The sequence below is a fragment of the Talpa occidentalis genome, unplaced genomic scaffold (genome assembly GCF_014898055.3).
Source record: "Talpa occidentalis isolate TD23 unplaced genomic scaffold, MPIMG_talOcc4v2.1 talOcc4.2, whole genome shotgun sequence".
Classification (NCBI taxonomy): domain Eukaryota; kingdom Metazoa; phylum Chordata; class Mammalia; order Eulipotyphla; family Talpidae; genus Talpa; species Talpa occidentalis.
In genome coordinates, this window is record NW_023602073.1 from 29,895,368 (window position 1) to 29,967,456 (window position 72,089).

Consider the following 72,089-nt stretch of genomic DNA (forward strand, 5'->3'; position numbering starts at 1 on the left):
CTCAGGAGCCAGAGGAGGAAAGTGTTTTCAGACCAGGAGAGAGTGAAAACACTGTCAGCTGTTGTTAACAATGAGAAACAGAAGAGGCTGGTGATGACTCATCATTGTCAGCTTCCCCAGGTGCTGCAGGGGTCTTGTTGCCCCAGCCAGATAGGATACTGACAAGCAGCTAAGAGAAAGGGCCTCACACCATGGGGCTGAAGATCTGACATCCCTTTGCTTTTTGTTCTTGGTCATAGAGAAAAATTTATCAGAAAGTATATTAGGCAATAAATTATATGTATCAGCATACTGTAAGTAAAAAGCATGGAAAATTGTCTGTTTAGAAATTAGTTGTTGGGCAGTTTGGCCCACTTGACAATGGGAGATGATTTGTTGTGCATGCCTGACAAGCAATCCAGCACAATTGTAGTGGGTCCTTCTTTTGCCTTCTCTTGAAGTTTCTTGGGAAAGTTTTTAAATGAAGCTATTTGAGTTAGGAGTTTCTAAATAGAAAAAAGTTCTGAGGGCCTCCCCTGGTGGCGCAGCGGTTGAGTGCTGGGTTGCGAAGCTGCCTGCAGCCTCTGCAGCGCCAGTTCAATCCCCGCCTGCTCCCGGCCACCGGAGGAGGGTCCCACATGGCGCGCAGACCTCTCCTGCCGCCCGCTGCTCCCCTCAGCAGTGTACTTCGGTCCTTCTGCCTGCTCTGCTCCCCGCTCTGGCTCTGGTGAATTCTCTCACCCTCCCGCGCTTCTGACTGTACCCAGTGCTTGTATAAATAAATAAATAAAATAAAAATAAATAAAATAAATCTTAAAAAAAAAAAGTTCTGATAGCTGAGTAGCAGCCGGTCTCTGGCTGAAGGCCATGAGAATAAGAAAAGTCTTTTCTTGCTTAGGCTTTGGCTGATAGGGATGCACTGGCGGCTATCCACTGTCTTAGGTTATTGTTTAGCTGAAACAATGAGTTCTAGTGTAAGGCTTAGTTTTTTATTACCCTTGAAGGTTGCCTTCTTGCTGAGAGCACGTAGTGGCCAAAAGCCCATAGAAAAAGAGATGCACTGATTGTTTCTGCTTTGTTTCTATGCACATGACAATGTCATCTCACTGCTTGCAAAAAATGTATAAATAAAAAACCTGCTGAGTCTCTCGGCAGAAGATACTAGCACCTCACCAAGTGTCAGTGTCTCCTCATTCTACCTCATCCCCTTCCCCTCAGCCCTTTCGTTTTCGCTGACGCTGTCTCATCCTTTCAGGAACCCCTGACACGACATTTTGCCAGAGGCTGGTCCCCGGCAGAGGAGACCAGAGGAGAAGGGCTGCACAGGAGGGAGCAGAAGGGAGGGAGCAGGACGTGGACAGAGACCACCCTGTCCAGTGTGAAGAGCTGTGGGGTCCTGGCCAGGGAGGCTCAGGAAAGCAGGGAGCATCTCCTCAAGCCTGAGAGAAAGAATCTGGAGACAATGTAAATCTGATTTCTGATAACATAGAGCATGTATAAGTCACTTCTGCCATAATCCAAAGTACTATGTCCCAAGGAAACTAATTTGTATGAGGTGAATTAGACCTTTTTTTGGGCTGGGGCCACTAGCATCTTTATTTGAAGGAATGAATGACAAAAACTATCAGTGAAACAAGGGCGGAGAGAGGCCTCTTTCAACTGAAACAGGGGCAGAGTGGGCCACAAGAGACCACAGGGTCTCTGAGTCCCCAGGTCTATCCCCAGAAGTCTGTGCTCTCCTCCTTAGAGAACTGCGTCCTCCTATCCAGAGATGTCACCCTAATTCTAGAACTTTCTAACTAATAAAAGATTTTCCCAGACTCCCAGACCAGGCTGCTTTCTAGATTTTGTGCTTCCTCTTCTAAACCCATTGCCCTCTCCATTCTGAAGATGGTCACAGGAAGGTTTTTCAGGGCTCATGAGGGAAAAACACAGAGTGTGAAAGTTCTCACCCTTCTCCTCAAAGGCCCCAAAGACACACGTGACCCACTACCCCACCTCTGACCAGAAGGTCACCCTGAGGTGCTGGGCCCTGGGCTTCTACCCTGCAGACATCACCCTGACCTGGCAGCGTGATGGGGAAGATCTGACCCAGGACATGGAGCTGGTGGAGACCAGGCTTGGGGGGATGGAAACTTCCAGAAGTGGGGGGCTGTGGTGGTGCCTTCTGGAGAGGAACAGAGATACACGTGCCATGTGCAGCATGAGGGGCTGCTGGAGCCCAGAGTCCTGACTTGGGGTAAGAAGGGAACGTGGACCAGAGCTTCTCCAGGGCATCAGGACACCTTCTGGAGACCTTTATAGGGTCAGGATGCAGGCCTGGGGCTCAGGGTCTCCCCTTCCTGTCCCTTCCAGTTCCCCCTCCTCAGTCCTCCATCCCCACCACGGGCATCATTGCTGGCCTGGTTCTCCTTGGAGCTGTGCTCACTGGGGCTGCAGTGGCTGCAGCTGTGATGTGGAGGAAGAAGCACTCAGGTAGGGAAGGGAGTTGGGGATCTTGCCCACTGGGGGCTTTCAGGCCACAGGGGGAACTTGCCTTACCTGGTAATGGGAAGTACCACTCACACACCTGTGTTGCCCAGTCTGAGCTGATTGCTAACCCTCTTCTGTAAAGAATTTTTGAAAATGAATCACAGGTTGTTCACCTTGATAATTGCCGGGGACCAGCCTCTGGCAAAATGTCGTGTCAGGGGTTCCTGAAAGGATGAGACGGCCTCTGCGACTTGTAAGGGGCTGAAACTTAAGGGCTGAGGGGAAGGGGATGAGGTAGTGAGGAGACACGGACACTGGATGAGGTGCTAGTATCTTCTGCCGAGAGACCCGGCAGGTCTTTATTTATTCATTTTTAGTAATCAGAAAAATTATATCGTCATGTACAAAGCAGAAACAATTAGTATATTTTATTCCCATGGACTACTGGCTCCTACGGGTCCCAGCTAGACAGTAGCCTTTAAGGTTAATAGATAAAAAACCAAACCTAACACTAAAACTCATTATTTCAGCTAGACAATTACCTAAGACAGTGGATAGCCACCAGTACATCCCTATCAGCTAAAGCCTAAGCATCAAAAGACTCTTCTATTCATATGGCCTTCAGCAGGAGACCAGCTGCTTCTCAGCTATCAGAACTTTTTCTAACTACAAACTTTTTAACACAGTTAACTTCATTTAAAAACTTTCCTAAGAAACTTCTAAATAAAAAGGAAACGTCCAAAAAAACAAAAGAAGGATTTACTATAATTGTTATGCTGGATTGCTTGTCAGATATATACAATAAATTGTCTCCCACTGTTAAGTGGGCCAAATTGTTTAATAACTAATTTCTAGACAGATAATTTTCCGTGCCGCTTATTTACAGTATACTGATGCATATAATTTATTGCCTAATGTACTTTCTGATGAATTTTCTCTTTTTATGATCAAGAACAAAAAATAAAGGGATGTTAAATCTTCAACCCCATGGTGTGAGGCACAAGGAATCTTTAGCCCCACGGTGTGAGGCCCTTTAGCTTCGCTGCTTGCCAGTGTCTTATCTGGCTGGAGCAACAAGGCCTCATGTAGCATCTCCCCCTTTTTTGTTTTTTGGCCATTATTTGCATAATATGCAACTCAACACGTGTCTGATTGATAGCATGGAAAAGCAATTTGGTAAACAATGGGAAGAGAATCAAAATAATCATGGTGACAAGCAAAATAATACCTAAGGTAATAAATGATGGGAATCAGGCAGCCTTAGTGGTATAACGTTGCAAGGAAGCCAGGAAGGAAGCAGCAACTTTGGCAGGGGTGGAGGAGGGGACATGAGCTAAACTAATTGCCTTAATATCTTCCTGCAGAGCAGTAAGGTCCAGGGAAACATTTGTGTTATCCCAAACACCCAGCAAATGATTTTTGACATTATTTCAAGAAACAGAAGAAGAGTTATAAACATGTAGAGTCACAAATCCATTTGTAATCAGAATGACATTTGGTAGTTAAGTGAGTTTTGATGTGTTGAATTTGATTACCAATATGCAAAAGTGATTCCTTGAGAACATTTAAACGAGCCTCAAACTTGTTATCAATACGGTCTTGGACAATCAAAGTATGTGTGATGTTACGAGACAAATCATTAACATGGGAGGCAGTGTGAACTTGTTGCACGAGAGCAGTAGTAGAAACAGCAACAGAACTAATAATAGCAATAAGTGCCGTAATACCCAGTATAAGCACCGCTACAAATCTTTTGGAGCCACACAGACCCTGCTCAACAAGCTGAAGAGCATACAGTCCAATGTCATCATACCACGGCTGTTGTAAGCTTACAGGGAGCATAACATACAGAGGTTGTAAGATAACAAAAGTCACTTTAGACAATGAGCTAACAGAGGCAATACAGTTGGTGAGGATGCAGCCAGTACAATTAACATGAAAAGTATGGTGATGGTAAGTAATGGTTAAGTGCCCAGGGCCCTCGACAAGGAGGGCATGAGGGGCCCCACGCAAGCCTGTATGGTAGAAGCATTAACAGAATGTCCAGGTCGGCAAAAAAGTACAGGTGAAGTAGCAGCAAGGAGACTAAACAAGTCCGGGTATGTACGGGAACCATTTGAAGTGTTGACGATGTAGGTGGGAGTAATCCATCCAGCTGAATACCACCGAGTGACAGGTTCCAGAGGTGGGATGAGGTGATTTGACTGGTTGTAGATGAGAGCGTCCTGCAGGAGAAACCTATAATCCTTGGGGACATTAGTGGCGGATGTAACTGCTCCAAGCACTAAAAAATCATAGATAGAAAGATTAGTCTGGTAAGGCTGGTAGCGAATTCCTGCAGAAGGAAACATACAAGTACGCCAAGTGGGAAATCCATGATCTCTATCAATAGTATTCTGGGAATCATCTGAGTTGTAAATCAAACAGGCTGGGAGAGTGGAGGACACTGAAACTCGAGCTATCTTTTCATTAGTGCTGCGAGGACCAACGAGAGATAAAAGCAGCACCCATAAATCACGGTTAGATCCGGAGGAGGAAGGCTTTGGAGATCCTGTCAAGAAATATTTGTCGTTAATAGGTAGGCAGCCAGGCAGTTGAGATTTCATATAGTCAGGATCAGATGTAAAACACATAGGAGGAGAATCCACACGTCCCTGAAAAGAAAAGTTATTAGTGCTTTTTAACAAAACAAAAGAGTCTGAATCGCCACCTAGTAAATCAGAATAATTGGTAAATACACAGGGCGAGGGAAATCCCCAAGGAGTGGGGCGGACAAAAGGGGGATCCGGGATGTAAGCCCAATAGGAAACAGAAGGCATGAGAGAAGCAGGAGATGCAGGTGATACTCGGCATGATAAGATTGCTAGCATGGCAAGGAACGTAGTCTCCAGGGTGATGTGTGCATCGTGCTGTACAAGTAGCTGTCGAGCATTGGAGATCAGGTTTCTGAGCAGATCCCAATTGTCATGATGAGACGTCTCTTGAACCGAAGGTGGTGCAGGGAAGAGGACAATCTTCCAACAGGGGATCTGGAGTGATGGCGTCTTGGAGAAGGCGGATAGGGTCCCGGAGGGCTGCACCTACGCATCTTGGGGCGACTTGTCGGTGAAGGCTTTTGAGACATGGTGTCGGATCAGTCTGTCAGGAATCCAAATCGGGCCATCTGAATTCTGTGGAAAGATACAAGCATAGCCTCTCCCATTTGCTAATAACACATCAGGGCCTTTCCATGTTCCGGAAAGGAGATCTTTCCACATAACTTGAGGTTTAGGGGCCCGTTGGTCAGGATCCCAATGTCTATTAATTGGTGACATCCCTTGAGAATCACAATTTAAATAATTGATGACAAACATAGCATGAGTTAAAATATGATGAGCCAAACTATGTTTGAAATCAGATTGTTGTAGTTTATGTAGTTTATTTATTTGAGACTTTAAAGTCTGGTGAGCTCTTTCAACAATAGCTTGCCCTTATGGATTATAAGGAATTCCTGTAGAATGAGCAATTTGAAATGAGGCACAAAATTTTTTAAAGGCAGAGGATGTATATACGGGAGCATTGTTGGTTTTAATAGCACAAGGTTTGCCAGCGTAGGCAAAACAAAACATGAAGTGTTGAGAGATGTCTTTAAAAGCCTCTCCAGTTCGGGCAGTAGCCATAATAACATGAGAAAATGTGTCTATGGAGACATGGACAAAACTGAGTCTCCCAAAACTAGTAACATGAGTGACATCCATCTGCCAGAGGTCATTTGGTCTAAGGCCTCGTGGGTTCACCCCCATCGGAAGTGAAGGGTGATCGGTGGGGCAAACTGAGCATTTGCGAACAATTTCTCGGGCTGTTTTTCGAGTCAGACGGAATTGTTTCCGCAGTGAAGCAGCATTTTGGTGATGAAGGGCATGATCATTAATTGCCCCTTGTACTGAGAATGCCGCTGCTCGAGTCAGGAAATCAGCCAGCTCATTCCCACGAGCTAGAGGACCTGGTAATTTAGAATGACCACGAATATGGCCAACATACACCCTGATGTCCTAGATCTTATTAAATAGCTGTAGCTCCAATAGCTGTGGAGCAATGGTAGTTTTAGCATCAGTAATTACAGCAGTCTCAATATCAGGAAATAGTTTGGTTACATATTGGGAATCAGTAAAAATGTAGTTTTAGCATCAGCAATTACAGCAGTCTCAATATCAGGAAATAGTTTGGTAATATATTGGGAATCAGTAAAAAGGTTAAATGGCTGATTTTGCAAAATTTTAAATACTGTGAGAACTGCAAATAATTCAGATTTTTGGGCTGAGGTTTCAGTTGTCTGGATGGACTCTGGTTTGCCATTGATAATGAAAGCAGCTCTACCATTGGAGGAGCCATCTATAAACACAATTGCAGCAGGTTCTGGCAAAGGCACAGCACTAACAATGGTTGGAAATATAAAAGCCTGTTTCTCAAAGAAATGAAGCATAGGGTCGGGAGGCAAATGAAACTTTATTTCACCTGAGAAAGATTGCAGGGCTATTTGCCAGTCATCACTTAAACTAAGCAAGTCATTAAATTGTTCTTTCTTGTAAGGTAAAACAAGAACAGGAAATTCTCGGCCAAAGAGCTCGAAGCTCCTATGCCTTCCTTTAACAATTAATGCAGCCACTTGGGAAGCATAGGGACAAACAACCTTCTTTGTTGTAACTGGTAAATGTAACCATTCCAGTGACCCCTTTTGCCACAAAACGCAGGTTGGCGTGTGCGGGGTGGCTAAAATTATGAACTCCCAAGGCTTAGTATAATCTAGCCGCAACAGTTGTTGAATGTTGAGTGCATCATTGACCTTTTGTAAGGCTAGTGTAGCCTCAGGTGTTAATTGCCTAGGGGAGTTGGGATTAGAATCACCTTTTAACACCTCAAACAGTGGGCGTAAATCAGCAGTGGTTAGCTGCAGATGAGCTCTAATCCAATTTATGTCTCCAAGTAGTTTTTGAAAATCATTTAATGTCTGTAAAGAGTCTGTTCGTAGTTGCAGTTTTTGTGGTGACACAGTTAAAGAACGAACAATTCTTCCCAAATAATTAATTGAAGGAGAAGTTTGAATTTATTCTGGTGCCACCACAAGTCCATAACTTTGTTGCAAAGCTACCAGATGGGCCAAGGCCTGATTCAACAAGTCCACTTGAGCATTACTTATTAAAATGTCATCCATATAATGAACACAGTAAATGGAAGGGTACTCATGCCTAAAGGATGACAAAACCATATCTACAAATTTTTGACATAAAGTCGGACTGTTTTTCATGCCCTGAGGGAGAACTTTCCATTCATACCGTTGAAACGGCCTTTTCCCGATGGGACACTAAATGCAAATCTTTTGCAGTCTTGGGGATGTAAAGAGATGGTAAAAAAGCAATCTTGTAAATCAATAAACAATAACATGTTCATCTTTAGGGATGGCCACAGGTGATGGCAAACCTGGTTCCATATCTTGCATAGTAACATTTATTGCCCTTAAATCCTGTAACAGTCTCCATTTTTCAGATTTTTTCTTAGCAACAAAAATTGGGGTATTTCATGGACTTGTGGAGGGTTCTATATGCCCTTTCTTTAATTGATCCAGCATTAGGTTTGTTACAGCCTGTATATTTTTTTTTCTTCTGTAAGAGGCCACTGCTCAACCCACACTGGTTTATTATCTTTCCAGGTGATTGGGTTGGCTGCAACTTGAGCAATGGCCCTTAAGTTAAATTTTGACCGTACCCCAAGCCAGCCTTAGAGCTTCTGGGAACTGGCTTAATTGGAGCTGTTCTCTCATAAAGATTTTTTCCTAACCCTTGGTCAGGGTGAAAGCCCACTTGCAACATTTGTGATGTATCATCAGGGCTGAAAATTAATATTCCTATTTGCGATAACACATCTCTTCCCCATAATGTCATAGGAAGGGAAAGAATAACATAAGGTTGAGAAGTCCCAGACATCTGTCCATCATTCCAATTTAAAATTTGAGAACTTTTTGCCACATTTTGTGCTGATCCCAGTCCGACCAAAGGAGAGGGCGTGGCTTTTGTGGGCCAGGTGTTAGGCTAATCATGCCCTGCTATACAAGTAACAGCACCGGTGTCTAACAATCCCTCAGTTGCTTTTTTTTCTATAGACATTACTAAAACTTTTAACAAATCATGATAGTGGTTTCTTTTCAGTAATCCAGAACACAAGGAGGGGCTTTGTGTGTTCGCCACCCCAAAATGTTACTTAAACATTGCAGTTTTTAAAATTGACTTAAAAACAGTATAGCTTAGTTTCACTTGGTAAAGTTAATATGACAAAAAATTTACATATGTAAGTATATATATATACACACACACACACACCTTTTTTAGTCAAGAAAAGAAAAACACTTTAAAGATACATTTAAACAGTAAATTATTAATATGTAACATAACTTTAATGTATATATGCTTTGAATTATATTATAAAATTTGAACTAGTTCTTGTATATCAAAAATTTTGGGTTACGATCTCAAAATTTGTTTTTATGAGAACTTATATAGACGCCATTTATGATTAGTCCTCTGGATGTAAAAAACAAAAACAAAACAAAAACACAAAGACAGACACAAACAGACACAGAGATCTCTTGATATACATTTAAAATTTTGGCCATGTATATATATTTTAAGAGATAGTTATTTTACCAATATATGTGAATATACTGAGGTTTAGAATTTAGTTCAAAAATGTCTGTATTACCACTTTATATTTTACCAGGTTAGTTAGTTTTAACAAGAAACTTAACCTTTACAGGTCCAATAAGTAAATTTAAAAGCTTTTATTCAACCAATAAGTATTCTGTATAGCTTGTTAGCAAGTCAAAAGTAACTCAGCAGTTTTTGCCTAAGACAATTTAGACTTTAAAATCAGAGAAACACAGGGAAATAGAACTTTTTTTGTAGAATGAACCAAAATAGTTTTTTAAGGTGGACAATAGAAAAGTTCACTCCCCCACAGCAGGAAGGCAGTAGAGACCTGCCAGTGATCCCAACACTGGAGAAAAAGTCCAGGAAGCTGCTTGTTGAGATCAGGGAAGTCCTTACCCGCCCACTGCAGTGGGTTTATACTATTTTAATAAAAATCTATTAGTCATATTATAGTCATATAGTCTCATATACTCATATTTAACCATGTTCTATTACTTTACCAATTGTGAATGAACTTTGAATACTATTATTTAGAAATGCCTTATTTATTTATTTATTTTAAAAGAAACAAATGGCAAAACTCAACCTGGGGGAAACTAGCCTCCTCCCCAAATAATTAACAGGAAAAGATTGAAGCATTTAAGATCATGTCACATTATATCTTACTTGTTTTTGAGTTTTTATTTTTAATCTCTTAACAATTTTAGCCAAGTCCGGGCTGGAAATTTGGGCTGGATTTTGGAATGGTCTCAGAATTGGGAGCCGGTGCCTCTGCAAAGAGGTCAGTATTGGCTCTAGAATCAACTTTTGGCTTTTGAAAAACAATTTCCTTATCCCAAGAATCCTGATCACTTTCTCTAACACTGCAGGCTATTTTTTTTACCTTTTGTTTTGCATCTTTCATTTTGCCTCCAGCCAGGCAAAAAAAAAACCACCTATCTGTTCAGGCAATTGTTTTGTTAATACAGGGCTATCAGGTGAGTCCTCTTTGATGTTCTTTAGGGATACAGACAGCCATAATTTTCTGAGTTTTTTATTTATTTTCTCTAATTCAGACCCTTGATCTAGCATATCCTGTAGCAGACCCCACAGTGAAAAGGCATCTATGGGGACCTTCTCAGGTCCATGGAGAGTATAATAGGTTGTCATTTTCTCTCCTACTCTGGCCCAGGTTCTTATCCAGAGTACCGTCCCTTGGAAACCAAGGACAACACATTACAACAAAATTTTGGAAACTAGCCAATTGCGCATGAGAGGTCTTAACAAGTGTACTTATATCAATAAAGAATCCTCTTTCCCTAGACTCAGTGGCCCAATGGCTTCTAAATGATAAGACACCCACTCGCCTTATCACGTAATAAGACACCCACTAGCATTATTATGGTTCTGACTTACTGCTTCCCCAACCCTGCTTTCTCTACAGGGGGATATGCGCCCTACCCTATGGAGCAGATCCTAGCCGTCCCTGCATGGGAAAGAAATCTTACTTTCAAGTCCCTGCTTCGGGTGCCACTTGCCGGGGACCAGCCTCCGGCAAAATGTCGTGTCAGGGGTACCTGAGAGGATGAGACAGCCTAGGCGACCTGTAAGGGGCTGAAACTTAAGGGCTGAGGGGAAGGGGATGAGGTAGAATGAGGAGACACTGACACTTGGTGAGGTGCTAGTATCTTCTGCTGAGAGGCTCAGCAGGTCTTTATTTATTCATTTTTAGTAAGCAGAAAAAAAAAATACATTGTCATGTGAAAAGCAGAAAAATTAGTGTATTTATTCCCATGGACTACTGGCTCCTACGGGTCCAGCTAGACGGTAGCCTTCAAGGTTGATAGATAAAAAACCAAACCTAACACTAAAACTTACTATTTCAGCTAGACAATTACTTAAGACAGTGGATAGCTGCCAGTGCATCCCTATCAGCTAAAGCCTAAGCATCAAAAGATTCTTCTATTCATACGGCCTTCAGCCGGAGACCAGCTGCTGCTCAGCTATCAGAACTTTTTCTACCCAGAAACTTCTTAACACAGTTAATTTCATTTAAAAACTTTCCTAAGAAACTTCTAAATAAAAAGGAAACTTCTAAAAAACAAAAGAAGGATTTACTATAATTGTTATGCTGGATTGCTTGTCAGATATATACAATAAATTGTCTCCCATTGTTAAGTGGGCCAAATTGTTTAATAACTAATTTCTAGACAGATAATTTTCTGTGCCACTTATTTGCAATATACTGATGCTTATAATTTATTGCCTAATGTACTTTCTGATAAATTTTTCTCTTTTATGATCAAGAACAAAAAATAAAGGGATGTTAAATCTTCAGCCCCTCGGTGTGAGGCACAAGGAATCTTCAGCCCCACGGTGTGAGGCCCTTTAGCTTCGCTGCTTGCCAGTGTCTTATCTGGCTGGGGCAACAAGGCCTCCTGCAGCAGATAATTCTGGTGCTGGGGCCCTGATTCCAGCAAATGGCAGAGGGGAATGTCCCTGCTGAGGGCAAACCCCAGGATGCAGTTGGTCCAGTCCCTCCTCATCTCCTTTCTTCATATTTCCTGCTGCTGCCCTAAGTGTCCAGTCGCAGTTCTGGAAACTTCCCTGTGGTGCAGACTTGGGGATTCCTTTAGGACTTCATGGCCTAACTCCTCCCTGGTCTCACATGATGCTTCTTCCCACAGGAGGACAAGGAGGAAGCTACACTCAGGCTGCCGGTAAGTGTGGATCAGGAATTTGGCCCCTGAGCCCTGGAACAGTGTTGAGGGAGCCCATGGGGGAGTCAACCCCATCAGTCCCCCTGTGGTCTCATCTCTGTGGCTCTGACCAGGTTCTGTTTTGTTCTCCCCCAGGCAGCAACAGTTCCCAGGGTTCTGATGTGTCTCTCAGCCCCTAAAGGTAGGACCCTGGAGGCCTGCGGTGGGTGGGGCTGGGGCAGAGAGGATGGGACCAGGTTATGGGGAAGCTGTGAGGAGGACATTCTGAGGGTGCGGTGGACAATTGAGAATGTCGACAATTACGTGTTTCTTTGAATTTTTTTTAATGATCCTTTTCCTTTACAATGTGAGCCAGCTGCCTTCTGGGGGCTGAGTGATGCAGGATGTCTTCTCATCCCCACTTTGTAACTTCAAGATCCTTGGGTTTCCTTTGCTGCAAAAGGGCATCTGACTGTGTCTCTGTTCATATGAGATAATGTGAGGAGGTGGGGAGACTGGCCCAGCCCTGCCCACCAGGCGCCTCCCCACACTGACCTGTGTCTCTCCTTGATGCTTTCTCTGCTCCAGCAGCAGCAGTTTGGTCTGTGCCTACCCTGTCTTTGTATTTTCCTCAAGAATAGTAACTACTTCCCTCTTGAAATAATAATTGAGTTCTGAAATTACTTTTTGAAAGCTTGCCTGATGGGTTTGGTGGGCTAATAAAAATGATTCCTAAAATTTGAAATGAAATAAATGGGAAACCTTCCAGAATCACGTGTTTGCTGTTCTGAGTCTCTGCAGGTGGGGGCAGGAGAGGCTGTGAGGAACCGAGGGGACAGGGCACTGAGGAACCAGTTGGTGCTCAGTGCATTGTGGGCTTTGACATGGTCTCTCCTCAGGGGTCATCTCTCTGCTCCTTTGTCCTTGTCCTTCAGGAGCACCTGTCCCAGCAGGGTCTGTGGTCACAGGGACTCAGACCCCACCTGGCCTGTGCTGTCATGTCTGGGCAGGGAGTGCTTGTGTGGCCTGGTCAGCTCAGGCTCAGCTCAGGATCTAGCCTTTCTGTGTATTCCTATTTTGCTGCTTTGGTTTGTTTTTGCTTTATGCCTGTTCTTTTTGATGTCTAGTGATCAGGCCTCATGTCCCCTTGTTCCCTGTCCCTGACAGCAGCAGGAGCATCTGTCATTGTCCCAACAAGGCCCAGGGTGTCCCCTGCGCACAGGAGTCTGGTGAGAGATTAATTTCCAGACTCATCTGATTGTTGGCCTCATTTTAGGACTGTTTTCTGGATTCTTATTTCCACCTTTCACAACTTTTTTTAAAGAACAAAATCCTGGTATTACTAGAGAGGAGGAGTTGATAATTTCTTTTTTTTTTTTTTTTAAAGATTTATTTATTTGTTTGTTTGTTTTATACAAGCACTGGGTACAGTCAGAAGCGCGGGAGGGTGAGAGAATTCACCAGAGCCAGAGCGGGGAGCAGAGCAGGCAGAAGGACCGAAGTACACTGCTGAGGGGAGCAGCGGGCGGCAGGAGAGGTCTGCGCGCCATGTGGGACCCTCCTCTGGTGGCCGGGGAGCAGCCGGGGATTGAACCGGCGCCGCAGGGGCCGCGGGCAGCTTCGCAACCCAGCGCTCAACCGCTGCGCCACCGGGGAGGCCCGGAGTTGATAATTTCTTAATGGATTTAGATAAGTGTCTGATTTCTATTTTCCCTACAGAATCTCCCTGTAACCCTGCCCTTCAATGTAGTAACCCCAGTGCTGGTGCTAATCAAGACCCATGGGTTGATGGAGTCAGTTACCTTCATAGTTGGCTGAAAAATAGGACCCATAAGCCTAGGAACCCGGGCTTCCCTCATGGCCCAGGGGTTAAGTCTCAGCGCTGTCACCTCTACACCCGAGTTCAATCCCATTTGGTAGCGAACCCACATATAGCACAGCAGACATCTCCTATTCCACCTGCTGCTCCCCTTAGCAAAGCATTTCAGTTTATCTGACTGTTTTGCTCCCTACTCTGTCTCTAGTGAATCTCTCACCAACCCACACCTGCACTTCTCACCTATACACCAGTTCTTCTATGCAAAAATAATAAATCATGAAAGTAAAACAAACTAGGAACCAGTTTTCAAAAGGAATAGACCTGTGTAATGTACCACTTTAGTATAGACACTGTCTCTAGCACAGGGAGGTGCTGCACTGATCCAACTGACAACTGTTGCACCAGATGTGTGACTGACTATGCAACTAGGAAACTTCAATAAACCAAAAACATGCACAACTCGTAGCCTGTGGAGAGTGTGTTCTAGTGGGGAGGGGAGATGGGGACTGTGTGACAGCAGATCAGACAGTAACCCATGCGTGTCTGGTTAGAAGTGGGTAAGGGCTGGGAAGGAGACAGGATGGTTTTCTTCCCAGCGTGGTCAGTGTGGGTCTCACTGAAGTGACCTTTGAGAAAAAATTTGATGGACACGTTGCCCACAGGGATGCGATGTGCAGGGAAGTTCAGCCCAGGCAGGACAACCTCCAGTGCAGATGCCCGAGCAGGAATGTGTTTGTGGGACTGACATGAGCAAGGAGGCCAAGGGCTGAGCAGAGGCCAATGGAGATGGGATCTGTGTGCACCCAGGTCATTCAGGCCTGAGGATGTTGGGAGGGTTTGACTCTGAGTAAGATGTGGGGTGACAAGACCTTCTGAACAGATACACACCTGTGGGACTTCTCTCTGGTAGCTCAGTCTGGCTGCTGTGCAGCATGGAAGGGTGAGAGGTGGGAAGAGAAATGGGGGAAACCAGTGCAGGTCCCAGGACAGAGAGGTTGGTGGCTCGTTGGGGTGAGCAGGGAAATAACAGGCAGTGACAGGACTGTGCATATGTAGACATGGACTTTACAGTGTTTCCTACTGCTGGGCTGTGAGAAAGGGGGTCAAGAATGACACTTGGTGTCTCAGACTGTGCAGGCAGAGAGGTGGAGCCTCAGTGACATGGGGAAGGCCCCAGAAGACACATATGTGGGCATCCCAGGCATTCAATTTAGGAAAGTTGAATCAGATCTATTAGAATTGAAAGTGATGTTGGCAGTTGGACAGACAAGTCTGGGGCACAGGTGAAATGTCTGAGGTAGGAAATAGATCTGGGAGTGTAAGATGAACAAGACTGCAGCCATTTTGAGAAATAACTGTCATCTCAAAAGGGCATAGCTAGTTTCGTTTCGGGGCAAAAACCACAAGCCAAGGGTAAATGAAACCTAGCTGGCACCATGAGAACTATCCAATCAGGGTGGACCCTGCCCCAGGTGTGAAAAGTCCCCGCATCCTGTCAACAAAGTACAAAAACAGCTGGTTGCTCTGGGAGGGGGTCCCTCTCTTAACCTGATGAGACTGCTGTGTCAGTACACCAGGCAGAGTTGGGCCCTAGCTTAAGCTAGCAATAAAGTCTTTTTGCTTTTGCATCTCTGGCTCCATGTGGTCTTTGGGAACCCCGGACGGAGTTGAGGCACCAACTCCTAACAGGAGGTGATGTGATGTCAATGATATTTAAAGTCCTCAGCATGTAAGGGTCACCCAGAAAGTGAGACAAACAAAAGAAAGGAGCAGAATTGAACCCCACATTCCACAGTGATGAACAATCACAGCAGACACCCCCAAAGCCGACTGCACAGTCTGACCCCACATGGAGAAGACCCAGAGACCAGGGAGTCCACCTTCAGCAACCACAGAAGTCATAAAGACTCAGAAGGTCTAGAACAGAGCCTGAGAGTCTGTTACTTGGCCCTCTCCTCACCCTAGGGATGGAGAATTTGGGGCTGATGCTCAGGAAGAGGCACTTTCATCCCTGGAAGCAGGAACAGATAACAGGGACTCTGGAGTCCAAGTTCCCATCCAAAGAGATTGAGAGAAACTATAATTTGGGGACCCAGAACTGGAGGAGTAACTGTTATGACCTACACACTTGGCTCTTCCCTGAGGCCTGTACCCATAGTTACTCACTAGGGGGTCAATTTGAGGACCCCTAACAAGTGACAGTGGACCTTGTCCTGCTGCTGGGAGCCCAGGGAGCCTGGGGAGGGCCTGGCTGAGCAGGAGAAAGGGCGGCTCTGGTCTCCTGCGCTCAGCCCTGTGGCCACACGGGGGCGCTGCCGCACTGTTCCAGATTCTGGTGGAGCCGCCAGGACAGGGCGGGGTGTGAGCTGGGCAGAGTTGGGGGTCCTGGAGGGCAGAGTCCTGTCCTGGGGTGAGATGCTCTGTGAGGAGTCAGAGCAGCAGGGCTCAGAGGAGAGGAGACTCCGGAGCCTGCCCTGTGTGTGAGGTTTCCAGCTTTTCTTCTGTCCTCATGAAATAATATTTTCAAAATTAAATCCTACTAAAACCCTTTCAACTGCATTCTGTCCTAATCACATGCTAAGCCCGGAGCAGCACGTCTGTCACATGAAGAACCTGCTCATCATCATCTCTCATGGCCCGTGACTGCACGCTGGGGACACATTCTTGGCGGTGTCCATGCTGTGGGTTTTAGACAAATGTGCAATGACATGGACACCATAGTGTGTCCTGCACAGCAGACTCGCTGCCCTCGATGTCGTCTGTGCTCCAAGGAAACAGAAGCAAAGACAGACCAGTGGAGACACATCAAACTGCAAGCCCCTGCCCAGTGAAGCAAACTGTCTCGATGGGGTGGGAGAAAATATTTACATATAAGCCAAAATATACAAATAATACATATAACTCAAAAAAAAAAATCAAAAAATGGGGAGAGGGGCTAAGTGGGAACTTTTTTAAAGATGAAAAAGATGGCCACAGTCATATGGAAAATGCTCCCATCACACATCATCAGGGCAGCAGATCAGAACCACAATGAGACACCACCTCACACATTTGAGAAAGCTCATATTAAAAAGACCAGAGACAAGTGTTGGCATGGTGTGGGGAAAGGAACCTTCATATACTATCTTGGGATCTGGTCCAGCCCCGATGGAAAACAGTATTGCGTTTCCTCAAAATATTAAAAATAGATCTGCCAGATGACCCAGAATTCCACTCCTTGGGATTTATCCAAAGAATGCAAAAAGCTCATTTCAAGGGATATGTGCACTCTTGTGCTCACTGCAACAATAGTTATAATAGCCAAACTATGGAAACAATCTATGTGCATAAAATAGATGGGTGTAAGTATTGTGGCATGTACACAGCTGTGAAAAAGATGAAATCTTGAATTTAAAACAACATGGATGGATATGGGAAACTTTGCAAAGTGAAACAAATCAGGAGAACCACAAATACCAGATGATATGATTCATATGTGTAATATACAGATGCCCAGCAAAGGAACAGATAAAACCTCACCTGAACTTGGAGTCTGGCTGCTGAACTGAGGCACCAGAGGGGGTTGAGGTTGGGGAGCAAAAGAAGTAAGAAGGCCCAGACGAACAAAGAAGAGGATTATGGGTACATTGGAGGTGGGGTGTGAGGGAACCTGCATCTGAGGAGGTGAGTCCCCACTTTGAATCATGTACAGTGTGTAAATGCGTGTTATCTCAAAAACTACAGTAATAAAAAAAATCATTTTAAAACAAGAAAAGAAAGTACCTTGTCTTCTCCATCAGTCACTGACCTCAGGACTTTGCCTTCGCCTCCTCACTGTCATGTAGGGTGAGGGGCTGGTTTCCCACAAGGTCAGAGGCAGGAGGTGCAGGGACTCCTGGGGCTGCTCAGACACCGCTGAGTAGACACTGCAGAGAGGGCGGCTCTGAGGGGACCAGAGACAGAGGGTCAGAGTAACCCCAGTGCTGAGAGAGGATCTGGTTCCCAAGGAGGAGAGAGAGAGAGAGAGAGAGAGAGAGAGAGAGAGAGAGAGAGTGTGTATGAGATAGGAGAAACAGGGCAGACATCATAGGGCAATGGGAGGACATTGCACATCAAGCTCCAGCATAAATGAATTCAAATCCCACAGACTGGAGTGTCAGACAACTCCCCAATAAGTTCAGTTCCATGGAGAAGCAGGTTGGAGCAGGACTTGAGGCATCAGAGGATCTGGAGACAGGAGGGGGGTTGGGACTATTCTCATGGTTAGATGTAAGGAGCCTGGGTGGGACCCTGCCGTGCTGTGGGGGCAGCCCCCCGACAGCTCCTCTCTCCTCCTCTAATGCTCACTCCAGGCTCATCCCTTTGGAGTCAGGGAGCTCCAGCCTGACGGCCCCTTTTTCCCAGGGGGTCACTTCCTCCTGGGCTGCAGCTACTTTCTATCTAGAGCAGAGCTGGAGGGAGTCCCACAGGGGAAGGGAGGAGTGTGTGCCCAGCTGGCCTGGCCCAGGGGGGATTAGCCCAGGTCACCCCAGTTCCTGAGCTGAGCCTTTGTCCACAGTCCAGGCAGGGAGGGAGAGATGGAACAGGGTCTACCTAAGCTCCTGGAGGAAGGTGTAATGTGGGAGTGGGTGAAATGATTGTTTTTCATTTCTGGGGCTCTCCCACCTCCCCAGGTTCACCCTCCATGTGCAGCAGGAAGAGGATCTCAGATAAACCCAGGCTGGTTCCCCCACCTCCTCCCTCCCTTCCTCACCGCTGTGCTCAGGATGACTGTCCTGGTCCACACAGAAGAGGAGGCAGAAAAAGAGTGTTGTTACCACATTAGCTACCAGGACTGGAGGTAAGTGTTTTCCTTTTTACTGTAAATGTTCTATTTTTTGTGGTTATAATGATGTGAAGTAGAAAATTGTAGGAGAGGGAGAAAACGTTAACTCAAGGCAATAAAAGCAGAATCAAAAGACAAACACCAAACAAATAAACATTTGGGCCTAGGTACCCCCTATGTGGCAGCTGCAGTGAGGAAGGGGCTCAGAGCTGAGGGGGCTGAGGCCTCAGTGTGGTCACATCCCCTGGAAACATCCAGAGTGAGGGTTGGGTCCTCTTAGTGACGGCGCCCACTACCTGCCCAGGCAGCCATATGTGATTAAGTTGAATTTAAAAATTCCTCCTGATGCTGTTCTTGTGATGGAGGGAGATGAGAGGAGAGAGGAGGTGATGACAGAGGCTGGGCCTGAGACTGCTGCAGACATGACCAGGTTCTGACCTCTGGGTTCAAACAGAATAAGGATAAATCTTCACATAATAGCCCTTGAAATATCTGAAATCTTTGTGTTCCTAAGGAAGGTAAACGCCACCAAGAGACGTTGTTTTCAGTATGTGTTTGATGGAAACGTTCTAACTGGTCATTACCAGAAACAAGAGTCCTCCTGAGCTGCTTTTTGTGTAACTGTCTTAATTTCTTGACTCAAATGACATATATTGGGGTGCTACCCGCCAGGCACTGCAGTGCAGAGTGAGGAATCCCAGGACTCTGTGTGTCTATAACTCAGAGTCCAGCTGGAGATGGGCCCGGGGAGCACAGAGAGAGGGGGCCCTGACCTGGGAGCCGCTGGACCTCCTCCCTGAGGAGGTGACAGGTGCCCTGAGCCCCAGGGGAGCAGGAGGTGACAGGGAGGTCAGTGACCCTGAGGAGACAGGGTGAGGGTCCTGGGTGTTGGGCGCAGGTGGGTCCAGGCCTGGGCATGGGCAGGAGCTGGAGCCGCAGCAGCGGGTGGTAAGGGGTGTGGGCCTCGCCCTGGGCCTGGACTCCAGCTCTTCCTGCCCCCACCACAGCACGCAGGTGGGACCCACACAGGGACTCCCCACCAGACCCTCAGTTTCCTCACCTGTGTGAGGTGAGGTTAGGGACACGGTGAGGACGGGGAGATGATGCCTGTGAGTCTCACCTCAGGGCCTGGCACATCGTGGACACTCAGCCCCTGTCTGCTCTCCTGGCTGTGGGGAAAGGGGGTGGGGGAGAAAGTGGAGGTGATGACAGGCCCTGTGAGCCCTCCCTGCCTGGTGTGGGGAGCAGAGAAGGCAGGTGAGGGTCCATGTTGAGAAAGGCCTGAGGCGCCGTGGGGAGCAGAGACGGGAGAAGGTGAGAGTGCGCGGGGCAGGGAGGAGGCTCCTGCGGCCTGACCAGGGCAGGTGTGGTCACCTCCTCCCTGAGCATCATCTCTTCCTCCATTTTGTTCCCCTTCCTCACCTACCTTGTAGGACAGTCATGACCTCGGGGCCACAACTGGACCCTCCTAGCAGAGGGGATCTGTAGCGTCTACCTAGAGACAGGGGCCCGGGGAGCATCTCCTGTGGCCACAGCTTCTGCCAGGCCTGTCACAGCCGAGTCACTCTCAGATCCACCAAGGGCAATGTGCTGTCCACGCTGCCAGGAGCACCCAAGAGGGAACAGCAGCCCCACTGGGTCCTGGTCAGATTTGCGGTTCTTTGTGAGGAGCACAGGAAAAGTTATTTTCTATTTCCAGGATGACAGTAATTCCTGAGAGTGTTTTTGCAAATATCTCAAGCATAAATGTCACCCAGTGCTATAAAAGTTGAACATTCTAGGTTTTAGGAGATATGTAAAGTCTTTTATTGTCTTGTCTAAAATTGGGACAAATCTTCAATGACTTGCTCTATGATTAACTTGAGCACTAGGCCTCCCCGGTGGCGCAACGGTTGAGCACTGGGTTGGGAAGCTGCCTGCAGCCTCTGCAGTGCCGGTTCGATCCCCAGCTGCTCCCCGGCCTCTGGAGGAGGGTCCCACATGGCGCACAGACCTCGTCTGCCGCCCGCTGCTCCCCTCAGCAGTGTACTTCAGTCCTTCTGCCTGCTCTGCTCCCCGCTCTGGCTCTGGTGAATTCTCTCACCCTCCCGCGCTTCTGACTGTACCCAGTGCTTGTATAAATAAATAAATAAATCTTTAAAAAAAGAAATAACTTGAGCACTAATCTAGAAAGATGAACTCCTGCATTTTCAACGCAGTCCTGCATGCAACACCAGCATCTCTGTCAGCCCTGGATTATGTTCATAAAAATGACTCTTGGATGCAGAATCACTTCCTTCCTAAAACTCTCAGGAGCAGAAGCATCACAATGGCTCCACCTGCAGGACAGAGGAGCTTCAGGGTTGGTCTGAGATGTCACACACACCCCAAGATCCTCTTGAGATTTCTGGGGGTAAAGGAAGCATCACTGGACAGATAAGGAAAGGACACACTAGCCCTGACGAGACAGGGCTTTACGTGAGGTGGGCTGTGTGGGCAAACAAAAGCACTGTTATTTCTAGAAAAAGTGTGACTCTGAAATGTTCATCAGGTGTATTTTCAGTGAAAATGGCAAACTCTAACTGAGTCTTAAAATATGGGGTTTCATCCACTTATTGAACAAACCAAAGGCAAAGCAGGGGTGCAGGCGCCCCTGCACAGGGACCGTGGCCCCTGTTGCTCCTGCTGGACGCTGGGACCAGCCTGTCCAGGGAGGACTGTCCTGAGCCAGCACGGCCCTGATGGGGGCTGGTTCTGGGTCAGTAGCAAGAAGCCAGTTGGCTCCAGCTCTCTCCCTGCCCTCAGTGTCCACTTGTTGGTTCTAGAAATGATCCTGGTTCTCCCGTTTCCCTCATCCTATTTCCTTAGTTTGTCAGGGAGGAGGGTCTGTCCATCAAGCCCCTCACAAATGAGAGCAGGAGGGTCTCTCAGGCTTGGGGACCCTCTCACCCTAGGAGAGGGTGTGTAGGGGTCACTGAATTACTATCCTTTCTTTCCCTCAGGTGGAAGGGATTACAGTTTCCAGTCCCATAGCTGTGTCCTCAGTATGCTCACATGCGTTTTTATCCCTGATTTAACTTATGATAATCCTGAGTTTGGAGAAATTTTACGTGATTTATTCAAGGTTGTACAGTTAGGAGTAGAGTCAGGAGATATATATATATATATTATATATATATATATATATATATAACTGCAGTTTTCCTTAAAAGCAAGTTTTTATGATTCTTGCTCTTTGCTGCATCACACTCTACAGTTTTTCAAAATGACTCCACATGGACAACAAAGTTCAATCAACTTCATGAGCTGGAAGCAGGAAGCTGCCATAATGGGGTCACCTAAAGGCAGGGTCCCTCCGGGCAGATTTCTGTCTCTTCTCCTTTGAAGTGAATCTCCCTGCACAGTGACCAACCCTCCATTTCTTCTTCCAGAGGCCATGTCCTTTGGCTGGGAGCAACACCAGGAAAATCTGGGAGCAGTTTCAGCAGTAGGAACAAGCACCAGGACCCCGAGGTGAAACTCCTGGTGAGCTAAAGAGCATGAGTCACACCTGGGCCTTAACCTGAGGAGATTTCTCCTCCTCCCTGAGTGATGGACCCTGGGGAGCTGGTGGGCACCTCCCTCCCCACTCTATGGAAAGTTCTCGTGCTGGATCCCCACAGGCCCAGGAGAGAGGAGCCTCCTGAGACCCGAGTGTCCCTCAGAGTCGTTCTGAGAGTCTACAGGGAAATAATGCAATGATCTTCAGAAAAAAATTATATTTTATATTTCCTATGGATTTTGATTTTATAAACTGGTGTGAGGTGAGGGAACTGAAAGAGTGCCACATCACTAAAGCTCAGTCAGTACATGGTATCTTCCATTGGATAATGTGGGAATCCAACCTGATAGAAGAATAATGAAATATCTGGAGACAATGAGAACTAGTGACATTTCTAAATTAATAATATGACTAAGGTCAAACGGGAAGGAGAATCATGAAAAGAACTTAAGGGAGAATATTTGTAACTTTGGGGGAGATTATTCATGTACTGAAATGACCCCTACATGTCCAAGACAAATGAGTCACAGTTTACTGTACCCTGCAGGGCCTTTCATACTTGGTTTTACATCCTCCCGACAGTAATGCAGCCAAGGTAGATCCCACCACACGTAATTCTTGATAAGGAGGATTATTTCACATGTCACACAGCTTGGAGGGTCTTTATGCAGAGGTAGCCCCAGCCTGCCTTCTCTCTGGTTTCAGCCTGTGTCTCCCTACCTGCCATGCCCCACTGCAGCCTTGTGCCCAGCGCCCAGCAGACAGGAGGGCGAGCAGCTGCAGACAGTAGGACATCGTGGGGCTGGAAAGGGTGTACAGCAGACCCAGGCCGGGACAGAGAACTGCCCCGCCTAAGCTGCAGCGCGGGGTCCAGGCCACTGAGCTGGAGCCCAGGACTTAATTCCAAGTAAGGAAGCCTGGATTTGCCCTCAGGGCTGATGAGAGAGGACAGACGGAAAAACGCTTCAATTTAAAGCAGGTTAATAGAATAAATCCGGAGAGGGAACCTTGGAGAAAGGTGTTTTTAAGGCTACAGAGCCCACGTCAAGCTGAGAGGAAACATGAGCTCAGGCCCCTTGTCTCAGCCTGCAGGACGCAGCGCTCATCAGGGCCCCAGCACAGTGGCTGGTCCTGACCTCAGCGGGCCATGGGTGACGGACAGACGTGGCAGCCTTCCTGCCATCACATTCATGGGACCTTGAGGACAACACGAGATCTGTGCTCAGGGGAGTTGGCTCCACTGAAGTTGCGGCTTGTACGTCCAATTCCTAACGGTCACCACTCACTTTCCCATCAGCTAAGGCAGTAGCCCTTAAGCCTTAGTGAGCAGGAGAACCCAGGGACTTGTAATTTCCTGCCCAAAAGTACTACCTCTGGGACTTGCAAACTTAACTTCTATGAAGAGTTCCATTCATGTTTGGGTCACATTCTGAGAACAATGATCCAAGAGCCATGCTTCTGGAATTTCAGTACATTAGCAGATGCTCTGGGGATCTTCTTGAAATGCAAATCCTGATCCTGTTAAGTCTGGTGCTGGGACTGAGAGTCTGCATTTCTAACAAATTCTCTATGAAACTGATGCTGCCAGTCCTTTGACCACACTCTGAGTAGCCAGACTGCAGTGGATCTACTATCTTTATCTTGGCCTAAGAAAGTTAAAATGCCGGGCATAAACAAGGACTTACCCCTCGCCTACTCTCTGTGTAGCAGACTTGCTCTTTCACCTCTGCTCAGTGAGGTGCCCCTGGATAAGGTCACTGCTCCGGCTGCTGCATCCCCACAGCTTCTCAATGTGGAATCAAATCTGTCATCTAGTCCCTACTAATCCTGCTACTGGAAGTGCTTGGTGGTGTTTTATATGTGCATGAAATAGCCAGCCAGAAGGAACTATAACACCTCAGGGTGATAAAGCATTAGGAAGGGAAACTATGGGACATGTTATTTCTACCCATAGACAAATCAAAAACAAAAGGCAACTAGGAGAAGATATTTGCACATGACGTTTCTGACAAGGGGTTAATTTCCAAAATATAGAGAATTCATACAACTCAATAACAAAAACAACCAACCCAATCAAAAATGACCTGCAGGGTCATGAGAAAAATGCTGAAATCACTTATTACAGGGGAAATACAAATCAAAACCACAATGAGATACCACCTCACTCCTGTGAGGATGGCTCATAGCCAAAAGACTGGAAACAGCAAATGTTAAGGATGTGGGGAAAAAGGAAGTCTCATGCACTGTTGGTGGGAATGTAATGTAGTGCGGGCTTGATGGAAAACAGGAAGGAGATTCCTCAAAAAAATAAATGGAAATCCCATATGACCCAGCAATACCGCTACTAGCTATTTATCCACAGAATATGAGAATACTAAGATCCGTGCACTCTTAGGTTTATGGCAACATTATTCACAGCCAGGACACGGTGCCTACCTGAGTGTCAACTGACAGACAACCGCATAAAAAACAATACACTCAATGGGACAGTACACTCAATGGGATACTAACTGTCTACTTAAAAAGATGAAATAGTGCCTTTGGATACAAAATGGATGGATCTTGAAGATATGATGCTATGTGGAATAACTTAGAAAATGAAAGACAAATACCAGATGATCTCACTCATTTATGGAATGTACTGGTTTACCAGAAGGAATGGTCAGGAGGGTCAGGAATTAGGGAAGGAAAGATGACAGGGTTGTGGCAAGGAGTTTTCAGGGAAGGTGAGTATGTTAACATGCGGAGGTGTGAAGTTGTACTCCCAAAATTGTATTGTTATGTAAACTAGGGGTAAATCAATAAAATGAGAATGAATGAATGAATGGGAAAAAGAGCATAGAATTGGATACAGAGGAAAACAGAACTTCAAAGTGAACAGGAGGAGAAATGGGCAGAGCAAATAGAGAAGGAAAAACAACTGACAACATCTTTCCTTGTGCTAATACAGAGTCTGTCCTTCCAGTCTCAGAAACTCCCCAGCTGGGGTACAGCCGGCAGACTTCCACCACGTCTGTAGATTGATTAACTCCTTTGAGTTAGTTATAACTTTTTTGTTGCTAAAATGCAACTAAAAATGTTTTACAAAGAAGATAAACCTAGCAAGAATATCTCAAAAAGAAATATTTGACTAAAATATTTACTAAAACCTCCTAATTATCTGGTCCTTATACATAACAATCCATTTAACCTCCCACCAAAACACTGTTAGTCAAAGTTGAGAAGCCACAACACAGAGGACCACAGGCCCAGGCCACAAGTCACCACTGGAAATGGCAGCATAAACTCATACCCAGGTCCTGTTAGGCTTTGCTACCATGGACATCGCCTCTCTCTCTCTCTCTCTCTCTCTTAAATTTCTCTAGAAACTTTTACAAGGTATGGGATTTATAGCTATTAAAACTGTATGAAAAAATTACCATCACATAAGTATGTTTCCAGATAATCTGTTATGCTTATAGCAATGACAAATACTGACTTCAAATGTTTATACTTGTATTTATTTCTATTTTCTTCTCTTTAATGAAACATTAGAGGCTTTACAATGTGACAATAAATTCCCTAATTGATATTTATCAATATCCAGACCCAGGGACCATACAAGCTACCCCCACCACTACCACCACCACCCCTTATATCCCCTGGGCCCACAACCCATACTCCCTCCCCCTTAATCTCAGGGCTCTCCTGGTGTTGGTTGGTGTCTTCTAGCGTTTTTGTATTATGCTTTACCAAAATGTCTACTGTATAAATGTCTATTTGTTTCATAATTCTGGTGGGCTTTACTGCACATAATTCTCTCAGAATCCCTCCATTTTGCTGAAAATGGCTGCATTCCATCTTTGCTAATGGCTGAATAGTATTCCACACTGTGGATATGTCACCTTTTCTTGATCCACTTTCTCCCATTCAATTGGATGTCTTTCTAATATTCTTGTATTTTCCTTTGCTCTGTAAAATCTTTTTAACTTGAAGTGATCCCAACAGTTTGTTTTCCTTGCTTTAGTGGTGGAGTCTCCAAAAACAACTATATGCCGATGTCATGGACCATTTATTGCCTGTGTTTTCTTCTATATCTTTAATTGTTGCAGACTTACATCTAAATATTTCAACCGTTTGGAGTTTTTACACATAGAGTTAGAGTGGCCCATGGTCATTCTTTTACGTTTGGCTTTCCAATTGTCCCAGCACTATTTATTCTAGAGACTAAATTTTTCCCAATCAAAGTCATAGCTGCTTTATCATAGATTAAATACTGACATGGGTTTATTCTGGGCTTTGAATTCTAATCCAATGATCTATGTATCTATTTTTTTTAGGCATATGACACAGGCAGTAATATCTAAATTTTATTAAACTACCATGTATCTATTTTTTCACCAATACATAACTTTTTTTTTCCCCAAAAAATACTGTTTATACCAGCAGGATAGGCACAGAGCAGGTTTTCTCTGATCTGGCAAACGGGTAAAGGCGAATCCTGGAGCCCTCAGTGGGTTTCTCAGGCTTTTATTGAGCTTTTACATGTGGTGCAACAACCAGGTACATGGCAGACAGAGTTCCAGGGGACCAGGGGGCTGGCAGGCCTCCAAGCCCCTGGCAAGTCTTCACTCTGGGCTTCTCTGGCTTCTTTCTCCCCTTCTTTCTCCTGCCTCTGCTTCTCTTGGTGACTATCTCAATACTGAGCCAAGGCCCACAGAAGTAAGACAGCTTACAACAATGTAACAGCTGCAGGTGCCCCATCAGGCAGGACAATCCTAATGGTGGGAGGGCAGAAAAGCCTGAAAACCATTTACCCTACACTGTTGCTTTGTAGTAAAGTTTGAAGTCAGGTAATGATATCTTTGTTTCCAGCTTTATTTTACTCAGCATTACTTCTGCAATTCAAGGTCTTCTGGGTTACATATAAATTTTAATAATTTTTGTTCAATAATTTTAAAAAATATTGCTGGTATTTTGATGAGGATTGCATTAGGGTTATAGGTCTTTTAAGACAAAATAGTCATGTTGATTATATCAATTCTCCCCATCATAAGTGTAGGACATGCTTCCATCTCCTTATGTTGCTGTCTAAGTCCTTTAATAACACCTTGTAGTTCTCATTGCACAGGGCCTTTCCCCCTTTAGTGCGGCCAATTCTGATGGGAATTTCTGCTTTCATGTGATTCTTTTTTTATTTCCTCTCTTCTTTATTAGCTTTTCTATTTTTTTATCTCCTCAACTTCTAGTTTCACTGATTTTTAATAGTCTTTTTGATTTCTATGTCACTTATTTCCACTCTTATTCCTAATCATAAGGGGATTAAGATTTCTACCAGTTTGAGCATGTTTGCTCCTCTTTTTCAAGTTGCTTTGGGTGTACTATTAGGTTGCTTATTTAGAGTTATTTCTTGCTTCCTAGTGTGGGCCTGTAATGCAACTATCTTCTCTCAGGAGAAGATGCAACTTTTGCTGCATCCTATAGATTCTAGTTGCTTCTATTCCCATTTTTGTTCATTTCAAAGTACTTTTTTATTCCTATTTTAACTCCCTCTTTTATCCACTAGTCACTGAGCAACATATTATTTAATCTCCATATATTCATAATTTTTCCTGTTTTTTTTTTTTTTTCCTTATTGTTGCTTTCTAACTTTATTGCATTATGGTCAGAGAGAGTACTTGGTATGATTTCAACAATTTGCCCCCTAAACTGAGGTTGTCCCCCCACAGACTTAGGCATTTGGAAGGAATAATGAGGAAGAACAAGCAATTTGATATGACCAGAACTAGAGCAGGGCTAGAATGCAGGCCTGGGTAAACTGTGGTATTGGAAGTTCAAAAATGGCTTAAGTGTTAAGAAAGAAAAAGGGTATCAGGCCTCCTTGGTGGCACAAGGGGTTAAGCACAGCACTGTGAAGCTATCCACAGCCTCTGCAGCATGAGATCGATCCCTGGCTGGCCAGGGAGCTACCCACATTGTGCAGCATCCTCTCCTGTCTTCCTTGCTGCACCCCTCAGCAGTGTATTTCAGTCTGCCTGTTCTGTTCCCCACTCTTGTGAATCCTCTCACCCCTCTCTCCTCTGACCTGTACCCCAGTTCTTGTATGTATAAATAAATAAATAAATATTTAAAAAAAAGAAAAAGGGTATCTCCCACCGAACTATCTTTGCACAAAGTAAGCAATGAATAAATATTTACTGAGTGGAAAGAGCAAAATGAACAAATGTGTTCAGAATATGCAAGGGTAAGTTCCAAGCTAATATAGTCTAACATTTTATACCAAAAAAAGGGAAAAAATAAATGAGCAAAATGCATAAATGAGGGCCTCCCCGGTGGCGCAGCAGTTGAGCGCTGGGTTGCAAAGCTGCACGCAGCCTCTGCAGCTCCGGTTCAATCCCTGGTCACCGGGTGAGTGTCCCACATGGCGTGACAGACCTCTTCTGCTGCCCGCTGCTCCTGCTGCCCGCTGACGAAGTTTACTTCGTCAATCTGACTGCTCTGCTCTCCCCTCTGGCACTGGTGAATTCTCTCACCCTCCCGCGCTTCTGACTGTACCCAGTGCTTGTATAAATAAATAAATCTTTTTAAAAATGCATAAATGAAATGCACATAGAACTCAAAATTACTTCATAGTTCAAAATTTTACTCAGCTTATCTTGTGAGTGTAAGGGGAAAGTTGAGGAAGATTTTGTTACAGTTCATGGGAGATACAAGGTGGGGGTGGGTAGGGAGAGGTTGAGCAGACAGGAGTAAGTCCAATAGTGCTCTGGGACAAAGTGGTGTTGGGTGCTGCAGAGAAGACTACAGATTGCCTCGGAGGACCCCAGGTGAAAGCCAATTAAATGGCAGGACAAAGTGGGTTACAGAAGTCAAAGATAAGAACTGAGCAAACTAAGACAAATGCAGACCACTCTCACTGCACCAAAGGTAAGAAGATGGTTGCTACAGACACCAGCAGGGTCAACAAGAGCCTTTTTATTTTTATTTTTTTATTTTTTTTTAAATAATAAATTTTATTTTTATATTCCCCCATACAATTGCAAACGCCCCATTCTGACCACAATCCCTCCCCTCCCGCCCCCCACCCTCCAAAAAGTGTCTCTGGTTCATAGTTTTTTGTTGATTTTGATTTTCACTTTCTTATAGTTATTCATTTTCCTGGTCCCTTATTTAAGTTTCTAGATTCCTGCTATGAGTGAGACCATCCAGTATTTTTCTTTTTCCTTTTGGTTTATTTCGCTGAGCATGATCCCTTCCAGCGCCATCCATGTTGCTGCAAATTGCATGTGTTTATCTTTTTGAATGCTGAGTAATATTCCATGGTGTATATGTACCACATCTTCTTGATCCAGTCATCTATTTTTGGGCATTTGGGCTGTTTCCAAAGCTTAGCTAACAACAAGAGCCTTTTTAAAAGCTGATTTGAAAGCAAGAAAGACTGATGATTTTTAGAGAAAAAAAAAAAAGGAAACCAATATCTCTCAAGAGAGATTTGAACAAGACCATTATTGGTGAGGTTATAAGCTTTAGAGAAACACATTGTAATGGTTGGTGTGTTTCCCAGCTATATCTCTGCTTCCTGAAGGAAGGGGCCATTTCCATCCTATTCACCCTGTATTCATGGGACCTAGAACAGTGCCCAACAGGCACTGGGTGGCATGCTTAATGTGTATCCTTTTGGTCCTCCATTGCAATAAGAAGAGAGCAAGTCCCAAGGGCACTTTGCAAACATTTGGGATTCCCTTAAAAGGTGTGTCTCATTTTGACAAAACAGAAGGACCATTATTACTCTTAACTAGCCAAAAGGCAGACTGTAGAAAGCTGGTCTTACATTTTCCCCTCCTACAATTGTAACGGTATCACCCCATTATTTCCCATATACCTATATACTCAAAGATGCAGTGATTTTATTTCTCTTAACTGGTCTATTATTCTTCACAAATCCCCCATCTGTAAACTTAGACCAGCCCATTGGACAAAAATCATAAAGAGACTTGTAAACTATTCCAAGGAGATTTAGATTTGACCCAAGAGGTGAAGACACTGCTTAACCCCTTGTTAACCCCTTGCCAGATAATTGAGTAGTGAAATGCTACAGCTGGAGTGTTAGGTTAGAAATACTGCAGTAGAGAGGAAAAACTAGAAAGGGGGTCAAGCCAAGTGCTGGGATAAAGGTAGAGAGGCATTGCCACAATCCAGGCAACACCTGATATTGGGCAGGAGAAGTAGAAATGGAAGGGAGATTATTAAAACATGTTTAGAAATGTCAAAAATGACAGTCACTTGAATGGGAGGGGTCCAGGAGAGGTTATCATAGTGATGCAATCATTAATCTAGCACTGAAGCAGTGGCTACAAATAACAAATAGCCAAGAAAGTGCTCTTAAAAAAAAAAAAAAGAAAATGTAGAGACTACAAAGGGGGGCATGGTGGGGAAGCAAAACAACGAAAAATGGCAGCATTCCAGGTCCTCCATTGAGAGACTACCTCCCAGTATTCATTCCAGGAGGAAAAAGCTTCCCTGTGAATTCTAATACTTAAGGGAGAAATAATACCAATCTACAGAATCTCTCCCACAAAACATAACAGGAGGCAACATTTCCCAATTAATATTATGAGGCCAGCATTATCCTGATACAAAATCAGACAAGAAGAAATTAATAATAAAAAGGCAGACAAGAACATTACAAGGCACCTCCCCGGTGGCGCAGCAGGTTGAGCGCAATTCTATGAAGCTGCCCGCAGCTTCTGCAGTGTGGTTTCGATTCCTGGCCGGCCAGGGAGAAACCCACATGGTGCAGCAGACCTCTCCTGCCTCACCTGCTGTCTTCAGTCCGTCTACCTGTTCTGCTCCCTGCTCTGTCTCTGGTGAATTCTCTCACCCTCCCGCACCTCTGACTGTACCCCAGTTCTTGTATAAATAAATCTTAAAAAAAAAAAGAACTTAACAAGAAAATTCTACAGATGAACATCCTTCATGAATAATGATGCAAAAATTCACAAAAAACACAGCAAGTAGAACCCAGCAATTACAAAAGTATAGTAGATCACCATTAAGTAGTTTTTTCAATGTCCAAAAACATAGAAGATTCAATATTTGAAAATCAATCCATATAACTCATAACAATAATAGACTACATGGGGCAGAGGGATATGTGAAGATGTCCCCTTGCTTCTTGACTTTGGGCTTGCACCAGGTACACGGGGGACATGGGAGGAGACACATGGAGTGGAACCTACAGAGACACTTGGAAGAGTCATGGGAGACACCCAAAGGGAGGCTGACAATCACAATGGTTGTCTTGATTTGTGCTTTGATTTTGCTCCTTTCATCCCAGACTAGCCTGATCCTTCTGTCCCTTTCCTATGATTCCCCACCAGAAGGTGCCCTTGGACTTATGGCAAGCTTTTTGACTTCAGAGACCCCACTTTGGGCCAACCCTATTTACCTGGGCATTTACTCCCAAGGGGATGGGTAACTTTGGGTGTTTTATTGAAAAATTAATATCCTCTCCTCTTTCTCCTAGTAAAGAACTTTCACATTAAGAGTTTACTTTGCTTTAGGTGGCAGATTGCAGAACCTCTTTAGAGGGGGCTTTGGGGTACCTCTGATCTTCACACTGACATACCTAGTGCAGAAAGGCAAGAAAAAGAAACAGGAGGCATCCAGCCTGGAACGGAAGAAATAAGACTTGTCTATTTGCAGAGAGTGTGATTCTACACAGAAAATCTCAGAGAGTCTATCAAGGTTGTAGGGCAAAGTTCCTAAATAAACAAACTCAATTGCTTTTTCATATCTTAACAATTATAAAACATGATTTTAAAGTATCACAATAGCATCAAAAACATGACATATATATCAGTAAATTAATAAAATATGTGTAGGATCTGTAGACTAAAACTACCAAAAATGATGGGGAAGTAAGTCAAAGAAAATTTAAATAAATGGCAAGATATATACCGTGTTCCTCAATTGGAATATTTAATATTGTTAAGTATCAATTTCCTCCAAATATATCTATAGATTCTGTGCAGGATTTCTTTGTGGAACTCAGACAGCAGATTCTAAAGTTTATGTGGGAAGGCAATGGAATAGGATATGTGATAAATTTTGAAAATAGCAAGTTAGAGAATTCACACTAGCTAATTTCAAAATTTACTATGAAACTATAGTAACCAGACCACGTGCTACTGGAAAAAGGATAAACACATCGATCCATGGAAGAGAACAGAGATTCCAAATATAATCAAGTGATTATGGAGAAAGGATAATCTCTTGAATACATGGTACTCAAACATGTGCCAAAAAATAAAAAAATAAGAACCTCAACAGTACTCCCTGAATACCTCATCCCTTAAACAAAGAGTCACTCAGGATGCAGGGTAGACCTAAAGGTAAAATTAAAACTATAAAACTTCAGGCAGACTGACTGAAATACACGGCCGAGAGGAGCCGCGGGCAAGATAGGAGAGGTCTGCTGTGTGGGTCACCTCCCTGGCCAGGGATTGAACTCAGGCCGCAGTGGAAAAAAAAATAGGAGAAAATCTTTATGACACAGGATTAAAGATTTCTTAGATAGCATACCAAAAGCATGATCTGCAAATGAAGAAATGATGAACTGAATTTCATCAAAATGAATGAAACTGTATGTTCTTCAAAATTTCTACTAAAAGAATAAAAGGAGGAATATCCCGCTGGTACAGGGGCTAAGTCTCAGCACTATCAAGCTATTGCCAGCCACTGCAGCCTGAGTTCAATCCCTGGCCAGGGAGGTGACCCACATGGTGCAGCAGACCTCTCCTGTTTTGCCCGCAGCTCCTCTCAGCCATGTATTTCAGTCAGTCTGCCTGTTCTGTTCCCTACTCTCTCTGGTGAATCCTCTCACAAACCCCCACACCTCTGGCCTACACCCCAGTTCCTGTATGCATAAATAAATAAATAAATAACATCTTTAAAAAAAGAATAAAAGGACAAGCACAGCCTGGGAGACAATATTTGCATAAAACTTATCTGACAAAGCACCAGTGCCAGATATACAGCACTCTCAAAATGCAGTAAATAAGAAAACTCCATGAAAAAATAATGAAAGCCAAAAGATCTGAACTAACACTCCATCAAAGAAACTGTATGAATTGTAAAGGAACACACAACACAGAATAACAAAAAACAAAAAGGAACGGACAATGCCAAGTACTGGCCCAGATGCTAAGCCACTAGAACTGCCACACACCGCTGGGAGAAATGCAAAGGTCACAGACACTTCAGAGCATGGAGCCGTTTCTTACAAAGTAAACACACACTTACCATGGAGCCTGGCAAGCCCACACCTAGGCATTTCTCAAGAGCACTAAAAAATTTGTATTTACCCCAAAACTTGTAAGTCAATGTAAATAAATGTTGGGACTTTATTCATCACAGTCCCAAACTGGAAACAGCCCAGATATCTCCGCAGTGATGAGCCTGCGGTGGAGCGGGCAGTGGACACCCCGGCAATGACAGGAGTGACCATGCACACGTGCAGCACAATGGCCTCAGTTACATGATGCTAAGTGACACTCCTGGGGGTCTCAAAAATGTACTCCCCCATAGTTAATGTGGTAAATAAGCAAAATGTGACATAGAAACAAGATTATTCTCTGAAATACAGTCAGTTTTACTGGCAGTGACTCACCTTTATTAGTCAGTTGATAGGGCCAGTGGCTGTAACTCCAGATAACAAGCAGGACACCTAGTGCTCTGACTCATGATGCCCTCTTGTAGGTTGTGCTGGACTGACATGCTTCCAGCAACACGGGCCCTCCAGTGTCCTGCGCTGGAATCACTAAGGATCCTAAATTCTACTGCACTTAGAAATGGGTGCTCACTATTGGGAGGAAGAAAGAGAAAAACCAGTGCCAAGGGGATCATGCTAACTTCAGAAAACTGGTTGTTGGGCCAAAGGGCCGGTATCTTGTCCCCAAAGGCTTGCAGGGGAAATTAGCACCAGGGCTCTACCAGGACACACATTTGCGACATAATGCCTGTGGACCCTGATAAAATCCAATATTATGGGAGTGGGTCTTCATCAGGCAGTCAAGGAAGCCTGTGGGGCCTGGTACCTTTGTGTTAGGAACAATCCTGAAGACACTGTGTCACCCGCTCTGTTCCAACCAGTGACGTGGCAGGAGACATGCCCAGGAGAGGCCCGGCAGTTGGACTTTACCCAATGTCTCCCTGCCCCAAGTACAATTGTCTCCTGTAGCCACAGGCACCTTCACAGGGTGGATCTAAAGCTTTCCTGCTAGAACAGAACGAGCCTTCTAGGTATAGGCCCTTCTGAGGAAATAATCACCAAGTTTGGGCTTCCCAATCCCTGAAAAGTGATAATGAACCATCATTCACTGCTCAATAACTCAGCAGGTGACAAGACTTTAAACATAAAATACTATTTACATTCAGCCTGGCTCCCCCATCCTCTGGAAGATGGAAAAAGCAAATCACACTACAATGAGGCATCTGGCCAAACTTTGTTGAGAAACCAAGGAGAGATGTTTCATTGTACTCCTGTGGGTCTCCTGAGAACTCGCAAAGCCCCTAAGAAAGATTACAGCTAAATCCTTCAGAAATGACATATGGGGCCTCCCCGGGTGGCGCAGCAGTTGAGCACTGGGCTGCAAAGCTGACCGCAGCCTCTGCAGCGCCGGTTCGATCTCCGGCCGCCAACGAGGGTCTCACATGGCACAACAGACGTCTCCCTGCCATGCCCGCTGCTCCCCTCAGCAGTGTATTTCATCAGTCTGCCTGTTCTGTTCCCTGCTCTGGCTCTGGTGAATTCTCTCACCCTCCCGTGCTTCTGACTGTACCCAGTGCTTGTATAAATAAACAAACAAACAAACAAACAAATAAATAAAAAGAAATGACATATGGAAGGCCTTTGTTACCCTCAGATTTCATCTGTGACCCCAAATACCACTCTTTCAACTCACACCATTCATCTCAACAAGACTCTGGTTGAGTATGGAAACAGGGCACTTCCTCAAGCTCATCCTGTAGACCCCGATCCCTTGAAACTGTCACCCAGGCAACAGGTCTACCTTAAAACTTGGAAAGATGATGGGAGAACAGTCAAGTCCAACGTGGACATTCTGAGTCCTCCACAGTAGTCAAAATGACTGGACATTCCGGCTGAATCACTTGCCTCCAGTAGCAGTGTCTCTCAGGGCCCTTCACAGGCACCTAAGGCAGAGGAACAGTACTCCTGTGAAGCAACTCAGAGCCTATTATACCTCCTCAACAGACAGCGGAGGAGGACTGCTGACTGTGATGAAAGCACCACAAATGAGTGCAGGGCAATCCCCGCCCTACATGGATCACCAGGCCGATTCTTCTATCTTCCTCCCATTTTGCCTGCTCCTCCCCCTCCCCCCCATCAATAGGTCCCTTCAAAGGTTCTATCTGGAGACTCCTCCTAATCATTCAAGTCCTTCTCACCTCACCTGACCCCTGGGGCATGTGATTCTACACTCAGGATTCACCCTGGCTAAGATAACGCAAAGTACCTTATAAGACTAACTGATGCATATGCATAAACTGCAGAGCCACGGGAATGAGGACTACAGCTCCTGCCCACGTGTGCGTGACCACCCAGCAGGCCTCCTCCCCCACCTACCACAGACGCCGCCACGAAAACATGACTGTGGGGCCAGATTTATCCAAGGCCTAAAATTTCTTTCCCACCCAGCCTCCTCAGGCGTAAACACTGTTATGGTTGAAGGATCTCTATTTACTAGTGTTGCACTTGCTCCCAAAAGGTCCTACCCCATCTGTATACTCTCTGATGGAATGATGGCTCCCCAGTGGGAAACCTCAAACCATCTCTATGTGATATATACTTTAGCTCAGCTTCTCTTAAGACCTCCATCCACTGGATGGGAAATTACGACCCAAGAGCTCAATAATTCCCTGAAGCAGCGTTAGTTTGCCAGTGTAAACAGACCTAGAAATTTACTACCTCAGTCAGAACCTAAATCCAACAAGTTATCAGTTCTGTGCTGGATGCCCTCCTGGCTGTGGGCAGACAGCGATGTTTGGCCCTCAGGGGCCATACCAAAGCCTAAAATTTTCTTTATCCCCCAACAAAACGACGTTCTTCTTTCATATAGTTCAAAACACTTTCTAGAAAATGCAACTCAAAATTCAGCACAGAAAAATCATAATTACGCGGCCTCCTGATGACACCGGCTATGACTATCAGCCAACACAAGCTTTCCCTGTGTTTTAGAACATGTCAACAGGATTGGGAGTAGGGGGCGCTGGCTGATGAACCCACTATCCTGGCAGTTGTAGACGTTTTTGCCACTCTCCCCTCCTGCCCCAAAAGTTGCCTTTATTTCCTCTGCAGCACCTCACTGACTGAACTCTTCCTCCAGCAGTGACAAGCCTACACTCTTTAGGGCTCATCACACCCTATACAACAGTTGGAGTCGGGCGTGAGTCCCTCCCTGTTCCCCTAATCCATCCCACGTCCTTCTCTCCCATAAACATAGGGAGGTGACTCCAGTGTCCCTCCTGTAGCCCTGGGCATCTCAGCTGAATGACAGGCATCCCCTTAAATACAGAACTTTCCAAAGAGCCCACTCAGGCCACAAACAATATAGTTGACTCCATGGGCAGAGTTTGACAATAGCTTGATAACCTAGAATGAGTGGTTTTAAAAATCACAGGACGTTGGATCTACTTACTGCTACCCAAGGGGACCATGCATTTATCTGGAGGAGCATTGTTCCTGTGCTCACCAGAGCAGACAAGTAATGTCCAACATAAGAAAACTTCAAGTGTTACCTGCTGCAGGGGGCCTTGCTGCCCCAGCCAGATAAGACACTGGTAAGCAGCTAAGGAAAGGGCCTCACACCATGGGGCCAAAGCTCAAAGGGCCTCACACCGTGGGGCCGGAGACTTTCAAAGAGCCTCACACTGTGGGTCTGAAGATTAATCTATAACCTATATACATCCCTTTGTTCTTTGTTCTTGGTCATAAAAAGAGAAAAACTTCTCAGAAAATACATTGGGCAATACAGCATACTGTAAGTAAATGGCACGGAAAATTATATGCTTAAAAATTAATTATTAAACAATTTGGCCCACTTGACAATGGGAGACAATTTGTTATACATGCCTGATGAGCAATCCAGCACAATTATAGTAAGTCCTTCTTTTGCTTTTTTTGAATTTTCTTTTTTTAGACGTTTCTTAGGAGAGTTTTTATTTATTTTTTTGTTTGTTTTTGTTTTTGTTTTTTTATAGAGGCATGTTTATTTATTTATTTGTTTGTTTGTTTGTTTTGTTTATACATGCACTGGGTACAGTCAGAAGCGCGGGAGGGTGAGAGAACTCACCAGAGCCAGAGCGGGGAGCAGAGCAGGCAGAAGGACCGAAGTACACTGCTGAGGGGAGCAGCGGGCGGCAGGAGAGGTCTGCACGCCATGTGGGACCCTCCTCTGGTGGCCGGGGAGCAGCCGGGGATCGAACCAGCGCCGCAGAGGCCGGGGGCAGCTTCGCAACCGAGCGCTCAACCGCTCTTAGGAGAGTTTTTTAAATGAAGTTAACTGTGTTAAGAAGTTTCTAGGCAGAAAACCCTGTTAGCTGATAACCAGAAAGCAGCTGGTCTCTGGCTGAAAGCCATATAATAAGAAGAGTCTTTTGATACTTAGGCTTTACCTGATAGGGGTGTACTGGTGGCTATCAAGTTTTCACCTAAACCGTCTCATCTTTTCAGGGACTCCTGACATGACATATTGCCGAAGCTGGTCTTTGGCAGTTACCCAACAGACTTAGAGAGAAAAGTCTCTCCCTGAGGGAGGCATTCTCAGTGGGCTCCATCATGGACACTGCCCTGCCTGGGGCCTTTAGCTGCTACATCTCTCATTCTCCTTCACAGGCCCTGCATATTCAATCTCATTGTCCAATTTGTTTCCTCCTACTTAGGAACCATCAAGCTCCAACTCTTCAAGGTGAACAGCCAGTATGGACACTCCACCCGAACTCCATCTATACCTCCTTCCACAACCAGCAGCACCAGTTAGTTCCAGGGTTAGCACTGGGCCCCTTGATGAGACAGCTCTACATCCCACTCCAGCCTGAGTAATTAAGGAACACTGACCTTTCCCCTTCCACTCCCCAAAAGATGTTGACCTGATATAGCTGGGGGCAGGAGGGGAAGGGGGCAGTGATGGAAGCTTATTTAGATCTGCAGGCAATGGTGAGTCATTAAACCGACTATGAAAAATCCATAAGCACAAACTGGAGGTGGGGATATGAAGAATTATCATTACAAAGAAAGACCAATCCTTTTAGAAAAACCCAACCAAATTTTAAAAGTGATTCTAAAACTGGTGTTATAGGAGATCAAAAGACATTGCCAAGGTAGAAGACAGGGCACTACCTATGGGTTCTCACTCGCACAATTGCAAGACCACTCAGGCTCAGGGAACAACAATGGGTTCTACTTAACAAACAGGGGAAACAAAGAGTTGCTGAGGCCACAAGTGACCGGCTGAGATAGTGTCCATGGTGTCCGGAAGTCCCAAACAAAATAAGTGTCATGCAAGATGGTGCCATCTCATCAGTGAAGGCCTGGAGCTCGTGGAACACCAGCATCAGTGGGCCAGGATCCAACCCACTGTGGCAGCTCACCAGTGGGGCTACTGAGATGACTCTGCAGCAACCCCAGCAGCCGTCTGAAAGCTGGGCTGGACAGCAGCAGATGCTAACCAGAGAACAACTGAGGTGACAGCACCAGAAGGAGGTGCCAGAGATCGGTAGCAGTGGACAGTTCTCAGAGGTGACCCAGGCACAGAGTGTCAGTTACCTGTGGACAGAGCTGGACAGCACTGGCCAGTAGTCCTGCTGCTGCAGGGTGGGGTGTTCTGGGAGCCTGCTATGTTGGTCTGGAGCTCTACAGACCTCTACTGCCTGCAGCTCCAGGGGGCCCCAGTGCTGGAGCTGGCCCAGCAGGTTCCATGCTCCTTCTTGCAGCCCTGAACCAGGGCCTGCAGGGCTTGCTGTGGGCTCTGGTGCTCAAACCTGGCTAAGAGCAAGTACCAGTGCCAGCCGTCAAGCCCAGCCCTCTAGGTGGGCTTCCAGGTAGCCTCCATGTAGCCCACTGCAGGGTGGCCTGGATGCTGCCCAGAGATAGCACTTTTGGGTGACCAGGGGGAGATCCTGCTGCTGCCAGTGGAGCCAACCCAGCTTGCACAGGGGGAGGGGCTGCCCACAGGGAGCAGCTGCAGCTGCAGGTGGGAACTCCCACTCATGCCTGGCCACAGGAGCATAGGGAGCTAGGGGCAATAGTGGTGGTAGAAGACAGGGAAGGGCCGTGCAGTAGCACCAACAACACAGCACAACCCACTGTTTAGGCAGCAGGAAAGAGCCAGTTTTGACCCAAGTGTATGCCGTGCAGATTAGCTTTCTTTCAATTCCACAATAGATTAAAATTCCAAGAAGGAATGAACACCCCCTGCAAAATAACACTATATAAGAGCAACCCCAGTCCTGGCACAAGGCAGCTCCCTGCTGCCTATGGTTATGCAGCACCCCCTTTTCCTTCCTCTTTTCCCTAATAAACCTGCCCTTTTATTTATTTTTTTATTATTATTTTTATTAATATTTTATTTTACATAATTCTTACATCATTTTTCATTTTTGCACAATGTATGTATTTTCATTTTGGTTATATTCCCCATACAATTGTACCCCCCTTATTTTGACCCTAGTCCTTCCTCTCCCCGTAGTGTATCTCTGGTTTATAGTTGTTTGTTGATTTTGATTTTTACTTTGTATTAATTAGTCTTTTTCCTGGTCCCTTATTTAGGTTTTCTAAATTCCTGCTATGAGTGAGACCAACCGGTATTTCTCTATTTCTTTCTGACTTATTTCACTGAGCATGATCCCTTCTAGCTCCATCCATGTTGCTGCAAACTGCATGTGTTTATCTTTTTTGATTGCTGAGTAATATTCCATTGTGTATATGTACCACAACTTCTTGATCCAGTCATCCATTTTTGTAAACCTGCCCTTTTAAATAAAAAAGGCTGTGGATTCTCCAGGCAGTCTGTGATTATGGATTTTTCATAGATGGTTTAATGACTCCTTAATGAACTCTTGCCTGCAGTTCTAAAGAAGCTTCCATCACCACCCCCTCACCCTTCTGCCACAACCATATCTGGGTCAAAATATTTTGGGTTCTTAAATAAAGAAAAATAAAAGGAAAATGTCTTCCTTGCATTCTCACTGGGAGGCTCAGGGTTTGGACAGCTTTCCCAGAGCTCTCTGGAGGCTGTGGCTAGAATCAAGTCCTCAGTCTTGATTCTTAAATGAGCACACCTAATTTTTGCTTTTCTCTACTCACTTAAGTCAATAGGTTTAAATGGCTAGAATGGTTCTCACCTGATGCCTGGAGGCAACATCCCCACGCTGTCTTCATATGACTAGAGGAGATACTCACAGCTTAGAAGCACCAGATGAACATTCCCTGGCAATATTTGTCCTCATCCCAGTGATCACCGGGAAAGAGCTCACAGTGCAGGTGATCAGTGTGAGACTTTTCTGAAAAAGATCATCTGTGGTGTCTTTGTAAGTAACTTCTCACCCATAAAATGTTTCATTGTAGTAAAATGGAACTTTCATATGACCCAGCAATTCCACTCCTAGGAATCTGCCCAAAGGACACAAAAATATTAATTCAAAAGAATACCCGCGCCCCTATGTTTATTGCAGCACTATTTACAATAGGTAAGCTATGGAAACAACCCAAATGCCCAAAAGTAGATGACTGGATCAAGAAGATGTGGTACATATACACAATAGAATATTACTCAGCAATCAAAAAAGATAAACTCATGCCATGCGCAGCAACATGGATGGAGCAAGAAGGGATATGATCAGTGAAATAAGCCAGAAGGAAAAAGAATAATATTGGATGGTTTCATTTATAGGAGGAATATAGGGGAACCAAATAAGGAATCAGGAAAACTAATAAATAATAAAAAGTCAAAATTAACACACAACTATAAATCAGAGACATTCTGCAGGGGAGGGGGATGGAGAGGGATCAGAACAGGGAAGGGAAGAACACAAAGGACTATGGTGATGGTGCACAGGTGAATTGGTGGTGGGAATTCTATAGGGACTACACCTGAGAGGAGAAAGCAAACATTGTACAAAAATAAACAACGATGTAAAATATATATAAATAAGTAAAATAAAAAATGCTTCATAATATGAGTGGACCGTGATGTGACCTGGGGTTTCTGAATCTGAACCCAGTCTGGGAACTCACCTTGAAACATGGACAAGCAAGGTCGGGAATAAGGCTGTGCCCTGACAGGCAGCACCATGATTAGGGAGCACCTGGGGGGACCTGGGGTCATGTATTTGCATAGATAGCATTCATGAAAATGCCTTGTTAATGAAGAATTTATAAGTGACCTCAGGGTTCTTCTGTCCTCTCCACCTCTCAGTGCACCTCCAGCTACTAAGAACAGAGGGGGCCTCCTCACGAAGACAGGCTGCTGATCATCAAGGTGGACGTTCTGTCAGCTCCTCCAGCAGCTCAGTTCAACCCAGAATATCTGAGAACACACTGCATTGAAAGCATGGATTTTCAACTTTTTTGGAATTATTATCTGAATAATTAGAGTTGGGTTATTTTCTGCTGTGTTTTAAGTGACTGAAGGCAAAGTGTCAGAGGAAAGGCTGTGGTGTCCATGCAGGCCCTTCCCCCACAGCCCAGTTCCAAGGAAAGTCCCCGAGTGTCTCCTCAGGGGCTTCTGCTGCCTCCTCTAAGTGAGCAAAGGAGGAGGGAGACCTGTGCTGTCACGAATTCCCTCCTGGTGAGTGAGCACCTGAGCATGTGTGCAGACAGCAGGGACCAAGCCCCAAGGCACACTTGAACCTCAGGTTTCCCAGGTTCCTGGGAAGGGACTTGAAACACAATTCGAAATAAAAACACAAAATCAGTACTCAGCTGCCTCTGCTGGGAGCCCCTGCTCTAACTTTCTGGAGATGGATTTGGTAACTCTCAGACTAGGCCGACTCTAATTATATCTGGTGGTTTCTTTAGCTTATCCTCCCACTGACTTAACCCTTGTCCCTAGCTCAGGATTGTCACCTGTTCTTGGCTCTATGAGCAGGGAAGGCCTTTTCCCTGCACAACATGCTCACATGCCCATTTCACTTGGGCGTATAGGTGCCCATAGGCCCCCTCAGGACCCAGGCGCCTTCTGTGAGGACATCCTGACACTCAGGGGGTCACCAGGCCTGACCTTGCTAGTCTTCCCCAGTTCCATCGCCTGTGATACACAAAGCTTTTCCCTCTGAACTGATTGTTTCCTATTAAAAACGCAAGGTAGACCGCTGAGCCCTGTGCCAACTTTAACTCTGGGAAATACCCCACACTTATATCTGCTGAGCTTCAGGATGAAATTTTTGGCTTCAATGATGATCAGTCCTCTGCTTAATCCAAATCAGGAAAGAGTGAGCCATTTTCTGCATTTGGTGTGGATGAAATTAGCCCTGTCTGCTCCTTCAGTTCACAGGCAGGCAGCTTAAATGGACATTTTTTTTTGCATTTCTAGACTGTAGAAGCTCTGCCCTCAGTATTATTTTGTTTGATCTGAACAAATTGAGAATGTTTCCAAATTGAGAATGTTCTCTGCAATTATTTCTTTAAACGAAATTTCTATAACTTTTCTTTCTCTTTTCCTCATGAGATCCCCATGATATGGATTTTATTTCTCTGTAGGTTCTCCCAAGGGCTTACTCTATTTTCATTTTTGTTTTATTTGTGTAGCCTCTGACATTTTGCTTTCGAAGTCACTGATTCCCTCCATTACTTGTGTATGTCTGTTATTGAAGCCCTGCATTGTATTTCTAATTTGGTGGTAATATTTTGAATCACTGGTGCTAAGTCTCACATTTCCTCGGTCTCTATTCTGTTCCTGTTTTACATCACCGTGGGCTAACTAGGGGAGGGGAATTCTTCAGGCTTTTCCGCCCTCCCACCACGCATGTGCACTGGGCCAAATGGCATGGCGTGGCGTGGTGCAGAGGACGGAGGAGTGCAGTTGGAGAGGACGAAGTTTTGCGGTGGAGAGTGGCCACGTGCAATGGAATGCGGCGAGGAGCGGCAGAGCATGAAGACACCAACACAGCTGCTAGAACCGGTAATGAATCTGCCCTGCGTGGGTTGGTTGCGCTACAATCACCCATTTTATTATTATTATTTTTTTTTCAGTTCAGTAGCTTTGTGATACCTGTCCCCTTGAACTCCTCTTGGGGCAGGTGCCACGGCTCTGCAGGACCGAGGCTTCTCTCAGGGTTGTTTGCTCCATTTGTGATTTGTTCTTATATCTCTTCACTGTAGTGTTTATAGCAGGAACAGGGCTAACCTGCAGGCTGCCCCCTTGTACCTGCTCAGGTGACTGGAGAACTGTTACTGACAAGTAGTAACAGGGGGAAGGACCCAGGGCAGGAGGCCTGCAGAATCACCTCCAGTGAGTGTCAGAGTCTCAAGCTTCCTCCTGTGCTGTAGGTACCAGAGTTGTGGGAGGGGCCCACAGTGATCCCCTCCTCTAAGTCACCTCCTCAACCTAAATATCTTGTGAGGCTTATGCCAGTCTCAACCTCTAGGCTAAGTTTGAGAACTTAATTCAGCACTGGATGCCACTGTAGTTGAGACAGTGTTCTGTAGTACACAGCGTTCTCCTGGATGGCTTTCTCCTGGGGTTAAAAACAGTTGATATTACATACCAGTTAGCAGATGTATTTAGTTGTATTTTGACCCTGTTTGGGGAAGGTGAGGGCAGTTGAGGAAGGTGGGGCTGTGGGAGGTTGGGGAGTCAGGGGGTAGAGGGAGTAAGGAGATTGTGTGATGGCTATTGTTTAGAAGATCACAACCTGGCACTACAAATAACAGCCTCTTATAGGAGAGACAGGTGAATCCATCTGGCACTTCCCCCCAGTTTGGGCTCCAGCTGTTCTATATTGGGAGCATGAGTGTCATCAGTCATCACTCTGTACCCTGCCCCTGTGATTCTCCAATATGCATCCCCTGTCCTGGAGGCCAACTTTGTGCACCCCCTTCAAAGTCCCCAATGCTGGATCTACAGAGTCCCCAGTGTGCTTAAGCCCCTGTGGATGGTCTCTGTACAGCAGCCGCCACCCCCCTCCATGAGTTGTATCCCCTGTATAACTGCACACACAGTTCTGCTGGACCTTTGCTCCTGTCACATGCAGCATATGTCAGTTTATCGTTGAGGGGTTATGAATTTGTTCTGCTGTAATTTACTGTGAATATAAGAAGGAGGGAGCCCGGTATTTTCACTCTGCTGCCAACTTGCCAGGCTCTTCTTATCAAATCCTTTACAACACATTCTAAGATAAGCTTGAGGCTTTTGTTTTTATGGTATTAGTTTGGTGTATTACAGTAATTGAATTGTATGTAACTCAGGCATGATTTACTGGAATAAATTCTACTTAGTTATTCTGCATAATTCTTTTTATATGTTGCTGGTTTGGATTTGCTATGCTTTGTTGAGTATTTCCTGAGCATATATCCAAAGAGATATTGGCCTGCAGTTTTCTTTTCTTGAGATAACTTGGTCTATTCTGGTAGCTGAATAATATTGGCCTCATATAATGAATTGGGTAGTATTACCTCCTCTACTCTTTGGAAGCATTTGTAAAGAATTACTATTTATGCTTTAAACATTTGGTCACCAGTTGGACATTTGGGCCAGAGCTTTATATGTGGATAGTTTTTAATAATTGATCAATCTTGTAAGTTATTATAGGTATGTTCAGATTGCCTGTTTCTCTTTTTTTTTAAGATTTATTTTTATTTATTTATTTATTTATTTATTTATTTATTTATTTATTTATTTATACAAGCACTGGGTACAGTCAGAAGCACGGGAGGGTGAGAGAATTCACCAGAGCCAGAGCGGGGAGCAGAGCAGGCAGAAGGACCGAAGTACACTGCTGAGGGAGCAACGGGCAGCAGGAGAGGTCTGTGCGCCATGGAGGACCCTCCTCCAGTGGCCGGGTTGCAGCCGGGGATCAACCAGCGCTGCAGAGGCTGCGGGCAGCTTCGCAATCCAGTGCTCAACCGCTGCGCCACCAGGGAGGCCCGCAGATTGCCTGTTTCATCTTGAACTACTTTAGTAGTTAATATTTTTTATGAATCTGCCTTTTTATCTAAGTTCTCTAATTCTTGGTATCATTTTCACAAAGTTCTTTTAAATTCTCTATTTTGTATGATCCCATAAAGTCCCTCTGCTCTACAGATTTGAGAAATTTGAGACTTTTGCTTTCTTTTTTTAGTGTGTCTACTTGAAAATCTCAGTTTTGGGCCTCCCTGGTGGTGCAAGGGGTTAAGCACCACACAATGAAGCAATCCACAGCCTCTGCAGACAAATTCCATCCCGGCCAACCAGGGAGAAACCCACATGGTGAGGCAGACCTCTCCTGTCTCACCTGCTGCTCCCCACAGCAGTGTATTTCAGTCAGTCTGCCTGTTCTGTTTCCCACTCTGTCTCTTGTGGATACTCTCACCCCCATACCCTGCATCTCTGGCCTGTACCCCAGCTCTTGTATGCATAAATAAATAAATCTTTTTTTAAAAATCTTAAAAAAAAGAAAATTCAGTTTCATTGAACTTTCAAAGAATTTCTTTATTAATGTAGTCACTTACGGCTATAAATTCCCTCTAAGTCCTATTTTAGTGACATCCAATAGATTTGGACATGCTGTTTCTTCATTTTGATTGTTCTCAAAGTATTTTCTATTTCCCATTGGTTGAAGAAAGGTCCCTGTTCTAAAATGCCAATGTGGGGACGCGCTCCCCTGCATGCCCGGTCTGCCCTGGAGGTGGGTTCCTGCTCCCCCTCTGGACTCAGACTGCAGGCCAGAAGAGGCCTGACATGGGCGAACTTCCCAGCTCACCCCTGGCTCCTCTGGGAGCCTTCTGCCGGTTTCAAGCAGTCTTTACTGAAGAAATGTCCCTGTGCATTTTCCACATATTGGTGAATTTCCCATATTTCTTTTGTTACTGAATTTCCTATCCTGTTATTGAACATTATATTATTTATGTCCTTTGAAATTTATTAGGTTTGGCAGAATATCAACAATATGGCAGAACAGAGAGTCTGGGTTCAACCTCTCTCCTAAAAATAACTTTAAAAAGAATGATGAGGGACCTTTCTTCAGTAAAGACTGCTTGAAACCAGCAGAAGACTCCGGAAGGAGACAGAGATGAGCTGGGAAGTTTGCCCACACCAGACCCCTTCTGGCCTGCAGTCCAAGACCAGAGGGGAGCAAGAACCCATCTCCGGGGCAGACTGGGTGCGCAGAGGAGCGCGTCCCCACATTGGCATTTTAGAACAGGGACCTTTCTTCAGTAAAGACTGCTTGAAACTGGCAGAATGCTCCCGGAGGAGCCAGAGGTGAGCTGGGAAGTTCGCCCAAGATGCCGGCCAGTACCAGCAACACAGCGACCCAACGCATATGGCAAATTAGAAAACAGACAGTAGGGAGTAAAAAAACTACATGCAACCCAGCAACTCCTCAGGAAAAAAGCACACCACAAAAAGAAAACCACCCACCAGATTGCAATGACAGTAACTTGGAAGAACTTCTGAGCCTTCCAGAAAGAGAATTTAAAACTGCCATGATTAAAAACTGACAGAAGTCATAAAGGAAAACAATGATAAGGAAAAATAATGATCAGAAGAATGAAATTGAGTCCCAAAAGAGGGAAGTAAAAGAAATGCAGGAGATCAAAGAATTAATGGAGGTGCTAAAGAAATCTGGGGAAAGCAATGAGAGCAGAATAGATGAAATGGAAGAAAGAATAAGTACTCTTGAAGACACAGAAATAAAAAGAACCAAAACAGAAAAGGAAAGAGAAGTATGAAGGAAAAAGACTGAAGAAAGACTTCGGGAACTATCTGACTCCATGAGGAAAGGAAATGTAAGAGTTATAGGAATCCCAGAAGGAGAGGAGAGAGATATAGGAACAGAGAAAATATCAAGGAAATAATTGAAGAGAACTTCCCAAACGTGAAGAAGGAGCTGAAAATTGATATACAAGAAGCAAGAAGAACACCAGACTTCCATGATGAAAGGAAAAATACAGCAAGACACATAATAGTAAATCTCCCAAGAATCCAAGACAAGGAAAAAATAATGAAGCTGACAAGAGGAAAGAAACAGATAACATTCAAAGGAAAACCAATCAGACTGACATCAGACTTCTCCAAAGAAACACTACGGGCAAGGAGAAAGTGTAGGGACATAGTCAACAGACTCCAAGAAAACAGATGCCAACCAAGATACTCTATCCTGCAAAGCTCTCCTCCCTCTATGAAGAAAGACTAAGGACCTTCCCAGACAAACAGAAACTCTGAAATTTCATTACGACTAAACCCCCACTCCAAAAAATACTACGAGGAGCCCTAAAGCCAGAACCTTAAAGGGACGAATAACAATGAAAGAAGGACCAAAAAAAAAGTTATTAAAAGAATAAATAAATAAAATCAAAGGAAAGACAATCACAATGGCAAATACAGATGCTAACATATCAATATTAACTCTAAATGTATATGGACGAACTCTTCAATAAAAAGACACAGAGTCGCAGGCTGGATTAAGAAACAAAACCCAACCTTTTGCTGTCTCCAGGAAACACATTTAGCTACAAAAGATAAAAATAGACTCAAAGTTAAAGGATGGAAAACAATCCTACAATCAAATGGACCAAAAAAGAAAGCAGGAACAGCTATATTTATATCAGATAAAACAGATTCAAATTCAAAAAGATAAAAAGAGACCCCAACGGTCACTACATTATGATCAAGGGGACAATACTTCAAGAAGAAATAACACTCATTAACATATATTCATCAATGAAGGAGCACCAAAATATATCATGCAACTATTGTCATCTTCGAAAACAGACATCAGAGAAAACACATACATAGTGGGAGACTTCAACACACCACTATCAACAATGGATAGATCAATGAGACAAAAAATAAGTAAAGACACAAAAGCTTTAAATAAGGATCTAGAGCGCTTAGGCTTAAAAGACATCTATAGAACACTAAACGCAAAAAAAATCTGAGTACACATTTTTCTCAAGTGCACACGGATCATTTTCCAGGATCGATCACATACTGGGACACAAGACAAACATCAACAGATACACAAGACTGAAATCATACCAACCATCTCTTCTGACCATGAAGGCATCAAACTAGAAATAAACTATAAAAAGAAGGCAAGGAACTCTCCTACCTCATGGAGATTGAACACCACACTACTGGAAGACCGCTGGACTAACGAGGAGATCAAAGAAGAAATTAAAAAATTCTTTGAATTGAATGACAAGGAGGACACCAATTTCCTAAATGTATGGGATTCAGCAAAAGCAGTAAAAAGAGGAAAATATATAGCAATAGAGGCTCACATCAAGAAGCAAGAAAGCACTCAAAGAAGCAACCTAATCTCGAAGCTCAAAGATCTAGAAAAAGAACAACAACAACAAAAAAAACCCAAAACCAGTAGAAGAAAAGAAATAATAAAAACCAAAGCAGAAATAAATGAAATCGAACTAAAAAAACAATCCAAAAGATCAATGAAACCGAAAGCTGGTTCTTCGAAAAAATAAATAAAATAGACAAACTCCTAGCCAGGCTCACAAAGGAAAAAAGGGAGAAAGCACAAATAAACAGGATCATAAATGAAAGAGGAGAAATCACAACGGACACAGCAGAAATCAAAAGAATAATCAGTTACTACTATGAACAGTTATATGGAAACAAGTTCAAAAATCTAGAGGAGATGGACAAATTCCTACAAGTCTACAATCACCCAAAGCTAGAAAAAGAAGAAATAGAACACCTAAACAGACCAATTACAAGCAGCAAAATTGAAATAGTAATCAAAAACCTTCCCAAAAACAAAAGTCCAGGACCTGATGGATTTACAAATGAATTCTACCAAACATTCAGAGATGAATTAGTGCCTGTCCTTCACAAACTCTTCAAAAAATTGAGAAAGAAGGGATAATACCAAACATGTTCTATGAAGCCAACATTACACTAATACCAAAACTGAACAAGGACAACACAAAAAAGGAAAACTACAGGCCAATCTCCCTTATGAACACTGATGCAAAAATCCTCAATAAAATTTTAGCTATCAGAATCCAACAATGTATCCATAAGATAATTCACCACGACCAAGTAGGATTCATTCCAGGGACACAAGGAAGGTTCAACATCCGAAAATCAATCAGTGTTATCCAACACATCAACAAAAAGAAATATAAAAACCATTTGATAATATCAATAGATGCTGAGAAAGCATTCGACAAAGTGCAACACCCATTCATGATAAAAACCCTTGAAATTCTTGGGATACAAGGAACATACCTCAACATCATAAAGGCCACATATGACAAGCCAACAGCCAGTATCATTCTCAATGGTGAAAAGCTGAAAGCATTCCCATTAAGATCTGGAACAAGACAAGGATGTCCACTCTCACCACTGCTTTTCAATATAATACTGGAAGTCCTAGCCAGAGCAATAGACAAGAGAAAGACATACAAGGAATCCAAATAGGAAAAGAAGAAGTCAAACTATCACTATTTGCAGATGATATGATAATATACATAGAGAACCCCAAAAACGCCAAAGAAAAACTAATTCAACTCATCAACCAGTTCAGTAAAGTGGCAGGATACAAAATCAACATGCAAAAGTTACTAGCCTTCCTATACACAAACAATAAATCTGAAGAAGAAGAAATCAAAAAACCATCCCTTTTATTATCGAAACAAAAAAAAATCAAATACTTGGGAATAAATCTAACAAAAGAGGTAAAGGACCTATACAAATAAAACTATAAAACACTGTTAAAAGAAATAGAAGAAGACACAAAGAAATGGAAAGACATCCCCTGCTCATGGATTGGAAGAATAAACATTATTAAAATGGCCATCCTACCAAAAGCAATATACAGATTCAATGCTATTCCAATCAAAATTTCAATGTCATTCTTCAAAAAATAGAACAATTATTGATGAAATTTATATGGAATCACCAAAAACCCCGAATAGCCAAAGCTCTCCTGAAAAAAAGAAGGGAATGGAGGCATCACACTCCCAGACTTCAAACTCTACTACAAAGCCATAATCATCAAAACTGTATGGTATTGGAACAAGAACAGACACACAGACCAATGGAATTCAATAAAAATCCAGAAATAAACCCACAGATTTATGGTCAACTAATCTTTGACAAAGGAGCAAAGACTATGCATTGGAGCAAAGAAAGTTTGTTCAATAAATGGTACTGGGAAAACTGGGTCGCTACATGCAAAAGAATTAAGCTTGACTACTACCTCACACCATACAAAAAATCAGCTCAAAATGGATTAAAGAACTAGACATAAGACCTGAAACCATAAAATACATAGAAGGAAATATAGGCAAAACACTACCTGATATGCACATCAAGGACATCTTTACAAACACATCACCAAAGCAGTGATAGTGAAGGCAAAGATCAACAGCTGGGAGTACATCAAATTAAAGAGCACAGCAAAAGAGACAATAACCAAACAAAGAGAAACCCCACTGACTGGGAGAACATTTTTGCACACAACATTAATGACAAAGGACTGATCACAAAAATCTACAAAGAGCTGATGAGTCTCAACAAAAACAAAGAAAATAATCCAGTCAAAAAATGGGCAGAAGAGCTAAAAAGAAACTTCTCTGAAGAGGAAATGCAAATGGCCAAGAGGCATATGAAAAAATGTTCAACATCACTTGTAATCAGGGAAATGCAAATCAAAACTACCATGAGATACCATCTTACACCAATGAGAATGGCACATATTAAAAAAACTAGCAACAACAAATGTTGGCGAGGTTGTGGAGAAAAAGGAACTCTCCTGCACTGCTGGTGGGAGTGCAAACTGGTCCAACCACTATGGAGAGCTGTGTGGAGAATTCTCTACCTACTAAACATAGAGATTCCATATGATCCAGCAATTCCACTCCTAGGTATTTACTCAAAGGACACAGAAACATCAATTCCAAAGAGCACCTGCACCCCTATGTTTATAGCAGCACTGTTTACAATAGCTAAGCTTTGGAAACAACCCAAATGCCCAAAATTAGATGAGTGTATCAAGAAGATGTGGTACATATACACCATGGAATATTACTCAGCATTCAAAAAAGATAAACACATGCAATTTACAGCAACATGGATGGCGCTGGAAGGGATCATGCTCAGCGAAATAAGCCAAAAAGAAAAAAAAAATACCGGATGGTCTCACTCATAGCAGGAATCTAGAAAACTTAAATAAGGGACTAGGAAAAGAATAACTATAAGAAAGTGAAAATCAAAATCAACAAACAACTATGAACCAGAGACACTCTATGGGGGGTGGGTGGCAGGGAGGGGATGGATTGGGGTCAAAATAAGGGGGTTGCAATTGTATGGGGAATATAAAAATAAAATTTATAATTAAAAAAACAAAAATAAATAAAAATAAAAAGTAAAAGGAATGATAATGAGCATTCAGCAAAACCCAGATGCATTGAACCAGCAATATGACAGCAGCAATTACCCAGGATATCAAAGCACCAAAAAGGGCTCAATAAATGGAGGACCCCATTCTCCATAGGCACATGGCCAAACAGGAAGCCCAGCCCCAAGCCAGCCCACATCTTAAAGCCTGGACTGGGTACCAGCCTGGAACCCCCAGTACCCACTCTTCTACAGCTGGAACCCTCAGATACCCACAGGCCAGCAGACTAGGTCTCAGGAACAGTCACCTGCTCCATGGGAATGGTTAGAACTTAATTTTTTCTTCTTTTTCCTGCAACTAACTAAGGAGAAAACACCTGCTGGGAGGCACATTCCATCAACCCTCTAGCCCCACCTAGCAAATAGGCCAAAAACACCAGCCACCAGTACCTATTGAGCAATGAGCTTCCATTGAAAGATCAAGCACCGACCACACCACTCAACCAGCCCACACTTCCAAGTGGAACAGCCAAAACCAGAACCTTGCACTTGCTTTGTCCTGCATCAGGGAGACTCAGCTGTCCCCAGCTACACTAGGAAGTGCACCTGCCCACAGACAGGACCGTAGCTGGGGACTTGCTGTGGGGGCCCCCTACATCAGGACTTTTGAGTACCCCAAACAAGCCACAGGATCCCCATGCCCAGCTGCCACAGAGGCCCAGATTGTGTGCAAATTCACCCACACCAAGGTGAGAGCGCTGAGATAGCTGTCCTCTAGCAGTAGCAGTCTGGTCAACAGGTACCACGGGAACCCCACCCCGAACCCACCCAGCTGCACTAGCAGCCCAGGCAGCATGTAGACCCGTCCACGGCCATCAGAAGAGGCCCAGTAGGTGGGAACTGAAGGCAGAGCAGCAGGAGCACCTGCACCCACCTGCCACCAAAAGCGGCCCAAGCCCCAGGCCGATCCATACATGCCCTGGTGAAAGCACATGGAAGTCATGTCAGTGGGCACCAGTGGCCCCATGGCCCTACCCCAGGAACAAATATGAAAGCAAACAATGAGGAAAAAAAAATGTACAAGTGGTCAAGCAAGCTCTCCTGGGAACAATACACCACAGAAAGAAAATCAGCTTCCAGGACCCAACACTGATATGGAAGAATTCTTCTACTTGAAGAAGAATTCAGAATCATCTAATTAAAAAAAACTAAAGCAGAAAAAGAACAGAATGCTATGAAACACATAATCAGTGAACAGAAGAATGAGGTGGAATCTTTAAATAAGAAAGTGAAGGAATTGAGGAGGTTAAAAAATCAATGGAGGGGCTAAAAATTTCTGTGATAAAGGACAAAGAATGAAGAAACACTCCAAGAATTTTTGACACCATGAGAAACACTAATAGAAGAATATTAGGAATCCCAGAAGAAGAGAGAGAGACAAGGGGACAGAGAAATTACTCAAGGAAATAATGAAAGAGAACTTCCCAAACCTGAAGAAGGAAAGGAAAATAGACATACAGGAAACTAGAAGAACCCAAACTACCATAATGAAAAGAAAACTACAGCAAGACACATAATAGGAAAGCTTCCAAGAGTATAGACAAAGAAGAAATAATGAAACTCCTGAGAGAAAGGAACACAGATACAGAAATCCTCAATAAAATCTTAGCAAACTGAATCCAAAAGTGCATCAAAAGAATTATATATCACAACCATGTGGGATTTATCCCAGAGACACAAGGATGATTCACATCCAAAAATCAATTAATGCAATTAATACACCACATCAACAAAAAGAAAAATAGAAACCATATGATCAATCAATAGATGTGGAGAGAGCATTTGATAAAGTCCAACACCTGTTTATGATGAAGGCCCTCAAAAAACTTGGGTGAAAAGGGAAAGATCTTACCATAATAAAAGCCATATATGACAAACCCACAGCTAACATCATTCTCAATGGTGAAAAATTGAAAACCTCCACATTAAGATCTGGAACAAGACACTCTCACCACTGCTTTTCAATGCAGTATTAGAAGCCCTAGCTAGAGCAATTAGGCAAGAGAAAGACCTAAAAGGCATCCAAATAGTGAAAGAAGCAATGAAACTATCACTACATGCAGATGATATGGTAACATATATAGAGAATGTTAAAAATTCCACAGAAAAACTAATGAAAACAATAAACCAGTTTAGTAAACTAGCAGGTTACAAAATCACACAAAAGTTAGTAGCCTTCCTAGATGCAATCAATCAATCTCAAGAGGAAGAAATTAAGAAAATCATCTCACTGACAATTGTACCAAAAAAATTAAATACCTGGGAATAAACATAACAGGAGGTGAAAGAGCTTTACAAGGAAAACTACAAATGTTTTTAAAAGAAATAGGAGAAGACATCAAAATGGCCAGTCTACCAAAAAACAATTTACAGATTGAGTGTAATTCCAATAAAAATCTGAATAACACACTTCTAAAAAATAGAACGACTATTGATGAAATGCATATGGAACCACAAAAAAACCCTAACAGCGAACGCTCTCCTGACTAGAAGTGGGGGGAATAGAGGCATTACACTCCAGACTGCAAACTATGCTACAAAGCATTATAATAAAAACAGCATAGTATTGAAACCAAACAGACCCACACACCAATGGAATCAAATTGAAAGCCCAGAAATAAAACCACACATATATGGTCAACTAATATATGACAAAGGGACAACGAATATATACTGGAATAAGGAAAGTCTCTTCAACAAATGGTGCGAGGAAAACTGGACTGCCATGCGCAAAAGAATCAAACTAGACTACTACCTCACACCATACAACAAAAATCAACTCAAAATGGGTGAGACTTGAAGGTAAGACCTGAAACCACAAAATATATAGACGAAAGCATAGGTAAAACACTCTGTGACATAAACTTCAGAAACGTCTTTGAGAACTCATCCCCAGGAGCAAGGAATACAGAGAAACAGCTTGGACTACATCAAACTAAAAAGTTTATAACCAACAAAAGAGACAGTAACTAAATGAAGAGACATCCTACTTAAGGAGAGAAAATATTTGCACACCATGCAACTGATATAAAATATCTATAAAGAGCTTACACAACTCAACAAAAACAAAGCAAACAACCCAGTCAAAAAATGAGCAGAGGAGGGCCTCCCCTGGTGGCGCAGCGGTTGAGCACTGGGCTTCGAAGCTGCCTGCAGCCTCTTTAGCGCAGGTTCGATCTCCGGCTGCTGGCGAGGGTCCCACATGTGCGACAGACCTCTCCTGCCACACCCGCTGCTCCCCTCAGCAGTGTATTTCGTCAGTCTGCTTGTTCTGTTCCCCACTCTGGCTCTGGTGAATTCTCTCACCCTCCTGCGCTTCTGACTGTACCCAGTGCATATATAAATAAATAAATAAATCTTTAAAAAAAAAATTAAAGTATCTACACATGGAAAAAAAAAAATGAGTGGAAGAGCTAAAAAGACACTTCTCCAAAGAGGGAATGCAAATGGCCAACAGGCATAAGAAAAAAATGTTCAACATTACTTCTAATCAGGGAAATGCAAATCAAAACCATAATGAGATACCACCTCACGCTGTGAGAAAGGCCCATATTAAAAAAAACTGGAAACAATAAATACCGATGAAGATGTGGAGGAAAAAACTTTTCTTACACTGCTGGTGGGACTATAAATTGGTCCAACCACGACTGATACCATATGTCTAAGTATGGAGGTTCCTCAAATTATTAAAAATGGATCTACCTACCATATGACTAGCAATTCCAAACCTAGGAGTCTACCCAAAGGACACAGACACACTAATTTGAAAGGAAACCTGCACCCCTATGTTTATTGCAGCACTATTTACAATAGCTAAGATTTGAAAACTACCCAAATGCCACAAACCAGAGGAATGGGTCAAGAAGTTGTGGTATATTTATATAATGGAATACTACTCAGCAAGCAAAAAAGAGAAACTCATACCATTTGTGGCAACATGCCTGGAGCTAGAAGGGATTATACTAAGCAAAATGAGTCAGAAGGAAAAGATAAATATCATTTGGTATCGCTTACATGTGGAATACAGAGAAATCAAACAAAGGGTCAGGAAAAACACAGAACTTACAAGCTGACCATAAATCTAAGGCATTCAGCAGAGGAGAGGGGAGGAAGGGGTTCAAAACAGGGGAAGCAAGACATAAGGGACTGTGAAGATGGATCACAGCAGTGGGGAAACTACGGGGACTACGCCGGAGGAAAAATCGAACACTGGGGCCTCCCCTGGTGGCGCAGGCGGTTGAGTGCTGCCCTGTGAAGCTGTCCACAGCCTCTGCAGCGACAGTTCGATCCTGGCTGGCCAGCGAGGGTCCCACATGGTGCGGCAGTGTCCTGACCCGCGGGATTCGTAGGCACAAAAAGAGAAGGGCTGAGGATTGAAATGAGGGGCTTGAGACAACTTGACACTAGCGTTTGCTTCTTTATTTTTCCTTTACCTTTCTTTTACTTTTCCCTGTCTTTCTACCTTCCCTGACCTTCTCTCTGCTCCTCTCAAGGTAACCTCTCATAATAAACTCCTGACCTACTCGTGGTTCTCTTCTTATATCCTGGTAGCTCCTCCCATCCTACCTCCCAGTCTCATTTGATTAACAGGAAATACCTGTGGTTTCTCAGCAGGCGAAACAGTAAAGCGAAACTTAATTGATGGCATGTGTTGCGCAACACTGCGCATGCTCCAGGCGGCTCCGGACACGGCCGACCTCTCCTGTCTCACCCGCTGCTCCCCTCAGCAGTGTATTTCGTCAGTCTGCCTGTTCTGTTCCCCACTCTGTCTCTGGTGAATCCTCTCACCCTCCCGCATCTGGCCTGTACCCCGGTTCTTGCATAAATCTTTAAAAAAAATTCAAACACTGTAAGAAAATAAATATTTAATATATTTTTTTAAGTGCAAGGAGTCAGTCTAAGACAGACCACCAGTCTCTCAGATTCTTGCATTTGGGAGGGTGCCCTAGCCAGGTAGTAGGTTTGTTAGGCATTAAAGTTCTTCTTCTGGCCCCAGTCTTATGTCCAGGTTCTGATGATTCTGCCCAGCTGGAAGGCCTGATGCAGCTGCCACCTCTAGGGCTCTGAGAACTCCTCCCCTTACCCTTAACCACTACGTCAATACTGAAGGTCAAAAAGTTGATTTGGGTCCAGGATCATGAGAACTTTAATTTCAGTCAGTAGCCCAGAGGGCATCTCTTTGGCCCAGGAAGGGGATGAAGAGAAAGGACATGGGCTCTGGCTCCCTGGTATAGAGAGGAGGGAAGGGGCTATTCTATGGACTCCAAAGGGTGGGTGGTCTCACCCTGGGCAGTAGGGCCTGCCATTGGCATCTTGGGTATGGAGTGTGGACACCTGTCCTGGGAGGATGGGGATGGGGAGACACATTCCATTCTGGGGAGAAGTGAGTCAGCAGTCAAGACCCTTTTCCTGGCTGCTCTCCTTGTGACTACCTCAGACTCCAGACTCCTCCCACCCCTGCCCTTTGTGCTCCAGGAACATGGAGTCCAAGGCCTGGGCCACTCCTCCTGGTGTGGGGACTCCTGGTGCCTGGACAGTGTCCAGGAGCTGAGGGCTGTGGGCTGAGATGGACTCAGACTGGGCTGTGAGGTCCCAGCGCAGGCAGGGGCTCTGGAATCTGGTCTGCCCCACAAGGTGGCACAGAACTTGGCCTGCCCTTCTCTGGGCTCCTTGATTCTCCCTGTCACCCCAGTATAAGGGTGCTTTGCTCTGGAAGAGGGGAGCCCTAAATTACCCTCTTTATCTTCTTTTCCCTTTCTTCCCTGTGTGTTTGAATTATACCATATGTCTCTGCATGGATAAGGCCTTACACTTAAATACAGTTTCCCAGCTGATCACAGGCGACCTCTGTGTGGTCACAGCCCAACTGAAAACAGAGACTCTCCCAGGCCCAGCCATAGCCCCTGGGCTCTCCCCACATAGACCATCCCCACCCAGGTGCCCACTAAGCTGACCCTTCCCCACCCTACCCTCTGGCTCCTCCTCTTCCCCTTCTGTTGGCCTCCCTCCCCTCAAGCCCCTATTTCCTCCCTGTCCTCACTCCTCCAGGAGACTCCCCTCTCCCTAGCCCATGACCCTGGGGGTCTCTCCTCCTGCCCCTCTTCCAGCCCAGCCTGGGGATGGAGGGATTAGTGTTGATTCCCTGGGGAAAGAGCCTCCATCCCTGGAGTCAGCAGCTGGAACAAATGACAGGGATTCCGGGGTCAAGTTCTCATCCCAGGAGACTGAGGGCACCTGGTATGTTGGTGGGGCCCACCCTGGTCTTTAGAGCCAGCTGTTATGGCCTGGGGATCTGCTCCTGCCTGAACCAAAGTCTGGCTATTAATGGAGAGGGACCACTATGTCAGCATGTATTAGGAAACAGGTCAGACACAGAACCTGAAGCTGTATGGGGGTTTCCCTTGTGAGCACAGACCTGTCCTGGAAGACCCTGAGAGCCTGGGGAGACCAGAGGGTTCCCGCCCTCTGTCTCAGCCCCATGGCCACAGAGGGGCGCTGCGGCACTGTCCTAGTCTGGCAGCCAGGGGAGAGGCTGGGTGTGTGTGACTCAGGCTGAGAGGGTGAGCTGGGGCTGAGCATCACTGAGGGGAGATAGTGAGAAGCACTGTGAGCAGCCCTGGCACCAGGCTGGGGTGGGGGGAGTGGGGAAGAGGAGAGGAGGCTCTGGAGCTGCCCCATGTCTGAGGCGCCATCTTCTATCCCCACAACTTCTCTCTCCAGTCCCTAGATGACAACACCCTGGAGGCTACAAAGCAGATGATTTTCCCTTCCACACCCTGTTCCTTTCCTGAGTGGAATAGTTTAATATTTTTATTTTAGAATAGTTTGAAATTTTTGTAAAAGTTGCAAAATTAGTGCAGAGTTCCTGTATATCCAACACTCACTTTCTCTGCTAACATCTTATGTCACTATCTTATTTATTACAGTTAATGAAGCAATGCTGACATGTTATTTATAAACTCCATGCTTGATTTGGGTGTCATTAGTATTTCTTTTGACTTTTCCAGGCTCCCATCCTGATATCACATTAAGTCCCAGTCGTGTCTCCTGAGGCTCCTCTGGCTGAGTCAGTCTCTCAGGCTCTCCTTGGTTTTGATGGTCCTGACATTTGGGGGAGCACTGCTCAGGTGTGTTGTAGATGAGCCCTCAAGTTAAGTTTGGTTGACTGGGCGGGTGGAGTTGGGGAAAAAAACAGAAACATGAAGGGCCCTTCTCAGCACAGCGCCCTGGAGAGTCACCTGCACCTGATCCTCACTGGTGATGTCACCTTCCACCCCTGGCTGAGGTCTGGTCTCCACTTCCTCCCTGGGAAGTTGTTTCTTTCCTGTGTCCCTTTCCACGGGGCAGTCTTTGGAAAATATTCAACATGTGCAGCCACACTTAAGGGGTGTTCTGTTGTAAACATTTGTGTGCAGGTTTTGTGCAAACAAGTTTTCAAGTGAGTTGGGTAAATACCCAGAGAGCGATCAGCAGGTTTTAGGGTACATCTGTGTTTTGCTTTATAAGAAATTGCCTAATCTGTTCCATAGTGACCGTGCAATTTTGCATTTCTTGCAGCAGTGAGTGGGGGTCCCTGTTGCCCCACATCTTGCTCAATATCTCGTGTACATTGTCTCCCCACCCCTTATCTGAGGTTTCACTTTCCAAGGCTTCATTTTCCAGCAAATAACTTAGGGTCAAAATATTTTCCAGGCCTCTATGGTGGTGCAAGGGGTTAAGACACAGCTTATGAAGCTATCCACACCTCTGCAGCATGGTTTAATCCCCAGCCAGGGAGCAACCCACGTGGTGCAGCAGACCTTTCCTGACTCACCCGCTGCTCCCCTCAGCAGTGTATTTCAGTTCTGTTCCCCATTCTGTCTCTGGTGAATCCTCTCACCACCCATACCTCTGGCTTATACCCCAGTTCTTGTATGCATAAATAAATAAACATTTATTTACAAAATATTTTTCCATAACAAGACATTTAGAGAGATCAAATTCAGATGTTTATTACATTATATTGTTGTGATTTTGTCCTCTTAATATTGTTATTAATCACACCATGCCTAATTTACAAAGTAAACTTATCATATGTATGCATGTATAGAGAAATCTTCATGTATACAGGCCTCCATACTATTGGTGGTTCTCGTGTCCACTGCAAGTCTTGGAATAGATTCCATGTGGATGAAGGGGAGGGGCTGCTGTACTAGTGTTTAGGCCAAATTACATTATAAGTGTGTATTGTGTGTCCTTGTTGCTTTAATTTGCACTTGCATTTATATATGTCTTTCGACATATGATGGTGAGTATCTGTTCATACACCTACTTGCCATCAATATAGCTTCCTTGGAGATGTGTTCAATTTTGCTCAATTTTAAAATGTTATTTGTTCCTTGTTGAATTTTAAGGATTCCATGCATATACTAAAACCTGTATGGTATCAGAGTTGCGTTTTGCAAATATTTTCTTCCAGTCTGTGGCCCAAGCTCTTTCACAGACCTAACATTCACATCAATGCACATACTTTTCTGGGAAGAGAAATGAGAAGTTGCTGACTGCAGTGGGTTCAGAGTAGAGGGACTTGGTTGATGATTTTGCCTTAGAATTTCCACCTGACGAATTTGGGCTGGGTGGATGGGCACCCCTTCCCACTGAAAAGAGCTAAAAATGCCACTTTTTTTAAAATTTATTTTTATATTCCCCATACAATTGCATCCCCTTTATTTTGAACCCAATCCCCACTCCCCATAGAGTGTCTCTGGTTCATAGTTGTTTGTTGATTTTGATATTTCTTTCTTATATTTATTCTTTTTCCTGGTCCCTTATTTACGTTTTCTAGATTCCTGCTATGAGTGAGACCATCCGGTATTTTTCTTAAAAGCATCAGAAGGTACAATATAGTAATAAATGGCCACACCCAGGAGAGAAGGACAAGACCCTGCATGGGCCCCACAGAGAATAGGGCCCTGAGGAGGGAGGAAGGGCTGTGAGGACCCACCCAGAGCAGACACAGAGCCAGCCCTGCAGCTCTGTGCTGAGCGGGATGATCTACACGCGCCGTTTTAAAATTTAGGAAGAGATATTTTATTCTGATTAGATGTACATGTATAATATAGAATTTATGTGCTATAATGTACATTCATTGTAAAAAATATATATAAAATATGGGGCCTCCCTGGTGGTGTAGAGGTTAAGTCTCAGTGCTATAACCACTGCGGCCTGAGTTCAATCCCTGACCAGGGAGCTACCCACATGGCACAGCAGACGTCTACTGTCTCCCCCACTGCTCCCCTCAGCAGTGTATTTTAGTAGATCTGCCTTTTCTGTTCCCCACTCTGTCTCTGGTGAATCCTCTCACCTCTGGCACCTCTGGCCTGCACCCCAGTTCTTATATGCATAAATAAATAAAAGAAAATCTTTATATATATATACACACACATAAATGGTCACAAATTGTACAGTAAAAATAACTGTAGTCCTTACACTTGGAGAGAATATATTTCATTCTTTCCTTGTCTATGGAGATCCTGCTGCTGCAACCTCAGTCTCTCTCTCTCTCTCTCTCTCTCTCTCTCTCTCTCTCTCTCTATCTCCCCCCCTCCCTTCCCTCTCTCTTTCTCAGCACAGAACCCAGTGGCCTCAGCCCTGTCACCTCCAGATGCCATTTCCCAGATCAACTCACTCTCACCCCTCCTGAGAGGGCTTTTTCTCACTTCCTCCCCCTACTCAGCCCCTCAGGCCCTCCCCTCCCTCCATTCTTACATGATCAGTTTATTTCTTTTTTCATCCTTAAAATATGAAGCACTCAGGTGAGAACGGCACCATCACCCCTGCAACTGTACCTGCCCTCACTCCAGTGATAGTAGAAGGTCCCCTCCTGTCTTGATCACCCCTCAGCTTGGGAGCAGGATCAGGCCCCTCTGTCCCCTGGGTCATCATATCCCTCTCTCCTGTGGGTCATGCTTTCTGCCACACACACATGCCGTAATAGTTGCCATTCAAAACATACAATTAAACCAAACTCCCCCCATCAAATCCACTACCCGACCCCATGTCTTCCTCCTCCACTGCCCCGTGTCTATGACACTCCATAGGGCCCTTAGTGAGTCCATTCTCTCAATGACTAGATCATCTTTTAATTTTTTTTGCAAATAGACATATGCACATAGTTTTAAAAGCCCTCACTCCTGCAAGACTTTTTAGGGAGGTAGATGTCCCCATCTTCTATGGGCCTCAATTCCTGAATCTCAGGGACAACCTGGTTTTCTTATTAACTGATTCACTATTTGTTACTTCTGTATCTCCAAATAAGATGCTAATTGTACTCCTTGTTTTTGAGTTAATGACTCATCTTTGGTGAATTGACTCTTCTTTCATACAACCTCGTCCTCCCAACATAATAACATTATAATTATGATTAGCTCAATGTGTGATGTGTGCATCTTTTTTTCAGGTCATCTTATAATTTTAGTTCATCAAAATGTACCACCCTTTAAAGAAAACTGATATCTCTCAGGAGCCAGAGAAGGAAAGCATTTTCAGACCAGGAGAGAGTGAAATATTGTCAGCTGTTGTTAGCAATGAGAAACAGAAAAGTATGGTCATAACTCATCATTGCCAACCCTCCCACAGGCAGGAGCAGGAGGGTGGGAGCAGAGATGTGGACAGAGACCACCCTGTCCAGTATGAAGAGCTGTGGGGCCCTGGACAGGGAGGCTCTGGAAAGCAGGGAGCATCTCCTCAAGCCCTGAGAGAAAGAATCTGGAGACAAAGTAAATCTGATTTCTGATAACATAGAGTACATAAAAGTCACTTCTGTCACAATCCAAAGTACTATGTCCCAAGGAAAACAATTTGTATGCGGTGAATTAGACCTTTTTGGGGGGAGAGAGGGGAGGGGGCACTACCATCTTTACTTGAAGGGATGAATGACAAACACTATCAGTATTTAGATTTGGTCAACCTGTACACACTTTCTAGAAAATGAATGTGAGTCTGTCCCTTTAAGAAAATCAAGTGACAGTTGATAACTGATAGTAATTAATTGCCTTGATAAAGTACAAGCTGCCAGAGATCAGCTCTTGTGAACAGGGTTGGGGAGAAGAATCTCAAAGAACTGAGAAACAAAGAAATGACAGACACAAAATAAACTGCAAGACAAGCGGGACCCAGGGGACACAAGGCTTCTCACTCAGAGCTCAAGTGTCCCAAGTGCCTGGTGCAACTCATTTTTATTGATATAAACCACCCACTCCCCTCCTTGTTAGTTACTAGACAATGAATCATTCTCCTAGTATTTACCTTGTCAGGACACACATTCACCTGCATTGTGTGGTATATTCTACTCTCTTTCTTATCTTGCCTGTTTCTCAGACTTAGCTTTGCTGACAACAGAAAAGACATCATGGGCTGGAGACAGGCCAGTCTTCCAGCCCATGGTGATGAGTCTTCCAGTCATGAACCTGAGACTTTCCTTGCTTCAGCACTTTACAATTAGGGGTCTCCAACTAAGCTCCAAGTGAAAACTTGGCATTAGAAAATTGTGTCCGATCACTACAAACTAAACAACTTCCAGTAGCCACTTTCTTTTCTTTTCTTTCTTTTTAAAATGTTTTAATTTTATATATATTTTTACATCATTTTTCTACAATGTATGCATTTTCACTTGTTTATAGTCCGGTAAAATTCCCACCACCCTTGTGTGGATCCTACTCCCTTCCTCCCCCCCCCCACATTTTGTGTCTCTGTTTTGTAGTTGCCTGTTGATTTTTACTTTATTGTAATTAGTCTTTTTCCTGATCCCTTATTTAGATTTTCTATATTCCTGCTATGAGTGAGACCATCCAGTATTTTTTTTTTCTTTTGGAATCTTTGGAACATAAAACATACATGGGTCTCCCTGGTGGCTCAAGGGGTTAAGACCAGCACCATGAAGCTATCTGCAGCCACTGCTGCATGAGTTTGATCCCTGACCAGGGAGCTACCCACATGGTGCAACAGACCTCTCTTGTCTCGCCCGCTGCTCCCCTCAGCAGTGTATTTCAGTACATCTGCTTGTTCTGCTCCCCATTCTGTCACTGGTGAATCCTCTCACCCTAGTATCTCTGGCCTACACCCCAGCTCTTGTATGCATTAATAAATAAATTAAAAAAAATACATGGTGTTCAAAATTTGATTCTAGAATAACTAGTATAAAGATCATATAACCTAGTAAAACAATGCATCACTTTTTAAAACCATGTAGTAGTTCAAGATTAATAATCAAGAGAGGCCTATGTAATTAATGCAACAGAATAGAAAATATTCAATGATTTTTTTCACTTTGCAAATAACATTTGAAAAACCACCACTTTTACAATTGAAACTACACAGTTTCAATTTTTTTGTCAAAGTGTAACAAAGCTGAATAGTCGCAATTATCTGAAAGGTAATTAAAATGCTAGTCACATATTTCAGAGAGGCCAGTATAGTTTTTCATTGGCCAACCAAAACAACAGAGTAAATGCAGGGGAAAATATGACATCCAACATTCTTCTAATGAGACAGAGAAGAAAGACAATTGGAAAAATATAGCTGTAAAAAAGCCACTCGTGGCTGTAATTATTTTCATAAATACCTGTATTTCCTTAAGACACTTTGTGAACATGCAATGCATTATTATTATTATTTTGGGTTTTTTTTTTTAAAGATTTATTTATTTATTTTTATACAAGAACCCGGGTACAGGCCAGATGCGTGGGAGGGTGAGAGGATTCACCAGAGACAGACCGGGGAACAAAACAGGCAGACTGACTGAAATCCACTGCTGAGGGGAGCAGCGGGCTAGACAGAAGAGGTCTGCTGCGTCATGTGGGGTTGGGATGGAGCCCGCTGCAGAGGCTGAGGACAGCTTCACAGCGAGGCGCCCAACTGCCTGTGCCACCAGGGAGGCCCTATTAATATTGTTTTAAATTAAATAAAACATGTTTAAAATGGTTTTATACTCGTGTAGTAGACATTGAGAGTTATAGTCTCCTAAAATTATACTGGGGACGTCGCTAATTTGTAAAACTGTAGAGATCCTGAAAGGAAAATGCTTGAAAATCACTGACCCAGTCCCTGGCCTGCACTCAGGGTCACGGTGTGACAAAGGTCTTGCAGCAGGAGAGGAGGGGCCGGCAAAGTCCCAGGTGTTGTGTGTGGTTCTCAGGGTCTCAGCACCGAGGGCTGTGTCTGGGGCAGGGAAGGCTACTGTTGGGGAGGCCCCATCTCCCCAGTTTCACTTCTCACAACCTGTGTCAGGTCCACCTTCCTGGATACTGGTGACTCACCCCAGTTCTCACTCCCCATTGCCTGGAGGTTTCCAGAGGCACCAATCCGCAGCTCCGCGGCTCCAGTTATAAATTCTGTACCGCACAGTCTGGACTCAGTCGCCCCAGACCCAAGAGCACCAGTCATGAGGCCCCCAACCCTCCTGCTGCTGCTCTCAGGGGCTCTGGTGCTGACAGAGACCTGGGCGGGTGAGTGCAGGCTCAAGAGGAAAAAGGCCTCAGAGGAGGGAGGAACCCCGGCGAGGGGCTTAGGACCCCGGTAAAAGCAAGTCTCCCCCGCCCCTGGCTCTGTTGTCCCCCTTGACCCCAACCTGTCCTGACCTTGCTCTGCCCCTCCCAGCGCCCCCGCCCCTCCTCTTACCCCTCTGAGTAGCGACCCTTCACGTGGGCCGCCATAATTCAGTCTCGGGAGCTCCCTCGCCCCCTGCCCTCCCGCCCCATCTCCCCGGGACCCGCGGGAGGAGGGTCAGCCCGGGTCTCCCTTCCCGCCCCCAGGCTCCCACTCCATGAGGTATTTATTCACCGGGATGTCCCGGCCCGGCCTCGGGAAGCCCCGCTTAATCATCGTGGGCTACGTGGACGACACGCAGTTCGAGCGGTTCGACAGCGACTCCCCGGACCAGAGTGTGGAGCCGTGGGCGCCCTGGATGGAGCAGGAGGGGCCGGAGTACTGGGAGAGGGAGACGGGGATCGCGAGGGCCACCGCACAGTCCTTCCAAGACAGCCTGCACAACCTGCGCCGCTACTACAACCACAGCGAGGCGGGTGAGCGGGGCGGGCCCGGGGCGCTCACGACCCCACCCCCGCGGGCGGGCGGGGACCCCAGACCCCGGGCCCGAGCGTCCCCCGAGGCAGGGGGACCCGCCGGACCCTCGACCCGGGATGAGCCCCGGGACGTTCCCCGCGGGGTTCCCGCGTCGGTTTCGGTTTATTCCCGGCGGGGGCGGGCGGGGTGACCGCGGGGTGACGGGGCGGGGACAGACTCTCACACCATTCAGTGGATGTACGGCTGCGACGTGGGGCCCGACGGGCGCCTCCTCGGCGGGTACAGACAGTCCTCCTACGACGGCGCCGAGTACATCGCCCTGAACAGGGACATGCGCTCCTGGACCGCGGCGGACACGGCCGCTCAGATCACCCGGCGCAAGTGGGATGAGGAGGGATACGCGAGGCGCTACAGGCACTACCTGGAGGGCCTGTGCGTGGAGTGGCTGCGCAGACACCTGAAGCACGGGAAGGAGACGCTGCAGCGCTCAGGTAAGAGGGGCCGCGAGGTCTCCCAACCCCCCTCTGGCCGGCACCGCGGGGAGGGTGGAGTCAGGTTCACAGCAGCGCCCCCTCTCTGGGCAGGGGAGGAGGAGTCCCCTGGGTTTCCTGACTCCCCAGAGGACCCCACTTTTCCTCAGAACAGTTAAGGGATCCAGTCTCTCCTGAGCCTGAGGGGAGACCAGCCCTGGAATCTCCCTTCACTGGCTCTTTTTGACCCGGCAGCCATTTTGGGAACCATCAGTGTTTCTCTCAGGGGCTTGTTATTGGCCGGAGGACATTTTTCTTTCTTTTTTTAAAGATTTATTTATTTATGCATACAAGAACTGGGTACAGGAAACAGGTGTGGGGGGAGAAGAAGATTCACAAGACACAGAGCGGGGAATCTGACTCTTGCTTCTTTGAGTGTCTAGATCCTCAAAAGTCTGTGCTCTCCTCCTTAGAGAACTGCGTCCTCCTATCCAGAGTTTTGCCCTAATTCTAGATCTTTCTAAGGAATAAGAGATTATCCTAAACCAGACTGTTTCTAGATTTTGTGCTTTCTTTTCTAAACCCACTGCCTTGTCCATTCTGAGGATGATCACAGGAGGGTTTTTCAGGGTCCATGAGGGAAAAACCAGAGTGTGAAAGTTCTTCCCCTTCTCCTCAAAAGCCCCAAAGACACAGGTGACCCACCACCCCAACTCTGACCATGAGGTCACCCTGAAGTGCTGGGCCTGGGGGTTCTACCCTGCGGACATCACCCTGACCTGGCAGCGAGATGGGGAGGACCTGACCCAGGATACCGAGCTGGTGGAGACCAGGCCTGGAGGGGATGGAAGCTTCCAGAAGTGGGTGGCTGTGGCGGTGCCTTCTGGAGAGGAGCAGAGATACACGTGCCATGTCCAGCATGAGGGGCTACTGGATCCCCGAGTCCTGACTTGGGGTAAGGAGTGGGGTGGGCACAGAGCTTCTCAGGGGCATCAGGAGCCCTTCTGGACACTTTCAGAGCATCAGATGGAGGCCTGGGGCTCAGGGTCTCACTTTCCCTTCCCCACCAGTGCCCCCTCCTCAGTCCTCCATCCCCACCGCGGGCATCATTGCTGGCCTGGTTCTCCTTGGAGCTGTGCTCACTGGAGCTGCAGTGGCTGCAGCTGTGATTTGGAGGAAGAAGCGCTCAGGTAGGGAAGGGAGTGGGGGAACTTGTCTACTAAGGACTTTCAGGCTACAGATAGAACGTGCCCTGCCTGGTAATGGGAAGTACCACCCACACACTTGTGTTGCCCAGTCTGGAGCTGATTGCTAACCCTCTTTGGTAAAGCATTTTTGAAAATGAATCACAGGTTGTTCACCTTGATAATTCTGGTGATGGGATCCTGATTCCAGCAAATGGCAGAGGGGAACGTCCCTGCTGAGGGCAAACCCCAGGAGGCAGTTGGTCTAGTCCCCCCTCATCTCCTCTCTTCATATATCCTGGTCCCACCCTAAGTGTTCAGTCACAGTTCTGGAAAATTCCCTGTAGCCCAGAACTAGGAGCTTCCTTTAGGAATTAATGGCCTGGCTCCTTCCTGTCCTCATACAATGTTTCTTCCCACAGGTGGACAAAGAGGAAGCTACACTCAAGCTGCAGGTAAGTGTGGATCAGGGGTTTGGTCTCTGAGCCCCTGGGAACAGTGTAGATGGAGCCCATGGGGGAGTCACCCCCATCAGTCCCTCCTGTGGTCTCACCTCTGTGGCTCTGACCAGGTTCTGTTTTGTTCTCCCCCAGGTGGCGACAGTTCCCAGGGCTCTGATGTGTCTCACAGCTGCTAAAGGTGAGACCCTGGAGGCCTGCGGTGGGAGGAGCTTGGACAGAGAGGGTGGGACCTGTTATGGGGAAGCTGTGAGGGGGACATTCTGAGGATGCGGTGGACTATGGAGAATGTCAACATTTATGTGTTTCTTTGAAATTTTTTATGATCATTTTCCTTCACAGTGTGAGCCAGCTGCCTTGTGGGGGCTGAGTGATGCAGGATTTCTTCTCACCCCCACTTTGTAACTTCAAGATCTGCTGGTTTCTTTTGCTGCAAAAGGCATAGGAATGTGTCTGTTCATATGAGATAATGTGAGGAGGTGGGGAGACTGGCCCAGCCCTGCCCACCAGGCCTGTGTCCACATTGACCTGTGTCTCTCTCCCTGATGACTTTCCTGCTCCAGCAGAGGCAGCTTAGTCTGCGTCTACCCCGTCTTTGTATTTTCCTCAAGAATAGTAACTACTTCCCTCTTGAAATACTAATTGAGTTCTGAGATTACTTTCTGTGAAGTTGCCTGATGGGTTTGAGGGCTAATAAAAATGATTCCTAATACTTGAGATGGAATAAATGGGAAACCTTCCAGAATCACATGTTTGCTGTGCTGAGTCTGTGCAGGTGGGGGCGGGAGAGGCTGTGAGGAGCTGAGGGGGATGGGGCCTGTGTCCAGTCAGTGCTCAGTGCGTCGTGGGCTTTTATGTGGTCACTCCTCAGGGGTCATATCTCTGCTCCTTTGTCCCTGTCCTTCAGGAGCACCTGTCCCAGCAGGGCCTATGATCACAGGGTCACACCCCACCTGGTCTTGTGCTGTCATTTTTAGGCAGGGAGTGCTTGTGTGGCCAGGTCAGCCTGGGGTCAGCTCAGGGTCTAGCCTTCTGCCCTCAAATTTCTATGTATTTCTATTTTGATTCTTTGGTTTTATTTTGCTTTATGCCTGTTCATTTTCATGTTTAGAGACCAGGCCTCATGTCCTCTGGGTGTCCCTGTCTCTGACAGCAGCAGGAGCATCGTCATTGTCCCCACAAGGCCCAGGGTCTGCACACAGGAGTCTGATGAGAGGAGGATTTGATAATTTCCTGATGGATTTAGAGAAGTTCCTAAAAGATTTCTATTTTTCCCTACAATATTTCCCTGTAACCCTGCCCTTAAACGTAGTAACCACAGTGCTGGTGCTAATTGAGACCATGGGTTGTTGGAGTCAGTTACCTTCATGGTTTACTGAAAAACAGACCCACAAGCCTAGGAACCCATACCCCCTGGTGGCCCAGGGGTACGTCTCAGCGCTATCACCTCTAAACCCCAAGTTCAATCCCTAGCCAGGGAAATAACCCACATTAGTCCCAGCCCATCTCTCCTATTTCACCTGCTGCTCCCCTTAGTGTATTTCAGTAAATCCACCTGTTCTGCTCCCCACTCTGTCTCTGGTGAATCCTCTCACCAACCCCACCCCCACACTTCTGACCTACACCCTGGTTCTTCTGCAAAAATTAATCTTACCAAAAAGAAAAAAAAAAACCACTAGGAACCTCTTTTTAAAAGAACTGTGTAATGTGCCCATTAGTAAAGACACTGTCTCTAGAACAGGGAGGTGCTCTACGCTGATGACAAAACTGATAACTGATAACTGTTGCACCAGATGTGTGACTGACTGTTTATGCAACTAGGAAACCTCCATGAACTAAAAACATGTACAACTTGCAGCCTGTGGAGAGTGTGTCGTAGTGGGGAGGAGAGACTGGGGACTGTGTGACAGTAGATCAGACAATCAACCACTCGTGTCTGGTTAGAAGTAGGTAAGGGATGAGGCCTCTCTGGTGGCGCAAGGGGTTAAGCACCGCACTATGAAGCAATGCGCAGCCTCTGCAGCATGAGTTCAATCCCCAGCCAGCCAGAGAGCAACCCACATGGGGTAGCAGACCTCTCCTGCCTCTCCTGCTGCCCCCTCAGCAGTGTATTTCAGTTAGTCTGCCTGTTCTGTTCCCCGCTCTGTCTCTGGTGCATCCTCTCACCCCCCACACCTCTGGCCTGTACCCCAGCTCTTGTAGGCATAAATAAATCTTAAAAAAAAAAAAAAAGAAGCAGATAAGGGATGTGGGAATGTCACCAAAGTCAGTGTGTGGGGACAGTTTGTTTTTCTTCCGAGGATGGCCAGTGTGGGTCTCACTAAAGTGACCTTTGAGAAAAAGTTTGATGGACATGTTACCCACAAGAATGTGATATGCATGGAAGTTCAGTCCAGACAGGACAACCTCCAGTGCAGATGCCCGAGCAGGAATGTGTGTGACTGACATGAGCACAGAGACCAGCTGCTGCAGCAGAGGCCATTTGAGATGGGATCTGTGTGCACCCAGATCATGCAGGCCTGAGGATATTGGGAAGGTTTGACTCTGTGAGTAAGATGTGGGGTGACAAGACCCTCTGAACAGATACACACTTGTGGGACTTTTCTCTGGTAGCCTCAGTCTGGCTGCTGTGCAACATGGAAGGGTGAGAGGTGGGGAAAGAAACAGAGGAAACCAGTACAGGTCCCAGGACAGAGAGGTTGGTGGCTTCGCTGGTGGGTGAGCAGGGAAATAATAGGAAGTGATAGCACTGTGCGTATGGACTTTACAGTGTTTCCTACTGCTGGGTTGTGAGAAAGGGGTCAAGGATGACACTCAGTGTTTCAGACTGTGCAGGCAGAGAGGTGGAGCCTCAGTGACATGGGGAAGACCCCAGAAGAACCATATGTGGGCATCCTAGGCATTCACTTTAGGAAAGTTGAATCAAATCTGTTAGAATTGAATGTGATGTTGGCAGTTGGACAGACAAGTCTGGGGCACAGGTGAAATATCTGAGGTAAGAAATAGATCTGGGAGGTGATGTGATGTCAATGATATTTAAAGTCTTGAGTATGTAAGGGTCACCCAGAAAGTGATGACTCAGCAAGAGAAAGGAGCAGAATTGAACCCCAGATTCCACAGTGATGAGCAATCTGAGCAGACACCCCCCCAGGGCCCACTGCACAGTCTGACCCCACATGGAGAAGACACAGAGCCCAGGGAGCCCCCACTTCAGTGAGCACAGGAGTCACCTGGGTGCTCAGAAGACTCAGAAGTTCTAGAACAGAGCCTGAAAGAGTCTGTTACTTGGCCCCTCCCCTCCCCCTAGGGATAGAGAATTTGGGGCTGATGCTAAGGAAGAGGCACTTTGATCCCTGGAAGCAGGAGCAAATAACAAGGACTCTGGAGTCCAAGTTCCCATCCAGGGAGATTGAGCAAACCTGTATAAAATGGGGACCCAGAATTGGGGGAACACTGTTAGGACCTAGACACCTGGCTCTTCCCTGAGGCCTGTACCCATAGTTACTCAGTAGGGGGTCAATTTGAGGACCCCTAACGTGACAGTGGACCTTGTCCTGCTGCTGGGAGCCCAGGGAGCCTGGGGAGGGCCTGGCTGAGCAGGAGAAAGGGCAGCTCTGGTCTCCTGCGCTCAGCCCGGGGGCCACACGGGGGCGCTGCCGCGCTGTTCCGGATTCTGGTGGAGCTGCCAGGACAGGGCGGGGGCTGAGTTGGGCAGAGTTGGGGGTGCTGGAGGGCGGTGTCCTGGGCTGAGATGTTCTGTGAGGATTCAGAGCAGCAGGGCTAAGAGGAGAGGAGACTCCGGGGAATGCCCTGTGTGAGGTTTCCAGCTTTTCTCCCCAGAACTCCTCTCTCCAGTCCCTTGAAAGCAATACCTGGGAAAACTGGGCAGTTCATCATTTTTCCTTCTACAATCTATAACTTTGTTGAGGGCTATTTTTTAAAATGTTATTTTAATTTAAAATTTAATTTTAAACAACATTTTTAAAAATACTCTTAGATTACTGAAAAGTGGCCAAGGTAGTAGAACTCCTATATAACCCACATCATTTCCAAATTGTTAACATCTCACGTGACCACAGTGCATTTGAGCAGCTAAGGAAGCAATATGGATGCACTTTCACTAAACTCTGCGCTGTATTTGGATTTCATTAATTTCCTTACTGCCCTTTCCATGCTCCGACATCCCACCCAGGACACCACATGAAGTTCTAAATACATTTCCTTAGTGCCTCTGGCTGTCAGTTTCTCAAACTTTCCTCTGCTGATGACACCTGTGAGCGGAGCTGCTCAGGCACAATGGCCTCAATTTTAAGCCGTTCTCCATCAGCTCATCAGGTGCACAC

The 72,089-nt window shown here is 45.2% G+C and overlaps 1 protein-coding gene and 1 long non-coding RNA gene across 2 annotated transcripts; both read left to right on the forward strand.

Moving 5' to 3' along the window:
• Positions 1-11,732: 11,732 nt before the first annotated feature.
• On the forward strand, positions 11,733-22,161 carry LOC129146323 (uncharacterized). The gene is made up of 4 exons (XR_008552888.1): positions 11,733-11,830; positions 11,966-12,011; positions 18,281-18,447; positions 21,843-22,161. It is a non-coding gene; the product is annotated as an uncharacterized LOC129146323 (long non-coding RNA).
• Positions 22,162-64,978: 42,817 nt separating this feature from the next.
• On the forward strand, positions 64,979-67,792 carry LOC119251970 (patr class I histocompatibility antigen, A-2 alpha chain-like). The gene is made up of 7 exons (XM_054698084.1): positions 64,979-65,057; positions 65,364-65,633; positions 65,850-66,125; positions 66,787-67,059; positions 67,175-67,294; positions 67,711-67,740; positions 67,788-67,792. Exons 1-7 carry the CDS (start codon positions 64,994-64,996, stop codon positions 67,790-67,792), a joined length of 1,038 nt encoding a protein of 345 aa, XP_054554059.1. The 5' UTR covers positions 64,979-64,993.
• Positions 67,793-72,089: the final 4,297 nt, after the last annotated feature.

Bases quoted from the DNA above. Each gene is read 5' to 3' on its own strand.
- LOC119251970 (XM_054698084.1), top strand. From the start codon at position 64,994: ATGAGGCCCCCAACCCTCCTGCTGCTGCTCTCAGGGGCTCTGGTGCTG. The intron at 65,058-65,363 runs GTGAGTGCAGGC...TCCCGCCCCCAG, and splicing joins GCTGACAGAGACCTGGGCGG to GCTCCCACTCCATGAGGTAT. The intron at 67,295-67,710 runs GTAGGGAAGGGA...TTCTTCCCACAG, and splicing joins TTGGAGGAAGAAGCGCTCAG to GTGGACAAAGAGGAAGCTAC.